The 64,936-nt window shown below is 45.7% G+C and overlaps 1 protein-coding gene and 1 long non-coding RNA gene across 2 annotated transcripts; both read left to right on the forward strand.

Moving 5' to 3' along the window:
• Positions 1–4,262: 4,262 nt before the first annotated feature.
• On the forward strand, positions 4,263–16,499 carry LOC140706604 (uncharacterized). The gene is made up of 4 exons (XR_012086350.2): positions 4,263–8,253; positions 9,616–9,761; positions 10,378–10,466; positions 15,664–16,499. It is a non-coding gene; the product is annotated as an uncharacterized LOC140706604 (long non-coding RNA).
• A 1,114-nt stretch (positions 16,500–17,613) lies between these two features.
• On the forward strand, positions 17,614–53,158 carry MTMR9 (myotubularin related protein 9). Its single transcript, XM_072986682.2, has 11 exons — positions 17,614–17,895; positions 19,223–19,591; positions 27,260–27,368; positions 29,565–29,690; positions 31,682–31,855; positions 33,822–34,039; positions 40,544–40,705; positions 43,098–43,239; positions 45,076–45,296; positions 48,215–48,366; positions 50,973–53,158. Exons 2-11 carry the CDS (start codon positions 19,407–19,409, stop codon positions 51,149–51,151), a joined length of 1,668 nt encoding a protein of 555 aa, XP_072842783.1. The 5' UTR covers positions 17,614–17,895; positions 19,223–19,406; the 3' UTR covers positions 51,152–53,158.
• Positions 53,159–64,936: the final 11,778 nt, after the last annotated feature.

The following is a 64,936-nucleotide window of genomic DNA, read 5'->3' on the forward strand; positions in this document are numbered from 1 at the left end:
TTTGTTACTTGGATGCTTTTGAACTGCAACTCCCAGAAACCCCAGTCAGCACAGTTGGTGGTGAAGGCTTCTGGGAGTTGCAGTCCAAGACTCCTGAGTAACCCAAGGTTAAGAACCAGTGGTCTAGAGCAGTGTCTTCCAACCTTGGGTCTTCAGGTGTTCTTGGACTAAAACTCCCAGAAGCCTTCACTAGTAGCTGTGCTGGCCAAGACTCCTGGGAGTTACAGTCCAAAAAGATCGGGGGATCCAAATTTGGGGACCACTTGTCTAAAAAGCTTGAACGCATGCACACTGGTGGAATTTTAATTGGTCTTAATATAGGCTTTGCCCACTTGTGTATTTAATTTTTTGGTTTGCTCTTAGGGGCCAATTCAGCCTCCCTTTTTTCCACTTTTGTTTTTAGATTTGATTAGGGTACTTTCTATTCTTTTGTCCAAAAAATGTTGGACAAGAGTGTCAAATCTCGCATGGAGGCTACTCAAAACCTCCTTCCATATTTCCTGCAGCTGGATTTTAAGGAAGCAAGCATCTTCATCACAGGCTACCCCGTTCCAGTTGATCTAGCTGGGAAACAGCCAGATGCCTAGTGGGAGGAGGCAAGCAAACAATGAGCTGTGAAAATAGGACAGGTGGAAACACAACAGTTTGAAATGGCAGGCTGTGAACCGCATTGACCTATGATGGCCGATTGTCTCAGGCTAATCAACTTGAAAACATTTGGTAACTCATTACAAAATTTCTGGAGCCAGAGATTGCCACACTAGTCTGTCACAGCCAAAACAATGAAGAGTATTATATCACCTTAAGGCTTACATGGTTTTATTTGGCCTTGCCTTGTGTGCAGCTCAGCCTACTTCATTCAAGGTGTCCCCTTATGCCAGACAAGCTTCTGTCAAATAAAAGAATTGTTTTCAAACTATGTATTTATTGGTTGGTTGGTTGGTTGGCTGGCTGGCTGGCTGGCTGGCTTGGTTGGCTGGTTGGTTGGTTGGTTGGGTGGGTGGGTGGGTGGCTGGCTGGCTGGCTGGCTGGCTGGCTGGCTGGCTGGCTGGCTGGCTGGCTGGCTGGTTGGTTGGTTGGTTGGTTGGTTGGTTGGTTGGTTGGTTGGTTGGTTGGTTGGTTGGTTGGTTGGTTGGTTGGTTGGCTGGTTGGTTGGCTGGCTGGTTGGCTGGCTGGGTGGCTGGCTGGTTGGTTGGTTGGTTGGTTGGTTGGTTGGTTGGTTGGTTGGTTGGTTGGCTGGCTGGCTGGCTGGCTGGCTGGCTGGCTGGCTGGCTGGCTGGCTGGCTGGCTGGCTGGCTGGCTTGGTTGGCTGTCTGGCTGGCTTGGTTGGTTGGTTGGTTGGTTGGTTGGTTGGTTGGTTGGTTGGTTGGTTGGTTGGTTGGTTGGTTGGTTGGTTGGTTGGTTGGTTGGTTGGTTGGTTGGTTGGTTGGTTGGTTGACGTGCCATCTTTCCCCCCATGGGGGACCCCAGCCAGCTCACAGCAATGAAAACTATAAAGCAAAGAAGTTTTTAAAATACCATAGAAATAACAGATTGAAAACAAATGAACATATATTAAGATTAAAAACTATTTTAAAACATTTTTAAAATGTGCACGTTAACCAACGAGCATTCTCCAGATGCTTCTTGCTTAAAAATCTGCTGGATGAGAAAGGCCTTTTTCCTGATGATGGAAGGACAAGAGAGAGGGGGCCAACACGGTTTCTCAGAGCAGCAAATCCCAATGTCTGGGAACCACCACCAAGAAGGCCCTCTCCTGTATCTTCATCCAATGACCTTGGGAACTTGGGAAGACAGTGGAACTGAGGGAAGGGCCTCCCTAGAAGATCTTAAAAGCCATATCCTTCAAATAGCATATATAGGGCTTTACAGGTAGTAACCAGCATACTAAACAAGCTTCTGTCAAATAAACGTTTGTCTTCAAACAGCTGCAAGACACCTTGTTGTGTTTACTGCATAACAGGTTATGTTACCCCTGATGTTAAGAAGTAATGCTGCTTCCTTCAGCAAGACCTGCTGGGTAGCCCTAGTGGTTTAGGTCTGCCAGCGGTTGGGAGTTCGATTCTCGACTGTGCCTCCATGACAGAGGCTGGACTGGATGATCCATAGGGTCCCTTCCAGCTCTAGAGTTCTAAGATATATTATTATGAATGGGAAAGTTTTCATGAAGAACATGGCACAGTGTTCTACAGAACTTGCCGCACAGATAGGCATGCTACTAATATGTAGAGGATGCGTACTGAACACTGGAATAAACGACAATCCATAGAAATGATAAATGGAGCCCGGATGGGTTATTATTAATTGGTTCGTGGCCAGAGAAGAGACAGGTTTTGAATTTTTTTAGCTTACGACACAATTTCTGCAGTAGGTTTGAAAATGAGGAGTTCCTGCAGCCAGCATCTTCCCTCAGCTGTGTGTGGCGGGAAGGGGGTTCCTGCTCACGGGTCTAATCCACCCCACCAAGGACTCATATCTAGCCCACAGAGGATTCAGGAGATGCTCTGTTTCTCTCAACTGAAGCTCCAGGTTAATCTGTCTATGGGGTCAACGGTTCCCTCAAGGAAGGCCTCGTTGCATTGGGAGCCCCATGGGTTGCAACGTTCCAAGAGACCGGATCGACCCCTGCAAGGAAATAAAACAAAGCAAGGGGACACCCGGGGGGAGCGGGGCGGCAGGAAACAGAGGATGGCTTGGCAATCGCCGGCTTCTCTGGAGAGATCTCTCGGAGCAGTGGAGTTTCTTGCTCTGCTTCAGCGGAGCTGAAAGAGCCACGGCTGAGTGAGAGAGTTTACTCGGTGGAGGGGAATCGGGGGACGACGGAGCCTTCCTATAATCATGGCTTACAGGAGGGCAGGACTCCTATGGGATGGAGAGCTGAGGATATTGATGCCGAGATCTGCTGGAAAGCAACGTACTCCCAGGTTTTGTAGGAGCGTTCAGATGATTATTTGTTTGTTTGTGTGTTTGTTTTCGTTCGTTCTTTCGTTCATTCGCTTGCTTGCTTGCTTGCTTGCTTGCTTGCTTGCTTGCTTGCTTGCTTGCTTGCTTGCTTGCTTGCTTGCTTGCTTGCTTGGTCAGTCGGTCGGTCGGTCGGTCGGTCGGTCGGTCAGTCATTAAAACATGTATTTATTTAAACATGTCTAAGCTATCCTATCAACCCCAAGTGCTCACTGGAAGGACAGATCCTGAAGCTGAGGCTCCAATCCTCTGGCCATCTCATGAGAAGAGAAGACTCCCTGGAAAAGACCCTGATGTTGGGAAAGAGTGAAGGCAAGAGGAGAAGGGGACGACATAGGATGAGATGGCTGGACAGTGTCATCGAAGCTACCAGAATGAATTTGACCCAACTCCGGGAGGCAGTGGAAGATAGGAGGGGCTGGTGTGGAAAGGGGAATAACTTTGAAGGGTAGAACTCAATGGCTCAGAGTAACTGAGCCAGCTATAGCCATTTCCAGGACAAGGATAACCTGGCCACAATAGTTCGTGGCCTGGTAACCTCCTGGTTAGACTACTGCCATGCATTCAAGATGGGGCTACCCTTGAAGACGACATGTGCAATACCCAGTACCTAAATTGCTAGCAAGAACATCCTTCAAAAAACACATTATGCCAGTTCTGAAGGATTTGCACTGGCTGCCCATATACTCTCAGTATGAGTTCAAGGTGTTAATGCCGACTTACGAAGCCATAAACAGCTTGGGATCTGGATATCTGAAGTTGGGAACCACGGCTTTAACATCACTGCCACTAGGATTGCCACAATAGTGCTATAGACTCTAACAATGAGACAGAGAGAGAGAGAAAAGAACATTTAAAAAATGCAGTTTGCAAAGTGCATGGCAGATGTAGTCCTTTGCAGTATGTCCAGATGGCAAGCGAACACCATGAACTGAATCGACTATTAATTTTGATTTGCCATCCAGGTTTCCTTTTTTTTTTTTTTTTTTTTTGACAACCTGGGTTTTAATGTTTGTTGGTTCTCTTTATTTATGCTCTTGTGGATGGGATTGGGCAATTGTGTTTAGCACTAGATAGAAGGGATAGAAATGTAACTAATAAAAACCATCCACCCACCCACCCATCCAATTGCCCGTCTGTCCACCTGCCCACCCACCCATCCATCCATTCATCCATCCACCCACCAATCCACCTATCCATCCATCCATCCATCCATCCATCCATCCATCCATCCATCCATCCATCCATCCATCCATCCATCCATCCATGAGGAATGTTTATTCCCAAACCGTGGCCCACTCTGCACATGATCAGTAACCTCACCCGGACATGTCATGGAACTGCCCTAACAGTGATCAGACAAGCCATAAACAAGCCAAAACAGACCCAGGGGAAATGCTACCAAAATCAAGGAAATAAGCAAGAGAAGCAATCCCTGCTGGCCAACCAAAACGTACCGTGTACTCATGCCAAAAGATCAGACCTTTAGTGCCAACATCATGGAATCAATAGATCAAAAGGAACAGTGAGAACAGAGAGAAAAATGCCTGTTTAGTTGCTCTAACTTTTCCCAGAAACAGATCAGACCTAAGGATTCGGCTAATCCTGCACCTTGTTTCCAGAAGTGGACAGCCAACTTCTTCCGGTATGCCTACAAGCAAGGTATGAAAGCAAGATAGCCCATGCCTTTTTTTACCCCCATCCAGCAGTCAGTAATCCAAGGTAGACTGCCTCTGAATGAGAAGGTTTTATTTAGCAACAACACACAAAAAAACCACATTTGGGGGCTGTCCCCTGTGATTTATTTCCACGACCCATCTCTAGTATTCGGGATGGGGTGAGTGGAACTAAACCTGTCCACATGGGCTATTGGGTTCATCCCAGAGGGTGGAAAAATCCTAAGGAAAGGGACACAATTGTAAATTTTCAGCTCAGAATGAGAAAGGGAGATGGATGAAGAAAGGAGCTTCTATTCCACTGGGGCAGCAATTAGAATCTTGCCCTCTTGTTTTCGCCAACAGAGTTTCAATCCATGTGCACAAGAGGGGCAAATCCTTGCAAGGATGGCCTGTGATTCTACCCGTCCTTGTCTTTTATTTTAGGGCCTTGAAGACTTGATGATCTATCAAGTCCCTTCCAGCGCTGTGGTTCTAAGAGTACCATATAACAAAGCTCCAGATGGGGAAACAGCAGACATTTCAGACCACTTATGAAAAGCCATTTCCTGATGATCACACGATATACATGAGATTGTGAGCCAGCCTTTTTCCTGATTTGTGCCCAAGCAGGACCTTGGCGGGGGGGGGGGGCTACTCCATTTCCAAATCAGGCCAGAGAGATTCCTCCATGAACAGAAAGATTTATTTATTTATTTATTTATTTATTTATTTGACTTATATCCCGCCCATCTGATAAGTCTATACCACTCTGAGCGGCTTAAAGGGAGATCTTTCCTAGCAAAGCATCTCTTTCCAATACAGTCACACACAATTCTTTCTCATTGCCGAATGCACCCTTTTGTCTGTGTGATGGCCTTCTTTGGGCTTCTGATCGTTGCACAAGCGGGGGACTTTAAGAGATGGAACAGTCTAGAGAGTTGGTTCCATCCAAGATTTGGATGCGAGGAATTTCTCCCCCAGGGGGGGCACCTGCTCTGGAACCTTGTTCATGCATAGAATTCATGGACATGCATTCTTGTGCATAGGTTCTTGTTTTAGCATCCAATTTCACTTGAGTTCAATGCCTTTAACGTGGCTTTTATATGAGTCAATCAAAATTCTAAAAACATTAACCAGTATTATATAACACAGCGGTCCCCAACCTTGGGCCTCCAGATGTTTTTGGACTTCAACTCCCAGAAATCCTGGCCAGCAGAGGTGGTGGTGAAGACTTCTGGGAGTTGTAGTCCAAAAACATCTGGAGGCCCAAGGTTGGGAACCACTGATATAACATACAAGGTTCAACCAAAAACCCAAGTATCTGTTAAATATTGACGTACTATATATGCTGTCCCTAACATTGCTGCTTTTTGTAGCTCTGATGGTACTATTTTTGAGATCTGCAACTACTTATAGTACTGTGTGAAATTGCTTGATATTGTTCCCAAAGTCCCGATGACTATGGGCACCACTGAAGTGTGTTTCATCTACAACCGAGAAGTTTCGATGATGAGGTCTCTGTACTTTGTTAGTTTTTCCAATTCTTTATTTTCAACTCTGGCATCTCCTGGAATTGCAATGTCAATGATCTGAACATTTTTTGTTCTATTACTACTATGTCTGGTGTGTTATGTTTGAGGTGTCTGTCCATTTCGATCCGGAAATCCCACAAGATCTTGACTTCCTCATTTTCTGACACCTTCTCTACCTGATGTTCCCACGGGTTTTTGGAGTCTGACAAGTTACATTTTTGCATAATGACCAGTGCACTAATTTTGCCACTCTATCATGTCTGGCTTTGTAATCTGTTTTTGCAATTTTTGGACATTCACACTTGAGGTGTGACACAGTTTCATCTTTTTCTTGGCAGAGTCAACATTTGCTGTTAGCACTAATTCCTCGGATCTTAGCTTTCATCATGTTGGTTTGGAGTGCTTGTTCTTGTGCAGCAAAAATTAGTCCTTGGTTTCTTTCTTAAGGGTCCCCAGTTTAATCATGCCCATGTTGAATTGTGATCATGCTTTCCATCAATATTCTTCAGGTGTTGTCCATATAGTGGTTTATTTTTTCCAACTGTTTAATTTATTTTCAAATTGTTGTTTCTTATATTGTGCCTTTGTTTCTATTGTTATCAAAATATTCTCCATTTTCAGTGCCTTAAGTAATTTTTCTCTGCTTGTACTGATATAATCATTTAGGCTTCTTTTTTTCTCCTCTACTACCTCCTGTATTTGCAGTAATACACGGCCTCCGATATTTCATGGTAAATATAATCTGTCCACACTTATTTATTTACCGTATTTATTTATTTATTTTATTTTATTTTATTTTATTTATACTCCGTCCATCTGGCCTAAAAGGCCATCACTTTTGGATGTAGTGTGTGATGCATGTTTATTAGTTTCCATGTTTTTTGCTCCAGTTCTTCTAGTTTGCTTTGAGTCCTTTCTATTATTCCAACTGGGTATGTAATTACTGGAACAGCCCATGTGTTTATGGCTTTGATCGTACTTCCACCATTAAATTTTGATTTTAAGATTTTTCTGCAGTCTTTTGATAAATTCTCTTTCTGTCAGTTCTTTAACTTTTGTGTGCATGATGTTATCTGCTTCTAGTATTACAAGGTATTTATAAATTTCATCACTTGACAGTAATTTTATATTATTGCAATTTTCTAACCCTATCCCATCTAGTTTTTGGATCTTGCCACGGTATATAGACAGAGCTACACCTTTGTGAATTCCAGATTTCATCTGGATATCTTCACTAAATATTTGCACTGTGTTTAGCAGTGATTCTGTCTCCGTGGAACTTTTTGCATATGGTTTTAGGTCACCCATGTATAAGTGATGATTGATTTTTTTTTTCTTGTTTGTTCTGAAAGATGGTAGCCCAATCCAGTTTTATTTAAGATTATTGACATGGGAATTAGTGAGATGTTAAACAGCAGTGGTGGCAACGACACCCCTTGAAATATCCTTCTTTTGATGTTAAACTCCCCAATTTTTTCACCATGCGCCATTAAGATGGTTTCCCATTTCCCCATGTTTTTCTTGAAGAACGTCTGAATGCTTTTACTAATCCCCAAAATTTTTTAGGAAGGTGGCAATGAGTCAAATCCCTTTTAATAACCTATCCAGGCCATGTTAAGGGGTTTTATTTTTTTGTCTTTCTGCATTCTTCAGTATAATTTTATCAATAATTATTATTGTTATCCTCGTCATCATCAAAATAGGATTCCGTTAGTTCCTAGTTCCCATTAAAAGACCAACTTTCCACGGGTAGCTGTATAACTACGGCTTCAGGACATCTGAGGTTAAAACACCAGTGACTTGCGATTCAACAAGAGAGAAAAAGAGAGCTAGAACCCTTTTCCTCCTGGCTGGTGCATCGGGGCAGAACGACTCTCAAAGAACAGGAATCTAAGAGCACTGGGAACTAACTAGAAACAAATCGTTTTGCATTTCCCCCTGCATGCCTGCTGTTTGTTCGGCAGCCTAATATTAACCTAAGGATCCATCTTCCATTCACAGATTTCTTCCCTTTCTGCGTTGCTTTGAGCCACCCCCACCCATGAACCTTGCTGTAGTTCTTTTTCCTCTGTTGATCATGCCCTCCTTCCTTGCTCTGGCAGGTAAGAACGACCATTTTATTTTCTTCAAGGGGGGGAGGCGGGATGTTCTCCTTGCCTTGTTGGCCAACTTGATCACCCAGAAGGAAGTTTGGCTGCTTTGGGCTCTCCGACCTGCGGGTGAGGTACTCGTCCTTTTCTCCATTGCGACAGCTGACGGGAGGAAGCAGGAGGTTTTCAGAGAGGTGCAGGTTTCTGTTTTGGGTTGACAGCTTTGAGAATTCTGAGGGTTTTTGTCCAAAAACCACAAATGTGGACGTCTCTAGTGGGATCAGGCAGAGCCAGCCCATAATCCTGGCTTGGGAAGTCAAGAGACACCCAGAGGGCCAACCCAAGGGTACCCATTGATATAAAGCTGGCCAATTGGCTACCATCCCTCGTATTGTGTGAACGTCTTGTGTCACCTGGGTCAGTGTCATACCTAAAGAAGGGACATGATTGGTTTTTCTATTATAAATCCATAATCCTACAGCCAGAAGCATGTCCAGTCTGTTCTTCATCAAGGGTCAGAGACCGGCAGGACCTGTTGGCTGTTTATCTCAGTGGGATAGTGGTACATGGTCTGAAACGGAAAGAAATTATATTTCAGAGACAGAGGCATAGACCAGACCAAATACTCCTGAATCCCAGAATAGCATCCAGAGGTACTTAGACAATCCCCACACGGTGCAGTGGAGTTGTTCAAACAGACCATGTTCTTAGTTTAGGGCTTTATAGGGTCTGCTGAGCTGCGACTGGTCCATTAAGGTCAGCTGATGGAAGCCAGCTGGCACTGTAGCCTACAGTGTACCTTTGAACTCTCAGGCTAAATCTTTCAGACCTGCGCTGGACCTAAAACTAGGATGAAACATGAGATAATATTGACACACCATGCAACACAGCATGGAAAAGTTACTTTGATGGATTACACACTCATAGAAACCACCAATCACCATGTCTCCAGGTTGGATGATTTTAGGAGCTGTAGCCCATAAAATTCCTAGAAGTAACTTGGCTCATCTCTGAGCCTGTCCACATTGAGACGTAGTTATGGTATATGGTTCCCTGATAACGCTGTTTAGCAAGGGGGGAAAAAGACCTTGTCCGCTTGTGTTTCTACTTAGAGGGATCCATCCTTTCCCTTTAAGAGCTGACCCGTATCTTTCTGGCACAGGGCTAGGGCATGCACTCTTTTTGGCATGATTCATTGAGATGCAAAATAGCTCTTCTGGTTACCAAGAATTAAAATAGATTGCCCTGAAGATTAGGATCTTTTAAACACCAGCTAGATTGCACCAAATTTCACAGTGTGGACAGGCCCTCTGCTAAACTAGCCTAAAACTGACTGTTGCCAGTACAGATGTCAGTGCTATTTTCCCCGTTCAGGTCGCAGACGGCAAACAGATACACAGACTTGCATTCTGCGGGAAGGTTATTGCAGAACCCGATGCAACGAGACCAGGGGCCTCTTGGAACTAGATCTTGGAACTTGCAAGAATGGGGAACAGAGATGCTGCCGGCCTCAGAAACTGGTAAGGAAAATGGTGGCCCTTCCAAAGGCAAATTGTGTTGCCCTAGGAGAAAGAAAACTCTGTGTCCTGTTGATTGTTTGTTTGTTTAATGCAAAGAACAGCATTGGAAAAAAGGAATGGTAAATGGTAAGCAGGGCGTGGTGGCGCTGCGGGTTAAACTGCAGAAGCCTCTGTGCCACAAGGTCAGAAGACCAGCAGATCGTAAGATCGAATCCACGCGAAGGAGGGAGCTCCCGTCGCTTGTCCCAGCTCCTGCCAACTGAGCCGTTCAAAAGCATGTAAATGTGAGTAGATAAATAGGTATCACCTCAGTGGGAAGGTAACAGTGTTCCATGTCAAGTCGTGCTGGCCACATGACCACGGAAACTGTCTAAGGACCAACGCCAGCTCTATGGTTTGGAAACGGGGATGAGCACCGCCCCCTAGAGTCGGAAACAAGTGGACTAAATGTCAAGGGAAACCTTTACCTTTACCTAAACTACTTCTGAGTGCTTTACGCCTAGAAACCCCTGAGAAGGGGGCCCAAAAGTTGGAGTCTATGGTACACAATTGTGCAGTTTTGAAGACTGTAACCCATTTCTTCAGATCATTTCACCTGATCCGTGTCATCCTTTAGCTTCGCTTGCTACCGGAGGAGGCAGAAGGACATCCGCTGTAAGGACTTTCCTCCATCCCTGGGGTGTGTTCCTCACAGGTGTGAACCAGGTAAGACAAAAAGGGCCCTCTCTCAATGGCAGAGCACTTGGTTTCCATGCAGATGTTCTCGGTTTCCATCCCCAGTGTCTTCTTGTAAGGCTGTGGAAGATTCCTGCCTGGCTCTTGGCGCAGGTCCTGCTAATTTGTCCTCAGTGCCATTTCAAGCTTCGATTTTGGATTTCGAGTCCTCCAGACCTTTTGAACTACAAATCCCACGGTCCCTTTGGCCTTGGTGATGCTGGCTGAGAACTGGAGTCCAAAACATCTCAAAGCTCACTAGGCAGGCTGACTGAGGAATTCTGGGAGCTGAAGTCCAGAATGAAGGAAATTCCTCCAGTCCTGCTCAATACCGCCATACAGAGGGTTCCGTTCCCCTCATGTTGTGGCTGGCTGCTGGGGAGCCCCTGGGAACCATCTTGGTGGCGGTTGAGACCACGGACCCTTGGGTTGGTTTTTTTTTTTTTACCTTGGAAGGCACACCTGGACTGCAATGGATGAGAGGAAGCACCAGGCAAAAAACTAGGATTGGGATAAAGGGTTGGCTTCAAATCACAACACAGCGACACTGTTTTATTGGGTGGTCTTGAGCCTATTGACATCTATCTTACAGGCTGATGTGTGGGATAAGTACAGGAAAGGGAGAATTATCCTGAGCAATTTGGAGGAAGGATGAGTAATAAATGTAATAAATCAAGACTACGTATATTATATTATATTATATTCTATTATATTCTATTCTATTCTATTCTATTCTATTCTATTCTATTCTATTCTATTCTATTATATTATATTATATTATATTATATTATATTACATATCAATTACTTCCTCTTAAGTTCTCGACCTTTTGTGGTATCCTCTTACGAAAACATACTTTCAGTAACGGTGTGGTTTCATGATTAAACTGTAATTTGGTGCCTGCTGGAGATTTCTTTCCAAGTTCAAGAGTGAAGAAACAAGTTGTACAGTTATTTCTGATTACACATTGTCCGCATTAGGTTTACGGAATAATGAAGCTGGAAGGGGCCTATGAGACCATCCAGTCCAACCCCCTGCTCAAGGCAGGAATACAGATCAAAGCAGATCTGGCAGAGAGTTATCTAATTCTCCATTGAATGCCTCCAGTGTTGGACTGCTCATCACCTCTCAAGGTCCTTGGTTCCATCGTCTTACTGCTCTAACAGGACATTATTCCTGATATCTAACTGAAATCTGGCTTCCTATAACTTGAGCCCATTGTTGTGTGTCCCGCACTCTGGGATGATCGAGAACAGATCCTGCCCCTCCTCTGTATGACAGCCTTTGTATTTAAAAAGTGCTAGCATATCTCCTGCAAGCGGGATTGGAAGGCCTTAGGAATGGACCTCAAAAGATGGGAAACCTTGACCTCTGAGCGTTCAGCATGGCCTCTCCCAATTTGAAGAGACCCTTGTCCAGCAGGCCGAGGCAAAGAGGCAGTCACGAAAGCAGCAAAATCAGGGAGCTGGACAGGGTAAGGATTGGATTTGTCTTCAGTGTGGAAGGGATGGTCCCTCTCAAATTGGCCTTCTCAGCCACACTAGACGTTGTTCCAAGACCCCTATTCAGAGCACGTGAACATCGTCTCTCCAGACTGAAGGATGCCTACAGGATTTCCCCTTAGTCTTCTTTTCTCAAGGCTAAACATGCCCAGTTCTTTCCATCTTTCCTCCTTATAAGGCTTGGTTTCCAGCCCCCTGATCATCCTTGTCTCTCTCCTCTGAACTTGTTCTAATTTGTTAGCATCCTTCTTGAAGTGTGGTGTCCAGAACTGGACACAATACTCAAGGTGAGGCCTAAGCATTGCTGAACAGAGGGAGACAAGCACCTTGAGTGGTTTGGAAACTATACCTCTGTTAATGCAGCCTAAAATAGCATTGGCCTTTTTTGTAGCCACATCACACTGTTGGTTCATATTTAGCTTGTGATCTACAACAATTCCATGCTCCTTCTCGCTTGTAGTATTGCTGAGCCAGGTATTCCCCCATCTTGTAAAGGTGCAATTGGTTTCTTTTTTCCAAGGTGCAGAGCTTTGCACTTATCCATGTTGAATTTCATTCTGTTGTTTTCGGCCCAGTGCTCCAGCTTATCCAGACCATTTTGAATTTTGTTTCTGTCTTCCAGGGTATTAGCTATTCCAACCAATTTTTTGTCATCTGCAAATTTGATTAGCATTCCCTGCATTCCCTGATCCAGTTAATTAATAAAAATGTTGATGAGCGCTGGCCCAAGGACTGGCCTCTGGGGTACCCCACTTGTGACCTCCTCCCAAATAGAGAAGGACCCATTAATCATCACTCTCTGAGTATGATTCTGTAGCCAATTGTGTATCCACCTGACGATCTATCCAGCCCACACCTAGTTAGCTTGCGAATCAGAATATCGTGGGGCAGTTTGTCAAAAGCTTTGCTAAAGTCAAGATATACTACATCTACCAATTCCCTCTGTCTATCAGGGAGGTTACCCAAGCAAAAAATGCAATCAGATTAGTCTGGCAGTTTGTCAAAAGCTTTGCTAAAGTCAAGATATACTACATCTACCACATTCCCTCTGTCTATCAGGGAGGTTACCCAAGCAAAAAATGCAATCAGATTAGTCTGGCAGTTTGTCAAAAGCTTTGCTAAAGTCAAGATATACTACATCTACCACATTCCCTCTGTCTATCAGGGAGGTTACCCAAGCAAAAAATGCAATCAGATTAGTCTGGCAGGATTTGTTTTAGACAAATATGTGTTGGCTTCTAGTTATTACTGCATGGCTTTCTCGGTACTTGCAGAGTGACTGTTTTATAATGTGTTCCAAATTTTTCTCTGGGTTTAATGTCGGGGTGAGTGACCTGCAGTTCCCAGGTTCCTCTTTCTTGCCCTTTTTGAAGATAGGGACAACATCGGCCCTCCTCGAATCCTCTGGCACCTCACCCGTTTCCCAAGATTTCATCCAAATAATGGACAGCGATTCTGAGAGTACCTTTCCTGGCTCTGATTTGAAAAAGAGCATCACCTCTCTCCAAAGAGCTTTTTCCCTCTCTGGAATCTGTTGGTAGTTAGTGAGTCTATTGATAGCTGTTCCTGACAGTTTGCTGTCTGACCTCTAAGTAGATGAAACCTTTTTTCTATTCTTTCTACTACTACTACTACTTATTTATTTATTTATTTATTTATTTATTTATTTATTTATTTATTTATTTATTTATTTATTTATTTATTTATTTATTTATTTATTTATTTATACCCCGCCTATCTGGGCGACTCGTCCACTCGAGGCGGCTGAGTCTCAGAATGAGTTACTGAGACTGTAAGTGCCACTTGATGAAAAAAAGGTTGTCTGCTCTGGGGAACATGAAGCAATGGCCCAGTCTGTGAATCCCTGCATTTCTGTTGTGCCGTTAGAGGAATTTAGCCCAATACCCAAAACTCTGCATCAGCATCACGGAGTCCCAGTGTGGTGTAGTGGATAGACTGATGGTCTAGGCTCAGGAGGCCTGGGTTCAAAACTCTGCCATGGAAGCTCATGGAGCCGTGGAACTGGTAAAGCCACTGCTTCAATATCTCACTTATCTTGAAAGCCCTTGCTAGGGTTGCTGTAAGTCAATACTGCCTTGACAGAACATAACAACAACATATTACGTGCTAATAATATCTTGTTATTATATTACAAACAATTTAGTCAGGTGTACCATTGCATCTGAGTTGTGCACAAGCCAAAAATGAACCAGGAAGTCTCTAATTAACAGCAGTCTCCTACTGCCAGTGATACCATTCTGCCTACTCTGGTAAAGCTACGTATCAGGATAATGGCCACAATTTATTCCTTTACATTAAACTGTTATAAATCAAGAAAACAGATGGGTTTCCAGATCTTAGCTCCCATCATGACTCAGCATTGGCTGTGCTGATTCAGGCCAATAGCAGTTGTAGTCCAACAATATCTAGAGAGCCACATGTCCCCCCATCTCTGTAATAAATGAATGCCTAAGTTGAATTAGTGACCTGAGCCATATAGGTTAGCGGTTCCCAACTTGGGCCCCCCAAATGCTCCTGGACTACAACTCCCAGAAATCCTGGTCAGCAGAGCTAGTGGTGAAGGTTTCCGGGAGTTTTAGTCTAAGAACATCTGGGGACCCAAGGTTGGGAACCGCTGATCTAGATAGAGACTGGAAAGTTTATCTCTTCTGACTACATCCTCTGAGAATCCTCCAGCTTGCATCACCAATCAGTTGTAGTTTTTAAAAGGAATTTCCCCGAGCCCTACTGCATCTTTACATAACATAGCAGTATAGTAGTAGGCATCCTTCCGTCTCGAGAGATGATGGTAATGTTCTCTGAATAGAGGTCTTGGAACAGAGTCTAGTGTGGCCGAGAAGGCCAAATGCAACAAGCTTCTGAGTTTGGATGACAGGGTGTTTGGGGAAGCCCACAGGGCAGGAAATGTTTCTCAGGAATAGGAGAAATAATAATAATCATCATCTAATCATTTTGGATAGAAAAAGAGGAATTCCAGGAGTTGTAGTCCAAAAGTTAATGTTTCTAAGCTCTGGACTTCTGAATGTTGGCATGCCATCTGGCCAACTCTGGAATGACAGGCTGCTTCCCTCTAGCGTTCAGAGGCACAAACACTGCCCTAACCTATGTGTCGTTCCCATGTTCCCACCTTAGACATGCTCCTTGTTTGAATTATATTTCCCGGAATCCCCCAGCTAGCACAGACAGCACTTAGCTGGTAGACGTTAGAGACTGTATGTCCTAAAGTAAAGAAATGATTGCCCTTCATTGTCAGAGTGTTCTTTGTAATGGCTTCGGTTATAGTAAGCTCAGATTCAAAAGAGTGTTAAAACTCTGTCATTCACCTTGAGATGCATATCTGGACCTTCCTGGTGCAGAAATTAAACTGCAGTACTTCAGTCAGGACTCTCCTCATGACGTGAGTTCAATTTTGGGCTCAGGTAGTTGGCTCAAGGTTCGCTCAGCCTTCCATTCTTCCGAGGTTGGTCAATTGACTACCAAGTGTGGGTAACAGGTTATAACTGGTACAGAAAGATATGAAGAAGCCCTGATCAGACAAGTATCTCTTCGTATAAACAGAAGTGTTAAAAATTAATTTTTTTCTTTAATGGATAGACAGACAGATACGAAGGTATATTTCAATTAATCAGGGGTTTGTGTGTGTGTGTGTGTGCCTATCCTTCCAGGGCTTCAGAGCAGCCGCCTTGATTCCTTCTCTCTCCATTCTGTGCTGTTTTCCTCAAGTCTGGATCTCTGCTTCCCCACCCCACGAGGATATTAATCCCCAACCTTCTTGTGAAGAACAGAAGCAACGGCGGAAAGGAGAAACTGTCAGGGCCATTCATCGGCATTTTGGGTAGCTTCACCCACTGTGTAGGGAGTGACTCAACCCAGCAGGTTCAAACGGTGGGCTCTTCTCCCACCTGGAACATTTGTACCCCTGTAAATTCCCTATTAAGGACCTCTCCAGTACTGTACCTACAAAATATTTTGCATATCTGGGTATGTATTTATGTGAATTCCCTGATCTCTTGGTCTCACCAAAAGCCCTAGGTTTATTTTTAGGGGTTTTTTTTGGGGGGGGGGAGTGACATGGTCACAGAACATCGTATCATTTCTCATGGTTGGCAACAGACCGGTAAGGTGGCTTTGAAAACTTTTGACCCTCCAACATTTTGCTAAGAGATCTTTTATGGTTCCATAATGTGTAAATCCCATACTCTTTGGGGACAGGGGAGGACAAAGAAGGGCTGAATGAGGGGGTATAAATGTTTTCAGTAAAATAATGCTAAAAATATTTCTTCTTCCCTCAAGTTTTATCTTCATGAGAATCCTGTCAAATAGATTACAACAACAACAAAAAGAGGCTTTATCCGTATCACTGGTATTGGCTTCCCTTAATATTTTCAGTACTACTTTGTATTTCACCTGGCACTTTACTGTTATCTGCCTGCCTTCAGGACCATTTGGGGGGAAAGAACAGGACAAGAATGGAACAAATAAAAACAATAACTATTCCGACTGTTTTGCATTTCAAAAGCCTTATGATTATGAGACCATTTTGTTTTTTATTAATTACATTTAAGTCCTCCCTTTTCTGCAGTGAACTCAAGACAGCCTATGTGGCTCTCCTCATCCCTGTAACAACACCCTTGTGAGGTAGATCAGGTTGAGGATTGGGACTGTTTTAGGGTAACTCCGTGGGAATTAAAACCTGGGGGGGGAATTAGGGGTGTAACACAGAAGAAGAAGAAAAAGAAGACGTTTTAATTTTATTAAGGCTGCTTGTAGGCATATTAGTAAAAAAGCAAAACAAAAAAACCATCCAATAATTCTCAGGATTGCTGAGGGACTGAGGGTTAGAAACCTGTTTCCAAAGGTGATGTAATTTTAAGCCCCCCCATCCCCTCCCCCGTGATTTCCTCTGTCTGGTGTTGTGCAACACTGCAGGGGGAGTTTAAAGGGAAGACACTCTGCGTATGCTCAGATGCACTCTTCTTTCGTTTCCAGAAGGCTGAACATCTAATTTCAAACGCAATTTGAAATGCACAGGGACCCCACATGGTGGTGGCCAGAATCTCCCTTATCCCAATGACCGAGAGCAGGACTGAGAATATTCGACTGATAATGGGATAGCTTTTGATATACGTATATACTGTACGTATATAGGATATATTTTGAGATATATTTAAATACTCAGGCTTATTTATTTATTTATTTATTTATTTATTTATTTATTTATTTATTTATTTAAAAGCTATCAACCCCGCCTTTAAAAACTATACAAAACGAAATCACAGATTTATTTTATTTCATTTCACTTTACTTTGTGTTAACTGGCTGGGGAAGGATTAGCAGGGGAACTTTAGTACCCGAGGGATTGGTTTCTAGCCGGACGATTTCCCACCAAAACAGCTTATATCCGGTAAGGGCAAACAGACCGTCGGAGCAGTCCTCCGACTTTCCCTTCCTCCCCTTCCGGTTCCTTCCTCCCCCCCTCCTCCCCCTCGTCGGAGGAGCCGGCCAAAACAGATTGGTCGCTGGGCGCCGTTCCCGCGGGGAAGACGGGCGAGGATTGGCCAGCGCTTACCCCGCCCCTGACGCGGTAGTGCCGGAGGCTCCTCCCTCCCTGCTTTGGTCTCCCCAACATCCGGGGGACGCTTTGGGAGCACTTCCGGCCGGCTGGAGCTGCTGTAGGGGAGACAGAGAAGAAGGGGGGTGCAGCAAGGAGGAGGAGGGGGCTTTTTTTTAGCGCTGCCAGCGGCCCCCCCTTCCTAAACCAGACCCCAGGATTAACTCCTTCCTTTCTGGGCTGTTCGAATCCTAAGCCACCCCCCAAATTATGGAGCCTGGCACCTCCCTCTGACACCTGGGGAGTGGAAACCCCCCCACACGTTATCTCTCTCGGTGTCTAAAAGGTGGGTACTGATATTCCCCCCCCTCCACCCAAGACCCTCTGAGCCTACAGGTTGCCCCCCTCCATCCCAAATTCCTCCCATCCCAAAATGCCCCCTCCATCCCAAAATGCCCCCTCCATCCCAAAATGCCCCCATCCCAAATGTCCCCTCCATCCCAAAATGCCCCCTCCATCCCAAAATGCCCCCTCCATCCCAAAATGCCCCCTCCATCCCAAAATGCCCCCATCCCAAAATGCCCCCTCCATCCCAAAATGCCCCCTCCATCCCAAAATGCCCCCTCCATCCCAAAATGCCCCCATCCCAAATGTCCCCTCCATCCCAAAATGCCCCATCCCAAAATGCCCCCTCCATCCCAAATGTCCCCCATCCCAAAATACCCCCCTCATTCCAAATCCCCCCCCTCTTTGGGATCAGGAGCCTTGGCGTTTGCATTGGGTGACACCCACCGCACCCCACCCACCTGTGACAGTGTGTGGTTCCCCCCTCCAACACCATAGATTTTTTTAAAAAAATGTGTGGTTGTGCATTGAATGTGTTTTGGTATTTATGTTTTTTTATTTTGTTAAGTATCCTGTTCAATCGTTTTCATATTGTCTACTCATGGTTATGAACCTTAAATGCTGCCTTTTGGTTGTTGTAAGCTGCCTTTGGTCCTTTTTTTAAGGAGAAAGTCAGGTTAAAAAAATATTTTAACTGAATAAAACAAATCAGTTTGTTAATTATAAGGGAAGGTGGCCTCCCCTTTTTCATCGGCCCAGTGGATTCTGGAAGCAGGAGGTCAAGCCATTGCCCTCGTCTCAAAATATTGCTGTACGATTGTCAAGTCCACCACTTCTCTCCTGCCTGCTCTCCTACGTCTTCATTGTTTCAACAATGCAGAACTGGGACGATTCTTTTTCCACCCCAAGTCTTATTCCTGGGGCTGCAATCCTCTATCTGATTTGTGAGGTTAGGCGCTCTGCAGCTTTCATGAGTGAGACAACAGATGAAAGAGGAAGAGACATTTGAATTGTTCCCCCAAATCCTTAAAACCCCCTCTTTTGGTTTAGATTTCTGCTTCATTTCCATTGGTGTGCCTATATAAGACCTTTCTTGGGGTCTGAAGGCTGATGCAGTTGTGACATCCTTGCAATACGACATCAGTGGCATCTTGGATTGTGACATTTCTTCCATCCCCATCTTGAGACCCCAGCTATACCTTTGGCTTAACCCTCTTCCATCCCTGTATGTTGTCCTTCCCCTTCTTTAAAACTCTGTCAATGCCAACCTCTTGTCCTAAATTAAAAACTGTTCACAATTTGCTTTGGATTTCTTTTTCTCCTGACAGTGGGTGAAAACTTCAGTTTAGCAGCAATGACCTCTGATGGACTGTTAACCTCCAGCTAGTATCATAACCTTGAGGACCGTGGCCTTCTGGGGGGAGCTGCCAAGAATTGTGGCTTGCATCTTACCCGTGGCTGGAACTGGTGCCAACTTACCTACAGTAACATTGTCCAGGATCTGGTGTCATCATGGAATTTGCTGAGCTTATCAAGACACCGCGGGCCGACAGTGTGGTCCTTCACCGCCCCTTTTATCCGGCAGTAGAGGGGACGTTGTGTTTGACGGGACATCACCTCATCTTCTCCTCCCGACGGCAGGACAACATGGAAGAACTGTGGCTTCTGCATTCTAATATTGATTCAATTGAAAAACGGTAAGGATGCTTTATCATTATTATTATTAGTTTTATTTATATGCTGCATTTCTCCCAACAAGGGACCCAAAGCGGCTCACAACATTAACATTCACACCATTTAAAAACAAAAGAAGCTAAATATTAAAAGATAAATTAAACAATAGATGATTTAAAATACAATTAAAAGATGAAAACATGAAAAAGATTAAAATTATCTCCTGAAATGGGGTTCAGGGGTTCAGTTATAATGGTTAAAAGCCTGCCTGAAGAGATGGGTCTTTAGCTTTTTTCGAAAGGATAAAAGGGAAGGGGCCATCCTGATCTCCCGAGGGAGAGCGTTCCGTAGGCTGGGAGCTGTCCCCGAGAAGGCCCTGTCCTGTGTCCCCATCAGCTGTGCTTGTGCTGGCAATGGGACCAAGAGGAGGGCCTCCTCTGCTGATCTTAATCACCGAGAAGGTGCATGTAGGGAGATGCAGCCCTTCAGGTAGTCTGGACTCAAGCTTTGCACCCTGTATTGTTGGGAGAGGGGAAATGATTTGTTTCCCCAGAATGGCATCAAGAGAAGAATTTATTTATATAAACAAATGTATATAAGGGCAACATGCTGAGTATGTTGTCTTAATCATCTTTGGCAGCACTGTACAAAGCAAGCTGATATGATTATCTCCCATATTACCTGAGTAATATGCCCTCATATTGACCTTAGATCTCACAGCAGAATTGTGGCTAAGCTGGAAGTTGAACCTGTGGACATCTAATCGCATGGAGACAATGGTTAAAACTGAGTGAATCTGAATTTGCTCTGAAATGAATGTGGGCAGGATGCCCAGCGCTCTACTGGGGTTTGGTTGAGGATACTTGGGAACAGCTTGAGTGCCAGTTAGATTCCTGGATGCTTTTTTTGGACGGTCGCACTCTGCATCTGTGTTCTCTAACTGCAGAAGAGTTCGATCAAATGAGATGGGAATCGTTTTTTTTCCTTCATTTCTATTCCCCACCTTGTAACGTTCTTTAACACCGACATTAAGCTGCTGAGTGAGGTCTTGCAAAGATTTGGATAGAGGCCTCATCAATAGGTTGTGCAGGTGTTTGAACTGCCGTCTGGTTCCTGCAGTGAGCTTGGTAACAGTTAATAAGCTGAGGCTGAATCTTGATATACGGACGTTTTAGGGGGCAGGTGGTTCTCAGCAACAAGATGTCACTGATCAGTCTGTTCTGGAGGGACTTGGACTCCCTCCAAGGAGCAGTTTGACCATCCCTTTTAGCCAAGTATTGCTGCTGGAGCCCCAGGCAGAATACCTGAAGTGTCTTTTACCAGCTTTAGCAGGTAAAAGATACTCATCAGCTGTGAATGTTCCAGAATAGCAGGGGCAGTGTTAGTGTGTTCTGAGTGATGGTACTCTTCTGGAGGCGTTACACTTGGAGTTCACTTTGAAGATAACTAAGCAGTTGGTGCTTCCAGTGAACACTAAGCAGTGTTAACTGGAAGGACAGATCCTGAAGCTGAAGCTCCAAGACTTTGGCCATCTCATGAGAAGAGAAGACTCCCTGGAAAAGACCCTGATGTTACAAAAGTGTGAGGGCAAGAGGAGAAGGGGACGACAGAGGACGAGGCGGTTGAGCAGTGTCATCCAAGTGACCAACATAAATCTGACCCAACTCCAGGAGGCAGTGGAAGACAGGAGGGCCTGGCGTGCTCTGGTCCATGGGGTCATGAAGAGTCGAAGACGACTTAAGGACTAAACAACAAAAAAAGCAGTTGGGTTGGAATGTGGCAGCTAGAATTGTGACTGGATTAGCAGCGTGAATCACATTGGCCTAATTCTTAAGAAGTCACATTATTTGTTTACAGGTCAGATCAGTATGCTGATGCCCCCTTTAAAACCCTGCATGGTTTGCAACCAAATCCTTCCTTCCTTCCTTCCTTCCTTCCTTCCTTCCTTCCTTCCTTCCTTCCTTCCTTCCTTCCTTCCTTCCTTCCTTCCTTCCTTCCTTCCTTCCTTCCTTCCTTCCTTCCTTCCTTCCTTCCTTCCTTCCTTCCTTCCTTCCTTCCTTCCTTCCTTCCTTCCTTCCTTCCTTCCTTCCTTCCTTCCTTCCTTCCTTCCTTCCTTCCTTCCTTCCTTCCTTCCTTCCTTCCTTCCTTCCTTCCTTCCTTCCTTCCTTCCTTCCTTCCATCCATCCATCCATCCATCCATCCATCCATCCATCCATCCATCCATCCATCCATCCATCCATCCATCCATCCATCCATCCATCCATCCATCCATCCATCCATCCATCCATCCATCCATCCATCCATCCATCCATCCATCCATCCATCCATCAGCTCTTTCTTTCTTCCTTTCTTTCACCCATCTGGCAGCCAAGAGGCCACTTCCTAGAATACTTTAAGGAGCATCACTTCCCATACGTTCAGATTTTCAGAGATGCCTTCACTGATCGGCCAGTTGCTAACGGAATTTATTTACTACAATGCAGTGGAGGTCCCTGGAGGAGGGTTTTTCTGCTGTTGCTTGCGGTTTACCTGAGAAAAGGCTCACCAGTTGATTTCTGCCTGCTGATCAAGCAGGTGACCAAATAAACCCAGCTGTGGCTCTCTTCATCCGTACAATACATAGGATGTGTTAAGTGTTACTACTGGTCTTCTGCTTCCTTGGTACCTTGAAAATATAAGATTCTGCAGATGACTGAGAACAGCAGATCCAGTAGATCAAATCAAAGTCCTATATAGTCTAGCATGTTTTCCCCAAAGTGCCACTGGCCAGATTCCCCAGGAAATCTCGCAGTAGGGCTTGAAGGCGATAGCATTCTCCATGGTTGTGGTCTTCTCCGCAACTAGTTTTCTGAGATATACTACTTCTGAATGAGTAGGATCTGTTCTTCTTTCTTAGTCTAAGATTCTTAGCAAATAGCCTTTAGGGGAGACAGTGTTCCTCCCGGCATATTTCCAGTTTTCTTGACGTTTTTGTGTTGTCTATTGCTCCTCAACATTGTTAGACCAGTTTTCCTCAGCCCGGTGCCCCCCCCCAGATGTGTTGACTTGTGATTCCTTTTCTCTTCAGTCAGCTTAACACTCATGTCGGCTGTGGATGAAGAGGTTTGTAGCCTCTGCGGTTTTCCAATTTGTAGAAGGATAATCAGGGGGCTAGAATCTAAGCCCTAGAAGGAAAGACTGAAAGAATTGAGCAGGCTTAGCCTGGAGAATAAAGAAGGCTGACCACTGAAGAACTGATGCTTTTGAATTTGTTGCTGGAGGAGACGCTTGAGAGTCCCCTGGACTGCAAGGAGAACAAACCTATTGTGACGGACAATAAGAGTCATATTTAATAGAGTGAGGAATAAATTCTCTGTTGGTGGCGGAAAAGGGTTGAGAAATAAATGTCATACCCGAAAGTGAATGTGGGTTGCCTGGAAGAACAAACAGGGGAACTGGGTGTGTGTGACACCTATCAATTCTGAAGGAAATCAACCCTGAGTGCTCACTGGAAGGACAGATCCTGAAGCTGAGGCTCCAATACTTTGGCCGTCTTATGAGAAGAGAAGACTCCCTGGAAAAGACCCCGATGTTGGGAAAGTGTGAAGGCAAGAGGAGGAGGGGACGACGGAGGACGAGATGGCTGGACAGTGTTTTCGAAGCGACCAACATGAATTTGACCCAACTCTGGGAGGCAGTGGAAGACAGGAGGGCCTGGCATGCTCTGGTCCATGGGGTCACAAAGAGTCGGACACAATTTAACGACTAAACAACAGCCTGGAGAAAAGAAGACTGAGGGGAGATTGGATAGCTTTTTATTACAGTAAAGACTTGAAAGGCTGTCCTACAAAGGAGGGGCAGGATTTGTTCTCTATCATCCTAGAGTGCAGGACATGTAAAAATGGGTTCAAGCTACAGGAAGTCAGATTTTGACTATCAGGAAAAACTTCCTAACTGTTAGAGCAGTATGATAATGAAAACAATTACCTTGAGAGTTGGTGAGTTCTCCAACTCTGGAGGCATTCAAGAGCAACATAGACAACCACCTGGCAGATATCCTTTGATTTGTATTCCTGCATCGAGGAGGGGGTTAGACTTGATGGCCTTAGAGGCCCCTTCCAACTTCGCTAGCCTATGATTCTTTGATTAGGTAATGATGTGTAAGAAATATATGCCTCTTCTGGTCCCTTTGTAAATATGCCGCTGCTAAGCAGAATAAGGAGTGGGTGGATTCTGCTTTCATGGCACTTGGTAACTTTCAGGTCCCTCCTTGGCCTTTGATTCCGTGACTTCTACCTGTCATTTCAAATCTCAAGGAAACAGAAGAGTAACAATTAACTCCCAAGGGTTCGGAACGACTTTTCTTTCTGATTGCTTGGCAGAGAGAGACAGAATTGCAATCAGCGGAGCCTTCAGTTTGTTCTTGGGCTCTGTTCCCTTCTAGACAACCTTTCCTTCAACACTGAGGAACAGCAGGCAGTTGGGAACCGTGTTGAAATGGGGGCAATTAATGTGTTTATCCCTCAGCGTGCTCTTTTGCAACTTCCTTGAATGTGTAGAAATGGGGAACTGGCATAGCTGAGTGGCAAGGCAGCAGTTCCGGGGGGGAGGGGTCTTTAAAATCTTGCGAATGCCGTTCTGTTTAATTAGGGTTGGCCACTGGCTTTTATGGCGTTAAGTGGCCTTGCTGCCCTGCATTGGGGGAACTTAAGTTTCCAGACTTCACAGGGTGACTATAAAACATTGGAATGAGTCAAGCAGAATGGTTACCAGGCAGCGATTGGCTTCCACAAGGCTAACTGTATCCAGGGTGCTTTCCAGACAAGAACTGCTATAAGGAGCTCTGAGCTTGGAGGCCACTTGGGCCTATAGCAAAAACAATGACTCTAAGAATACTCCCACACTTTCAACCTGATTGCTTGGGGTGCTTAAATTAACTGGTCCATAACAGGCCAGTTAATTTAAGAGCTGAACCACCTACACGTAGTAACTGTGGAGTCTGAGTTCCCTTGACATTTAGTCCAGTCGTGTCCGACTCTAGGGGTCGGTGCTCATCCCTGTTTCCAAGCCGTAGAGCCAGCATTTGTCCAAAGACAGTTTCCATGGTCACATGGCCAGCGCGACTAGACACGGAACGCTGTTACCTTCCCACTGTGGTGGTCCCTATTTATCTACTCGCATTTGCATGCTTTCGAACGGCTCAGTTGGCATGAGCTGGGAAAAGCAATGGGAGCTCCCTCCGTTGCTTGGATTCGATCTTACGACTGCTGGTCTTCTGACCCTGCAGCATAGAGGCTTCTGCGGTTTAACCCGCAGTGCCACCACATCCCAATGGAGTCTGGACCAAAGAGCAAATCACGCGTTGTGTGAAAAGACCACTTGATGCCCATTCGGAATAGATCCAGATGTTGCGTGGTAGAAGTGGGAGCCATCATACTGCAGCTGTTCCTTCTGACTTGTACGTCTTCGGTTTTGGAGGAAGAAGGATGGAAAGTGTGTTTCCTTTCGGAGGAAGTGTGCGCTCAAACGCTGGAGTCATTCAAGAGGCAATTGGACCGCCATTGGTCAGATATGCTTTGATGTGTCTTCCTGCAGGGGGTTGGACCTGATGGCCTTAGAGACCCCTTCCCATTCTCTTATTCTGTGAATTATTCTATGAGTCCATGAAATCTGTATGTCTTTGGATGCTGTGCTTTGGCCACGTTTCAAGAGCCATTCGGTCCAAGCCATGTTCTCCTGACGGTGCATAATGTAATCCCCGATCCCTGGCTGACCTCATCCATTCTTGCTCTCTTGATGGCATCTGCGCCGATGAGTTAGCACTCCCTCCCCGTGTAAACCCTGATCTTGTTTTGTTTGGTCCTGCATGGCTGGCTGTCGATAATCCTTGTAGGTTGCCTGATCGCGCTTAAGGTGATCCATGGCTGTGATCTGCTTTGCTGTTCTTAAGCCCACTTCACTTTCTCTGTTTCTAATGCTTTCAACTGTCCGGGGATCTGCCACCTCTGTGCTCCGGTTTCCAGGGAATCCGTTGAACTGCTACAGAATGGATCGGGCTTCCAGTCTCTTTTGTCTTTTTTCTGCAACCCACCCACTTAGAATACCAATAGCCTTGAAGGTTTGGGAGACAAATCTCAGAACTCATTAGCTATTACACAGTGTAATACAGTGAAGGGACGTGGTGGCGCTGCAGGTTAAACCGCAGAAGCCTCTGTGCTGCAAGGTCGGAAGACCAGCCGTCGTAAGATCGAATCCACATGACGGAGTGAGCTCCCGTCACTTGTCCCAGCTCCTGCCAACCTAGCCGTTCGAAAGCATGCAAGTGCGAGTAGACAAATAGGGACCACCTCGATGGGAAGGTCATGGCGTTCTGTGTCTAGTCGCGCTGGCCACGTGACCACGGAAACTGTCTATGGACAAACACTGGCTCTACAGCTTGGAGACAGGGATGAGCACCGCGCCCTAGAGTCGGACACGACTGGACTAAAATGCCAAGGGGAACCTTTACCTAATACAGTGAAGGAATCAAAGGCTGGGATCCCCAGCTTGGGTCACTAGGATTTAAAGAAGAAGCTGCACACATCTGTTCTCATCCAGCTCTGTATATGTTCAGGTCTCCTTGTTGCCGGTTGGTGCACAGAGCTCAGCAAGGATAGACACATGCAGCTGCTCCTTTATATTCCTTCTTCATATTCAGAATTTTTACAGAGCTTCTAACGAGGGAACCATTTGTGTAATCTTGGGACAGGTTCAGTAATTTGGCAGAAAATTCCAATGTGTCTTTCTTTCAAAACTGTCCTCTTGCATTTTCAAGTAGAGGTGTTTGTGACAGAGAAGAGTTGAGAGAAAGCCACAGTCAGAAATGCAGCTTGTCTGCCCTTCGCTCTCCTCTTCCTCTGTCTCTTTTTTTTCCTGGAAAAGCAAAACAATCCCAGTTTGGCAAAAATGTGAGTCAAAGTATGGCAGGACCCACTTATCTATGGGATCAGTATCTACTGATTCACTCATCCACAGTCTGAAAATATTAAAAATTAAAATCCCCCCCAAAATATTTCAATGCTGAAGTTACCAGAGCTGACCAATAGAGGGAGCCAGAGGACCACGCTGTGTATAGCATTTGCTAAAAAAATTGATTTCCACAGTGTCATTACCACAGTTGGCCACTAGAGGGAGACAGAAACCATACTATATGTAGTTTTCACTATTAAAATAGCATTTCATGAAAAAAGATCATAAAGAAAATCTTGGCTCTAGAAAAACACCCATTACATGCACTGGATAAAGATTCTTCAATACCAGCGTATAACTGACTCTTCCTGAAAACCCAAGTCCTAATACTTGAGTCTTGAAAGTGCATTCTTCTTCCTATTATTAACTTTGTGCCGTCAAGTCCACTCTGACTTATGGGTGCCCCTTTTCAGGGTTTTCCCAGTCGAGAATATACAGAATGTGGTTTCCCATTCCCTTCTTCTTTGAGAACCTTGGGGCGATGACGATGATTTTATGTTTCTTGCGTGCTCTTAGATGTCATGAAACCGGCACAAATGCCTGCTTTAGAAGTGCTCCCACAATATCCTCACGTCCCCCTCTTTCATGTTCCTTCCTTTATTTTAAAAGTCAAATTTTAAAAGCCTTGTAGGGCCTTGTAGGCAAGGTATTTGTGCTCTAATGAAGGCATCAATCGCCCTTGTCTTCTTTTTCTGTTGCTGCAGTTTCATCGGCACCACGGGCACCATCATCATCAAATGCAAAGACCTGCGAGTTATTCAGCTTGACATTCCAGGCATGGAGGAGTCTTTGAACATTGCAAGCTCCATCGAGGTAAGAGCGGACGGGTGTCTGGCTGAAGCCCGGAAAAAAACCTGGCAAAACTCTTGATCCCTCTTTCACGGAGGTGCTTGTTAATTGCTGGAGAACGGGGCGTTGATTACATCCAGGGGTTATTGGGCAGTTCTTTGGCAGGAAGCTGGCTAAGCAGGCATTCCAACCGTGGGAATTGAGAAATTCTGCCATGTCTGTACAAACACATAGGTGTATAGGAACATTCATTTTAACCTGTCTTTTACTTTTTAACACTTCTTTCTGGTTATTTTTTTTAAGCATGGAAGGTGCCCAGCAAATACTGTTAAAAACAAACTAAACAATCAAAGCTTAAAAATAATCACAATAGTTGGTAGTCAGTAAACATCCAAAGCCATTTCACAAATCAGTTTGAATGGTGCGTCTTCATACTTTCCTATAAGCATCAAGAAGTTTAAATATGCTTGTATACGCACACAGATACGTAAGTGGTCTTATTTTCTTTCTGGAAGGGAGTAGAGACCCTTCTCTTCATTGCTCGTCTCATCAATCCTGATCTAGATAATGTTGTCCTCCCTACATACAGTGCTGCCTCGCTTTACGATTGCCCCGCATTATGACGAAACCGCATTACGACAATCTTTTTGCGATTGCAAAACGATGGTCTGAATGGGGTTTTTTCGCTTTGCGATGATCGGTTCCCTGCTTCAGGAACCGATTCTTCGCAAAACGATGATTTTCCTCCAGCTGGTTGGCGGTTTCAAAATGGCTGCCGGGTAAACAAAACGGCTCCCCACTGTTTTCTGGGATGGATTCCTCACAAGACAGGCACCGAAAATGGCCGCCCTATGGAGGATCTTTGCTGGACAGTGAGTTTCCAGCCCATTGGAACGCATTGAAGGGGTTTCAATGCGTTTCAATGGGCTTTTTATTTTTGCATTACAGTGTTTTCGTTCTATAGCGATTTCGCTGGAACGAATTAACGTCGTAATGCGAGGCACCACTGTATATGATTTTGCACTGATTTCATTCTCTATAAAAGTTGATGGGGAGGTTGCTGGGTGATGAGGAGGGTTAGGACTCCGGTGGAAGGGGAAAATGACATGAGAAGAAAGGGACTAAAAACCCAATGAGTATCCGTGTGAATGACTGTGACCCTTGAGTCCCGTTTCCCCAGTCAACAAACACTTTGTTCCTTCGGCACCCCCAACTTTCCTCCCTTCCAGTTGGCTTCCCTACCATTTGCCCCTAAAATCCAGTTCTGTGTTGGAGGATGAAAAGCAGGGAGAAAAAGTGCACCACTTTTCTTTATTCCCCGAAAGTGAAGTCATTCCTTTGTGGTGCATGACCTGACCCATAGCGTCTTATCAGGATACATTCTGGGGCCTGGCGCCCGTGAAAGTGTCCAACCTTGCAGGCCGGTCCCAGGGTCTTTGGCTCCGCCAGAGCTTTTTTGTTTGTTCCGTTATGCAAAAGTCCAGGCTGGGAGGAATCCTTCGGCTCTTTTGGCCAACAGAGAGACAGTCAATGGAGCTGTTTAAGAGACAACCCAAAGATTTCCTTGATCCCATTCCACAGGTGCCTGTGGAATGGTTGGTAGTCTTGTTCCACACACCCTATCTCTTTAGGTCCATTCAGTCCACAGACCTTTGTACCCTGTAGGCATCCTTCATTCTCGAGAGATTATGGTAACGTGCTCTGAATAGAGATCTGGGAACAGCGTCTAGTGTGGCTGAGAAGGTAAATGTGAGAGTGACCATCCCTTCCACATTGAAGACAAATACAATCTGTCCCCTGTCCAGCTCCCTGATTTAGCTGCTTTCGGGACTGCCTCTTTGCCTCGGCCTGCTGGACAAGGGTCTCTTCAAATTGGGAGAGGCCGTGATGCACCGCCTGCTTCCGGCTGAACACTCGGAGGTCAAGGTTTCCCATCCGTTGAGGTCCATTCCTAAGGCCTTCCGATCCCGCTTGCAGATCTCCTTGTATCGCAGCTCTCTGGTCTCCCTCTGGGGCGATTTCCCTTCACTCATTCTCCATAGTTCACCTTTTTACCCAGGGCACCTTTAAAAGGAGGACCTGATTAACAAAGTACCTCCGACCACATGGGCTACAAAAGCAGCAGCAACAGGAGGGCAGGAGAAGAGCCAGCCGCTCAGTGAACGGGCAGATCAGTCTGTTGTAATCATGTGTGTGTCTGTGATTTCCTCCCTCCCAAAGGCACTGTCGACTTTGGACTCCGTCACCCTGATGTACCCTTTCTTTTATCGGCCAATGTTTGAAGTCGTTGAAGATGGCTGGCACTCCTTCCTGCCGGAGCGCGAATTTGAGCTGCTCAGTTCGGTCGTAAGTAAACTCGCAAACCTCCCCTGGAGGGCCACCCTTCAAGGTCCTTCGTGCGGGAAAAGTGGGAGCCTGAATGAAGCTTGTCTCTCGAGAGGAACACAGCTGTTTGGGGGTCTGACTCTCCAGAGGAGACCTGCTCAGCCTCTTGTGTTGATGGATGTCTGTATTTGTGTATTTATTCAATTTGCACCCCACTCCCGTTAGTGTCAGGTACTACTCTGGACGATTATAACACATACAGTAGAAAACAAAAAAATAAAGATAAAAACATTAAAAGCAACAGGAAGAACCCTAAGGACAGAGGGCACTGATTAATCATATAAAACCAGCATGGATGGAGGAAAAGGGGAGGAGGAGAAGAGGGGGGAAGGTGGTCAGCAGGGGTCAGGGTGGAAATCCTCTCTGAAAAGCAATGTTTTTAATGGCTTCCTAAAAGTCCACTTGGAGGGGGCTAGGCAGAGCTGCTCCGGAAGCTGGTTCCATAAAGTCGGAGCCACCACGAAGAAGGTCCTGCCCGCTTGTAGAAGATTGCTGGGGCTTCCTCGGGGTGCCCCCCCCCGGAGGAGCCTCAGCTAGGATGACCTTGTGGTTTGGGCAGATGACGTTAAGGAGAGACGCTCCGACAAGTCACATGAGCCCAAACCATGGAGGGCTTTGAATGTGAATGTCAAAACCTTGAACCTGATCCGGGACGCCATGGACAACCAGTGGAGGCGAGCCAGAACTGGAGGGATGTGGTCAAATGTGCTTACATCAATCACTAGTCTGGCTGCCACATTTTGAACTCACTGAAGTCTCCGGATCAGGTTCAAGGGAAGCCCCACGTAGAGGGCATTGTAGTCGTCGATCCGGGAGAGGATCAGGGTCTGCAGTGAAGTCCTGAGGGAGTCCTCACTTAGGTAGGGGTGAAGTTGGGCGATAAACCTAAGCGGGTTAAAGGTTGATATGGACACGGATGCAGTTTGGGACTCTGAAGAAAGAGCCGAGTCTAGAAGAATGCCCAAGGTACGCACTCGATCCCTAAACTGGAGCTGAGGACCTACCATCCAGCCTAGGGACCCTCCTCTCTAACCTATCGGAGGTTCCCCCCAAGAGCAAAATCTCTGTTTTGTCCTGGTTCTGTTTGAGCCTTTTCGTCCTGGTCCATTCCGGTCCTGAAACCACTTTTGAGCTCAGGCCCAGAGCGGTCGCATCTAACTGGGTGCGTAGGATGTTAGATGTGGAGTCAAAATATGTACTTTTTTTAAAATTTAAGTTAAAAAATGATTTTTTTTCAGTTTAAATTGTGGTTTCAATCATGATTTAAATCCATTTGATTTTTTTAAAAAAAACTGATTTTTTTTAAAAATCTGACCTTCTAGGCCAGTGGTTCCCAACCTTGAGAAACTCAGATGGTCTTGGACTGCAGTTCCCAGAAACCCTGGCCAGCACAGTGCTAGTGGTGAAGGCTTCTGGGAGTTGTAGTTCAAGAATCATTCCCCCCCCCCCCCCGGGTCAGGCTTTCTTGATTGTCCAGCTTTCACACCCGTCCGTGTGGTTGCACTGTGAAGCAGCATTTGCAAAAGGTGTGTTTTGGAGAGAAAGTTTAAGAAGCTGTGTCTATGCAGAGTCAGAAAAGGGGTGGGGGAGTCCAGAAATCATGCAGAAGAAGAGAAGGAATGGCCTGAGTCTTTAGGGACCCCTGGTTAATGGAATTAGCAGAATGGACATCTCGTGTTCTGAAGGTCTTCTGCTCTTGAAACAGGACAGCTCAAAATATATTGAGGTTGGGATTTTGAATCCTCCACCATGTCTCCGAAGAAAAGAGCCAGCCTGTGTAGCCTTGGGCAAGCCATACAGTCCCAAGGCACCTCCAAAAGAAGGAAAGGGGAAACCACTTCTGCTTATTCTCTACTTGGAAAACCACAGGAAGGGTCATCTTAAGTTAAAATTCATTTGACGACATGCAATGACCATCCCCATCGCCCTTAGCATGTTTCCTTTTCTCCTAGACCAGTGAATGGCGGCTGAGCTACATCAACAAAGACTTCTCCGTCTGCCCCTCCTACCCGCCCATCGTCACCGTCCCGAAATCGATGGATGACGAATCTCTTTGGAAGGTTTCCACCTTTCGTCACGGCGGCCGTTTCCCAGTCCTCAGCTACTACCACAAGAAAAACGGGATGGTGAGTCGGGCCCTGGACGACAGGAATACGTTTTTGGGGGTCGACGAGACAGACGAGGAAGGCCATAAGCCATTCTGCATTCCGCTACCTGAGTTCCAGGCCTCGAAAGACCCTGTTTCTTGTACTCTTAAGAGAAGAGGGATGAGGTATGGGGTGGAGCGAGGGCTGATCTGAGTCAGTAATGGATTACTATGAGAGAAGGGCTTGGTTTAACAATCCCTGGGCAGGATAATTCAACCCTTATGCACCATGATCGAAAGTTTCACACTGAGGAAGCTAGGAACTATTTGCTGAGTCCATTGGAATTCCAGTATACACAACTCTAGGGGATTAAAATGTTCCCTCTCGATACATGAGGGTTTAGAAACATACATGGGCATGAGAGTCTCTCTCTCTCTGTGTGTTCACACAGTTGTCTCTCCCTTTCCTGACAGGGCTGCTTTGGCTATCCATTTACTGTTTTGGCAGGGGGTTAGACTTGATGAGTCGTGGGGTCCCTTCCTGCTGTCCAATTTCATGGTAGTATAATAACGCACAATCCTGTACTCAGCACACTGAGCATACTCCTGTACTGCAGTGAGTCCTGAACCCTTTCTGCATGGCAGGAGAGGAAGCTGAACACGTTCCATATGCGTTGTCTCCGATGCATTTTTGGTATCACCTGGCAGGACAAAGTTGCAAATAGAGTAGTCCTAGATCGAGCTGGAATTTTTAGCATGTATACATTACTCAAACAGCGACATCTACGTTGGCTTGGGCATGTCGTGAGAATGGCTGACGGTCAGATTCCAGAAGATCTCCTGTATGGAGAATTAGTGCAGGGAAATTGCCCCAATACAAGGAGATGTGCAAGCAGGATCTGAAGGCCTTAGGAATGGACCTCAAGAAATGGGAAACCCTGCCATCGGAGCGTTCAGCCTGGAGGCAGGCGGTGCATCATGGCCTCTCCCAATTTGAAGAGACCCTTGTCCAGCAGGCCGAGGCCAAGAAGCCGTCCCAAAACCAGCAAAATCAGGGAGCCGGACAGGGGACAGATTGTATTTGTCTTCAGTGTGGAAGGGATGGTCACTCTCGAATTGGCCTTCTCAGCCACACTAGACACTGTTCCAAGTCCTCCATACAGAGCACGTTATCATAGTCTCTCGAGACTGAAGGATGCCTAATCCATAATAACGCAGTTTTTAAAAACACTGCTTTTTAATTTTGAAAGGGGTGGAGAGCACCTGCCAGGCTGCACGTTAGCGCAGATTTAGAGACTGAGCAGACGCCCCTCGGTTCTTGTCTGCAACGGCATCTTAAAAAATCCCGAGGGCGGGTTCTGCGGAGGCTAGCAGGACACAGAAGGTCAAGCGGCAGTTCTTCCTAAGGAAGATTCCTTTATGAGAACAGAGTTGGCCTTCACCGTCAAGGCTCCTTTTCTGAGCGGTTCCTTGGAGGCAGTTTCATTGCGGCCAACCAAGAACGATGTCACCACCTGCCCGTGTGAAGTCACATTATGGCTTATAAAAAGCCCGGCCTGAAAACTGGAAGTGGAGGTAGGGTTTAAACTTGAAATGTGGACTTTTATCCTCAAGATTCCTTGTAACATCTGATCTGACATCTTGTCCTTCCAGGGAAATGCTCCATTATCACGGAGCCTAGATTTCTCCATCACCCCTCCTTTAAAAATGGGCTCAGAGAGCGGCTTCCTCTTTTAGCTTAAAATACCAGGATTGTATCCTGATGGCACGAGCAGATTTCCATTCCCACCATCTCACTGTTCAATGGACACTTTCAGACGCATGTCAGCAAAGAGTTGTACTAACATTGAGTGGAGAGGTGGAGGAGTTTAAGGCTTAGAGGCTTTCGTTGGTCATTCCAAGCACTAATTTTTGCCTTTGCTGCCGGCTAGCTGATAATATTCTGCTGATCATCCAAGATGGCTCGGAAGGGCTTCCTCTTACCGGTCTCTTCTCGACCCTTCTAGGTGATGATGCGGAGTAGCCAGCCCTTGACGGGGACCAACGGGAGGCGATGCAAAGAGGACGAGAAGCTGATCAACGCCACCTTGCGGGCTGGCAAGCGTGGCTACATCATTGACACCCGGGCCCTGAACGTGGCTCAGCAAGCCCGGGCCAAAGGCGGGGGCTTTGAACAGGAGGTGCACTACCCTCAGTGGCGAAGGATCCACAAGTCCATTGAGAGGTAATGGGGTGGTCAATCACGCAATCGTACACCAATCGTAATGGGATGGTCAAGCGTTCAATCGTACACCAATTGTAATGGGGTGGTCAAGTGCTCAATCGTACACCAATTGTAATGGGGTCGTCAAGCGCTCAATCGTACACCACCACGTAAACAGGGTGGTGTACGATTGAGTGCTTAACTGCTGACTGTAAATACACGCTGTACGATCGCCTAGTTCTGACATGTTTTCCTGAGACCCCTCAGTCAGTGCTTCTCACAACTTGCAGCAAGAATTAAAGATCCTGAGTAATGCATGCCCGTTTTCGTATGCTACTAGCAGTGGCCCAAGTTCGTGGGTTCGGTCCTCTCCAGGATTGACTGTTGCCATCCTCTCAGCATGGGGCTGCCCTCAAAAGGCGGTTCGGAAGCTGTGGCAAGGTCCCCGATACATCTAAGTGTGACCATATTTTCCCCATTCTGGCCCTCTTGCCCTGGTGGCTGTCCATATACTTCTGGACCAAATTCAAAGTACTGATGCTAACATAGAAAGCCCTTTAAGGTTCAGAAACTCCTTTACCTGTCAGAGCGCCTCTCCTTCCGGTCATCCTGCGATCCCACCTACACCCTTCAGTCCTTGATGCTGTGGGTAGCCTGCTCCAAAAGAGGCCCAGAAGCCATCAACCAGAAACTGGGACTTCTCGGTAGTAGCCACCCCATCTTGTAACTCTCTCCCTCCTGAGTTTTTGAAAGCAAGTTGAAACCTCGCTTTTAACCCAGGCCTTTACAAACCTAACCCTTTTGCAATATGAATTACGTCTTACGTTTACACCGGCCTGCGGTTCGCCATCCTGAGTCTTGAAATACTTGCTAGAGATTTTACGAGGGGTTTTTCGTTTTTATCTGTTTCTTATCTGATGTTGTATATTTTATGTCCTTTCCTTGGAAGCCGCCCAGAATCATGGCGTGTCTACTAGATGGTTGTGCGATGAGTTTAAATAAATAAATAAAATATTATGCAGTCCACTGAGTCCGTTACCGAACGGTGACTCAGCATTCCCATTCAGTCCCGTTAATTCAATCATTCTGCTCCTGTTGGAACTAGCAGTTGGAGTTGCACTTCTGCTTTTTAAAAGTCATACTACTGGATTAGAGCAAGGGCCCGTCTCACCCAGTCTCCTGCTCCCATACTGGCTGTCTAGAGGTTTATAAGTAGCCCACAAGTGGGACATGCAAGAGCCCCATCCTGCCCCGTAGATATGGGTAGGCATGATGCCTCTAATCTCGGAGGCAGCGCACACCCATCCAAAGTAGCAGCACTTGGCAACCTTGTTCTCCATGTACAGTGGTGCCCCGCATAACGGGTGCCCCGTTTAATGACGAATCCACATAGCGATGTTTTTTTGCAATCGTTTTTGCGATTGCATTGCAGTGTTTTAAATGGTAAAACATCGCTTTGCGATGATCTGTAAGCTGTTTCGCTTACCGATTTTCGCATAGCGATGTTTTCCTAACAGCTGATTGGCGGTTCCAAAATGGCCACCTGGTAAAAAAAAAATGGACACCCGCAGTGTTTTTGCGCCCATTCCTCGCTTACTGGGCAGCGAAAATGGCAGCCGTATGGAGGATTTTCGCAGAACGGTGAGTTTTTTGCCCATAGGAATGCATTAAACGTGTTTTAATGCATTCCTACGGGCTTTTTTGCTCCGCATAGCGACGAATCCGTATAGCGACGCTTTTTCCGGAATGGATTATCGTCGCTATGCAGGGCACCACTGTACTGGGTTCCCAAAGAATTTATTTCTGCTATTGACTTAAAATATTTTTTTACCCTCCCTTCCTCCTTCCAGAGGACCCCAGGTGGCTCACATCAATAAAAGACAATATTTAAATGCTAAAAACAGTTAAGTATGCAAATATTTCAAAGGAATCAAAAAATGGCACACTGACATTGGCAAAGTCAACAGCAGGAAAAAAAAAAACCACAATTTTTTCTCAGACAGCAGGTTGCTAAGGAAAGGCCTCCCTGGATGGAAAGGTCTTCTTCGCCTGCTTGTGGAAGGACAGCCAAGAGGGGGCCAGCCTGTTTTCTTGTGGCGGGGGAGTTCCAAAGACTGAGTGTAGCGTCTGTTGCTAAAATCGCTATTGTTAAGATTCTTATAGAGGAAGGAAGTTGGTTACATTCCTGTCACTAAAAAGCAGGCAAGAGAACCTAAACTGTATTGGGTTATTCCCCCCCCCCATTTAAAAAAATGGAAAAGAAGAAGATAAAGATCCGTAGACAATGTCAAGATCTCCCGAGGCCTTGCAGAAATAAATGTTATGCCATATTTAGTTTTAAAATCGAAACAAGTATGTCCCAGCACAATTCCAAAAATAAATTCACATAAACAGATAATCTGGCCTGGATCGTTCTCTCAGACATATATATTTCTTTTCATTGCAAACATCCATCCAGGTTTCGGTGTTTTTAAGAAGTTTTAATAATTTTAAAAAGGGAATCAGTTCGGGAGGGATGTCTTTGAAGGAACTAGGCGTGTCTTGGTAACTTGTTTCCACGCTGATAAACCTGCAGCGATGCAGAACTTCAGACTCTTGGGAGAGACCTTACACATCGTTTGTTGGGACTCTTTTCTCCCAGCATAGCTTGTGGCAGTTTCTGTACCCCCTGTTGCAGCTGATGGTGAATTCCTAGATGAACCAGAGACGCTTCCCGAAATGAAAATGGCCCCTAGGTTGCCTTCTTTCCTGGCCCTGCCCTCTGTGTCTCCTCATGGCTCGTGGATATCCCGTCAAACGAGGTTCCGTCTTTTCATGCACGAGTGTTAATTTTTTTTCTCTGGCCAGCCTCTGGATATATAGAGGATTGAAGAAGCTTTGGGACCATAGAAGTAAAACCGTAGATCTCTGAGCTACTGTGAAATGTGTATGCCTGCCTTCAATGAATTGAATTCTCAGCCAAATCCCACCTTTCTTGTGTGTGCATATGAGTGCATGTGGATGCGCATATACGTATACACCTCCAGTGTAAATGTAGGTAGAGATACGCAAAGGATGTTGAAGAGCCCTAGAAACCCAACACTCCAGAATCAAAAATGGCAAAGGTTTTGGACAGGTTTTGGTGGTTGGATCCAACAGGCTGGAGAGGTGTGTAGGGACCCCACACCATCCTCGACCCACCCTCTTGAGGTCTGGTAATGTTGTGGGGTTTTGGGGGGGGGAACATGACATCAGCAGGTTGAACCTTGTTTCCAGTTCCACTTTTCTGCCCCTGCTGTGTGTACGTGTGAACACAGGTGATAGCTCAACCCCGGGACCCTCCTAGGCTCCCATGCCAGACCATCTTTCTTTAAGCAACCATTATTGTTGTTGTTTAGTCGTTAAGTCGTGTCCGACTCTTCGTGACCCCATGGACCAGAGCACGCCAGGCCCTCCTGTCTTCCAGGCCTCCTGGAGTTGAATCAAATTCATGTTGGTAGCTTCGGTGACACTGTCCAACCATCTCGTCCTCTGTCGTCCCCTTCTCCTCTTGCCTTCACACTTTCCCAACATCAGGGTCTTTTCCAGGGAGTCTTCTCTTCTCATGAGATGGCCAAAGTATTGGAGTCTCAGCTTCAGGATCTGTCCCTCCAGTGAGCACTCAGGGTTGATTTCCTTCAGAACGGATAGGTTTGTTCTTGCAGTCCTGGGGACTCTCATTGTCAACGTTGTTGTTGTTTAGTCGTTAAGTCGTTTCTGACTCTTCGTGATCCCATGGACCAGAACACGCCAGGCCCTCCTGTCCTCCACTGCCTCCCAGAATTTGGTCAAATTCATGTTGGTCACTTCAGTGACCCTGTCCAACCATCTTGTCCTCTGTCGTCCCCTTCTCCTCTTGCCTTCACACTTTCCCAACATCAGGGTCTTTTCCAGGGAGTCTTCTCTTCTCATGAGATGGGCAAAGGATTGGAGCCTCAGCTTCAGGTTCTGTCCTTCCAGTGAGCACTCAGGGTTGATTTCCTTCAGAACCGACATATTTGATCTCCTTGCAGTCCAGGGAACTCTCAAGAGTCTCCTTCAGCACCACAACCCAACCATTATTACAGCGCTACATTTCAATGACTTAGGATCCTCTGACAGGCTATGGAGAACGTGTGCTTCTTCCTTACATTGTCCCTCCTGTCATGCAAATCTTCCAAACTCTGGTACCTGAGAATAATCAGAAATGCAGACAAAGCGGTCCTTCTCTCCTGAGGAAGCATTTTTAAAGCAAAAGCTGAGCGCTGAAATAAGCAGACAAGTCTTTTACTTCATGAGGAAGCTCTGTTTCCAACGACGTGTTAGCTGTATGATCTTTTTTTCAATCCATATGCCTTCAGTAAAGGGGGCTATTCAGAGGGTGAAATCAAGCCTGGGCATCTCCTGATTCCTTCAGGTGACTTCTCAAATCACACCTTCTCTGGGATGTCTTCGGTGCAGGCGACTGCAGTAGTGTAACTAAGTGCGGTGTCTCAGTAGTTTAGCTCCAAGGCTCTCCAAGTGAAACCAGAAGGAAGGAAGGAAGATTTTTGGAGAGGGGCAGATATGGGAGGAGTGTGTTTTTTGTTTTGCTAAAAGAAAAGAAAGGTGGGGACATGTCACATGGTCATGCTCCCCCAGGTGCATCAATTTTCCAATTTTTAAAATTAAAAAACCTGGGGAATTGAAAAAAGAATGGGGAGACAGGGGAGCAGGGACATAATACCCGCCTTGGGAGGCCATAGATGGCTACATGATTCCTGTGACTAAGCAGGCATTGCTAAGAAATGTGGACATCCTCTGATTTTTAGAATGCATCTGTGTACTGTATCATATTCCTGGCTCCCCCCCCCCTTTCTCTTGCCAGCTTCTGCCCCCTAAGATTATGTGAGAAAGGACCCAAAGCAACATAAGATCCCAGGATGGTTTCCTGTTACCGGCTCCTGACCGTTACGTGCATGTGTTCATGTGTGTCGTTGAATGGAAACGCGGTGCTGGGTGCAGAGCCAGCGTGATGCCAGAGGGTCATGTTACAGCTCCGACATCTTCCCAAGATGACGCGTTGGCGATGCAGATAAAAGCTCGCTTGCTCTGACGCTACTGCTGAGTGCGGCGTTGCTGGGTCACGCACCGCCAGTAATTCTTTCGGCCTCTGCCAGCCTGGTGTCCGGCTTGCTCTTATCTCTGGCTCTCGCTGTGCCAGTGAGGGTGGAAAGCCAATACAACCTTCTTGTCTGTTTCTCTTTCCTTTTCCGTTCATTCCCAGTGGTAGAAGCCAGGTGGCGTAAAAATCACGGTGTTTTCTTGGAAACACAGAGCCTTGCGCGGGAGGCTGTCTCTGTTCTGTTCTGGTGATTTTGCATCAGCCTTGCAGTTTCAAAGGGAGCAGGTCCTGAACCAAATCCGTGTTGTTCTGTACAGAAAGGTTCAGAGATGTGTTTTCAGAACTCTGCAGAGGGAAGAGGGCACCTGGAGAAGAGACAGACCAGAAACCTTTTCCTTGTTTAATATCTATTGCTTCTTTTGGAATCTGGGCGGAAATGGATCTGAGCTTTCTAAAGTTTTTTTTAAAGACCAATACAGTGGTGCCTCGCTTGACGATGTTAATTCATTCCAGCGAAATCGCTGTAGAGCGAAAACATTATCAAATGAAAATTTTAAAACCCATTGAAACGCATTGAAAACCGTTCAGTGCATTCCAATGGGCTGAATACCTGCTCGCCCAGCGAAGATCCTCCATATGGCGGCCATTTTCGGTGCCTTTAAAGCGAGGAATCTGTGCTAGAAAACAACGGGGGCCATTTTATTCAGCCAGCGGCCATTTTGAAACCCGATGATCAGCAGGGAACCGATCATCGTTAAATGAAAAAAAACCATTTAAACCATCATTTTGTGATTCCAAAAGCGATTGTAAAAACATCGTACAGCAATTTCCTCGTTAAGCGAGGCAATTGTTAAGTGAGGCACCACTGTACTCACTGAAATCTCTCGTTCCAACATGGCAACTGACCGTGTTGGCTGATGAATTCAGTGCTAGTCCAGAAATGCAATTTGTTCCCCTTCTGTTCTTAGGTATCGTCTTTCCAAACCTGAGAGTCCATGATCCTTAGGAGACAGGGAACCATTTGCTGCCCATTGATCAGTGAATAATAATCATCATGTGTCATCAAGTCAATTCTTGATTTATGCACCTCTTTTCAGGGTTTTCCAGATAGAGAAGGCTGAGAAATGATTTACCCTTCCATTCTCGTGGGGGATGCCCTGGGACTGTGCAGCTTGCCCAAGGCCACACAGGTTGACTCTACTTCTCAGGAGGCCCAGTGGGGGAATCGAACTCCCAACCTCTGGCTCCACAGTCAGAGACCTAAACCACTGAGCTATCCAGCCAGCTGTGGATAGCTTTGATCAGTGAAACTTTTGCAAATAGACATAAGGGTGTTTCCATCACCATGATAATGCTCCAGGTAGAAGCCACAGCCTTGATCTTTTGCCTTCCTTCTCCCTCTCCCTCCCCCCCCCCCCCGGCAGGTACAACATTCTGCAAGAGAGCCTCATCAAGCTGGTGGAGGCCTGCAACGACCAGTCGCATAACATGGACCGTTGGCTGAGCAAGCTGGAGGCATCTAACTGGCTGACCCACATCAAGGAAATTCTGACCACCGCCTGCTTGGCTGCCCAGTGCATTGACCGGTAAGCTTCCTTTGCATGTTCGCAGACCCATCCTGCAGTAGGGCATTTTATTTAATATTTTGAGGAATAACCTGCCTGAAGGAGGTGACCTAAAGCAGTGGTTCTTAACGTGGGCAATAATGCCCCCCAGGGGGCGATTTCATTTTTCAGGGGGGCGGTAGAACGAAAAGGGGCGGCGTGGGGGCGCTGGAGCAGAAGGGGGGCTGTAGGGGGGCGCCAGAGCAAGCCAAACCTGTGAAGATGGCTGCAGCCTTTTTACAATGTGCATGAATATATATTTTCCTCCAATCTTAATTTAGTTTCAGAGTTTTCGTCTTGAAATTTTTAGTTCCTGCATTGCGGTTTGTTTTTATGCCCTTTTTATATTTCTTTTTGCATCTTAAAATTCTCTTGCAACTAAATCATTAAATGTTACTTTTTGGGGGCATTTCATTTTCTTGGAATTGAATTTTGTTTTCAGGGGTCATTTGATTTAAGTTTCATAAATAAATAGATAGATAGATAGATAGATAGATAGATAGATAGATAGATAGATAGATAGATAGATAGATAGATAGATAGATAGATAGATAGATAGATAGATAGATAGATAGATAGATAGATAGATAAAAGATCTCATCACCGTGGGGAGGGGGGCGATGATAACTTCCTCAATGGCTCAAGGGGGCGTTTCTTTCAAAAAGGTTAAGAACCACTGACCTAAAGGACACCATGCTTTAATTACAACCCAGCTGGATTTCTGTAACGCGCTCTGCGTGGGACTGTATTTGGAAAGTGCTCGGAAATGTCAGCGGAACCAAAACGTTGTGGCCAGATTCTTTAACTAGGATCACATCACTCTGCAGTTAAAACAGTTCCACGGGCAGACGATCCATTTCCAGGCACAATTCAAAGGGCTGATTTTAACTTACAGTGGTGCCTCGCTTAGCGATTGCCTCGTTTAACGATGTATTCGCTTAGCGATGAGTTTTTTGGAGCGCTCTTGCGCTCCGTTTAGCGATGTTTCCAATGGGGAAATTTCGCATAGTGATGTTCGGGACCTTGCTTAGCTTAGCGATGACAGTTTAGGCCCCCCTGTTTCGCTTAGTGATGTTTTTGACAGCTCTGTTTTCACTATTTTTAAAAGGTGTTAAATTGTTTAAAAAGGGTTTAGAGTGCTTGAAATCGTTAGTGCACTTAATAAACCCTTTGTTAACCAAATTTGGCTTTGTTATGACTCCTTTTGAATTTTTGGTGATTTTTTTCTCCCCCATTGAAAGGTTTCAATGCATTCCAATGGGGGAACTGCATTTCGCTTAGCGATGTTGCCTATAGCGATTTTTGCTTAAGGACAGTGATCCGTTCCCATTGGAACGGATTATCTGGTTTTCAATGCATCTCTATGGGCAAACGCGTTTCGCTTAGCGATGTTTTCCCATAGTGATGAATTTTTTGGAACCAATTAAAACCGTTACGCGAGGCACCACTGTATAAAGCCCTGAACGGCTTGGGTCCAAGTTATCTCAAAGACCACAGATCCCATTATGAGTCTGCTTAGGCGTTAAGATCCTCAGGGGAGGCCTTTCTCTCGGTCCAACCACCTTCACAGGTACATTTGGTGAGGACACAGGAGAGAGCCTTCTCTGTGGCTGCTCCCAGGTCTTTGGAACTCCCTCCCACTGGAGTCCAGACTGGCGCCACCTTTGCTGTCCTCCCACAAGCAAACAAAGACCTTTATCTTCATGCAAACTTTCCTTCAATGATTGGCTGCCTCTGTGGGATTTTTTAATGGATGGTTGCCCCTCATGGCTTAGAAGGTGTTTTTGGTGTTACTTTTGTTTACCATTTCTTGGAGTAGTATTTGTTTGACCCTTTTTTAGTATTCGTATACTTACTGTTCCTAGCTTTAAATATTGCCTTTTAATGACATATGCCACTGTGGGTCATTTTTAAGGAGAAAAGTGAGGAATGAATGAATGAATGAATGAATGAATGAATGAATGAATGAATGAATGAATGAATGAATGAATGGCATTGGGAACTATTGTTAGGTTGCTCATGTGGAGGTGGCTGACCTATGAACTTTGGGTTAAAGGAAGAAGGACAGGTGATAGACCTAAAGTAATCTTCGTTGTGCTGCACAGACCAGTAGAGATTCGTGCCAGGCTTCCCCCAGTTCCAAGGTTCATCCTCTACCTGGTGGATTTCCTTATTTGGCTCTTACAAATACAGAATTGTTAGATAGCTCAGTGGTTTAGGCATCCAGCTGCAGAGCCAGAGGTTGGGAGCTCAATTCCCCCACTGTGCCTCCTTGACGAATGCTGGACACGATGATCCCTTCCAGCTCTGCAGTTCTAGGATTAATGCATCAACCCTATTGCCTCCACCTGAAATGTTCTGAATTGTTTTCTAGGGAGGGAGCTTCCGTCTTGGTTCATGGAACAGAAGGCACCGATTCAACGCTACAGGTGACCTCTCTGGCTCAGATTATCCTGGATCCCCGATGCAGAACCATACGTGGCTTTGAAGCTTTGATCGAGAGGGAGTGGCTGCAGGTAAGATCTGCCTGCGTCCGTTCTTGGCCCAGGGCTTGGGCAGAATCTGCTTCTTTTGAGCCTGTTCCCTCCCAAGGATTCGCAAAGATTAAATTTCCATCTGGTGTCACTCCTAAAAATCCGCATTTAGATTAAATGGGTCTTGGATTTGTGCAGGAGAACTTGCACCAGACAGAGAGTTCCCCACTGCCAACTCCTTCAAAGAAAAGATGTTTGGAATAAACTGGGCCATTGTAATCTAGGGTAGATTGATTATGAATCAATGGGGAGCTTCAGTGTGTCCATGGATTAGTTTTGTCCATCCTCCGTACCCCATAGGTGTCATCTTTTCAGCCAAAAATGAGATCTCTTGCCATTGTTTCCCTTGTGATCATTCTTTATTTATTTTATTTCAAGGGTCTTGGAATTGTCGTACATCCCAAGCTAAATATGTGCCAACCGTGTGATGTGTGAGCTACAAAGAAGCCAATGCTATTTTAGGTTGCATTAATAGAAGTATCATTTCCAAATCCTGCAAGGTGCTAGTCCCCCTCTATTCAGCACTGCTTAGGCCTCCCCTTGAGTATTGCACCCAGTTCTGAACACCACACTTCAGGAAGAGTGCTAACTAATTGGAATAAGTTCAGAGGAGGGCGACAAGGATGATCCAGGGGCTGGAAACCAATCCTTATGAGGAAAGGCTGAAAGAGCTGGGCATGTATAGCCTTGAGAAAAGAAGACCAAGGGGAAATAGGATAGTACTTTTCAAATATTTGAAAAGCTGTCTTACAGAGCGTTCAGCCAGGAAAGAAAACCCAGGAAGCTCCCACCAGCCTCCTCGACCAGGTCTAAGGTTTTTGAATCACATAGCCGACACTTCATAAGAGTTCGTAGCTGCTTGGAGGTGATTCCTGGATTTCTGTTACTATGGACCTGCGAGGGAATGGACTTAGCCCGGTGGCTCTGCTTATTTTCAAGCTTCTGCTGCTGGGTTAAGGTTGCTTTCACCCTCATGGCATAGTGACCGAAACAGTTTTGCCCATTAATGTTCTACATTTGTAAAGAGTCCCTCTCTCTCTGCCTTTAAAAATTCAGCAGTACTTTGTAGCCATTGTGTTCTAAATGCGGCAATAATCTCCCCTGTGTTTGCTCAGCGCTTTTTGTGCTGGGCTGTACCCCCTTGAGTGCCTTCATTCACACCCTGATGGGATGTGACATGGCCTAGCAAACGGATCAGCAGCTGGAAACGGGGCACGTCCTCGGGCACTAGCCCTCTGTTACAGGCCGCCCAAAAATACTGTCATAGCTTGTAGCTTAGCATTAAGATCCCTGGGCGAGACACGTCCGTGGGTGAACGTTTGAACTTTTTTAAAAATCTGTCAAGACACGGAAGGTGGGGAAGTGCAAGGGGGGACGACACTCTGGGTGTTCCCAGCAGGTGGTCCACTTCGGAGGCCGTGCCTCCTTGTGGACGGCCTGGAGACCCCGCAGTCGAGCAGCGGCCTGTGGAAGAGGGGATCAGGAGTGCCCGCCCGGTGGGAACAGGGAGAAAGGACGAGGAACACCTGAAGGGTGGGGAGAATGGTGGACGCCAGGGTTAAAAGGGGGAGGAAGGAGAGGAGGAGAGGGATAGCTCGTCGCCATTGTCCTGCAGCATCCCAGCATAAGAAGGATGTTTTGGATCAGAGAGGGTCTTATTAAGAACTGCCTTCTTCTTTCTCTGCCTTTGTTTCCTTCCAGCCAGATGTTTAGGTTGCCTTCTTCCTGATGCTCATCCTTCCACCACTTTGGATCCTGCTTTTTATTCTGGCTAACAGGACGTTTTCCCTCTGGACGTTTTCCCTTCTCCCGTTTCAGGCCGGCCACCCGTTTCAGCAGCGCTGCGCCCAGTCGGCATATTCAAACAGCAAGCAGAAGTGGGAGGCGCCCGTCTTCTTGCTGTTCCTGGACTGCGTCTGGCAGATCCTGCGCCAGTTCCCCTGCTCCTTCGAGTTCAACCCGCAGTTCCTCATCCTGCTCTTCGAACACGCCTACGCCTCCCAGTTTGGCACTTTCCTGGGCAACAATGAAAGCGAAAGGTAGGGGGCGGTGTTCTGTTCCCAACTCTCGGAGACAGCCAGGTCGTCACACCTGGTTGCAGCCCCTAGCTGGAGCCTCCCCTCCCCCTGCGTCGTAATTGACGCCAACCCCTCTCGGCTTTTTAAGGGGCTTTTGCCCTTTGATCTTTGAAAGGAGTTGAGAGAAAAGTTGCTCTCTTTTTTGACTGGAAGTCCTGGAATTCCCTAGGAATCTTGCAGAAGAATTCCGGGAATTGCAAGTCTCAAAAGGTAAAAACAAAGTGAAAAGAAAAAAGTCAAAAGCGTGGTAGACTCACTTTTATACAGTGGTGCCCCTCATAGCGACAGTAATCCGTTCTGGATAAATTGTCGCTATCTGGAAACGTCGCTATACAGAAATAAAAACTTTAATGCGTTCCTGTGGGGGATAAACTCACCGCTAAGCGGGAATCCTCCATAGGGCCGCCATTTTCGCCGCCTCGGTAAGCGAGGAATCGGCGCGAAAACGCTGCGACCGGCCATTTTGTTGATCCGGCAGCCATTTTGGAACTGCTGATCAGCTGTTTCTAAAACATCGCAATGCGAAGATTGGTAAGCGTTTCACTTACCGATCATCGCAATGCAATGTTTTGCCTATTTAAACATCGCATCGTCGTTAAACGGGGCGCTTGTTATGCAAGGCACCACTGTATTTTGTTTTTAACGTGAACTTTCGTGGACACGTCCACCTCATCAGGCGTACAAGAGAGGTCTGATGAAGTGGGAGTTTTCCATGAAAGCTCACATTAAAAAAAATAGAAAAATTAGTCTTTAAGGTGCCCACCACATTTTGGGCTGTTTACTTTTTATTTTGGTTGTGTTGCCGCCTATAATGCCAGCACAGACTTAACAGGGCTACCCCTTCGACAAGCCTCAGTAGGTCATTTCCCAAGCTCTTGTCTTTTGCAGCTGCTGCAGCAGCCCAAATTCCTTCTAACTGGAGCTGAAGATGGTTGAATCTGGGATTTTTCTGCATGCAGATGAGGAATCCCAGCATTGAGCTTGTGAGCCTGTTGCTGGCGTGGCCCGTTCTTTCTCCACATGTAGGGCCTCAATGTTATGCTGTCGCTCTGCAGGGTGAGAGCTGCATTGTACAGGCCAGGAGAAAAGAAGGGGTGCAGTATTAACCTCTTGCTTCTCTTGGCGTTCACTCCCGGGTTTCAGGACTCTCTATCAAGGGAGACGAGGCCGACCCCCTCGCTCCCTGCTATCTTTCCACCGACAGGTAATACTGTGGCGCCTCGTGCTCACGACCCGAGGTTCAGTCCCAGGTAGCTGGCGCAAGGTTGACTCAGCCTTCCATCCTTCCGAGCTTGGTGAAATGAATACCCAGCTCACCGCAGGGGCAATGTTTAGCCTGCGTGATTAACTTGTAAACCGCCCAGAGAGTACTTTGAGTGCTGTGGGGCAGTAGATGGGCTTTTGTGTTCTCGAAGGCTTTCACGGCCACTCAGCTATCCCGCACACAACGCTGGAACACAGACAGAGTTCTAACTCCTGTCCTCTGAAGATGCCGGCCACAGAGACTGGCGAAACATTAGGAAGGAAAACCTCTGGCCCAAAGAAACAATTACAACCATTTTGTGCTTTTCTTCCAACAGGCCTTGTGCAGCTGGCTTCGTTTCCTGCAGAAGCGGCCTTTAACAGGGCGGGTTCTTTATTTTGGTTAATTAACTGGATTCATTTACCTTGACTGGGAAAGCCCAGCTGACGGTCCTTGGTTTCGAATACCTCTTGGCCCATCTGTACCACAAAAGCAGTGGGCAACATCTGGTCCGCAGGTTGCTTGCCACCCCATGAGCACTTGTGCAATAACCTTTTGGCTCTCCAGCCCCACCGATGACTCCATATAACACTTTGGGTTTTTTCAACATTTTCTTCAGAAATCCCTTTGTCCCTTCTGGTTGCAGGGATTTAGCAGAAAGTAGAAGGATCAGGGGTTCTCTAACTGACTGCTCGAAAAGACTTATGCAGAGCACTGCTGGTTAGATGGCTGGCTACGGGATGCTGGCAATCTCTTCGTGTTGCTGTTTACATGGATTGTTATGCATGACTGCTTTGACTGGGTTTTTGGTACTACAGTGGACCCTTGACTTACAGACGGCTTGACTTACAGACTTTTTGAGTTACAGACTTCTCTGGCCGCAAAATTTAGGTTTGACTTGCAGACTGAGATTTGACTTAGAGACCAGAAAAAAACCAAAATGGAACAAAAACAGCCTGTTACGGGATTAATCGTTTTTCAGTGCAGTTAAGTTCTCAAGTCAAGGCCCCACTGTACTTGTGTTTTCCATTTTTGGGTTTTCCATTTCTCAGAGTGGCACTGTTTCTCTGCCCCCCTCCGCCCCTTTTTAAATATCTGTATACTTATTGCTCTTAGCTTTAATATTTATTGCCTTTTCATGATGTAAACCACTGTTGTCAAACTCGCTATTTTCAGCTTTGAAATATTATCTTTCAATATTGTAAGCTACCTCAGGCCCTTTTCAAGGAGAAAGGCGGGATATTCATTCATTCATTCATTCATTCATTCATTCATTCATTCATTCATTCATTCATTCATTTGATTTATATCCCACCCATCTGGTAAATTCTATCACTCTGGGCAGGATAAAAAAATATTGTAAATAATAAATAAATGAACCAATGGCCATCCAAAAAAGGTAATTTTTCTCAGGCTCTGGTACAGAGGGGGAAAACCTTTCCCCATCAGAGTGACTGTGGATTTGCACCAAAAACAAAACCTAGCCGGGGGTGGGGGGTGGGGAGAGGTATAAAGAGAGAGGATTCTTTGGTGCTTCCAAAAATCCTCAAGAGACCCCGTGATCAAGAGAGCCAATGACTTTGCTGTTTCCCCCCCCCCCCCAAATCCCTGTGCTGATGGCCCATCTCTCCTCCAGGTGTAAGCTCAAGCTGCCGCAAAAGACAATGTCCCTTTGGTCTTGGGTGAATCGTCCCGAAGAGCTCAGCCGGTTGAAGAACCCTCTCTTTGAGGCCAACAGCCTCGTCATCTGGCCGTCCGTGGCACCTCAGAGCCTGCAGCTCTGGGAAGGTAGGTTCGACCCTGGTTGCTCCTGGGGAGGGGGGGGGGCAAAGCATTCTCTGGTCTGGTGCCTTTCCCACTTGAAGGCAGTAGTGAGCAGTGGTTCCTGACAGCTTAGAGGTATCTGCAGTGGCAAAAACTCTGTGGAAGCAGTGCTGAAATATTCTCACAATGTACTACAACTGGAAAGGGACGTGGTGGCGCTGTGGGTTAAACCGCAGAAGCCTGTGCTGCAGGGTCAGAAGACAAAGCAGTCGTAAGATCGAATCCACGTGATGGAGTGAGCTCCCGTCGCTTGTCCCAGCTCCCACCAACCTAGCGGTTTGAAAGCATGCAAATGTAAGTAGATCAATAGGGACCACCTCGGTGGGAAGGTAACGGCGTTCCGTGTCTAAGTCGCACTGGCCATGTGACCACGGAAGATTGTCTTCGGACAAAAACGCTGGCTCTATGGCTTGGAAACGGGGATGAGCACCGCCCTCTAGAGTCGAACATGACTGGACAAAAATTGTCAAGGGGAACCTTTACCTTTACCTTTACTACAACTTCTCCTGGATACAGTGATTCATTAGGATGTGGGTGGAAATGCCAATATTGTTCGACACAGTGATAAATTCAGTGGATAGCATATAGTTATTCATAACACATACATGTCTTCATAATATTCTAAAGTGGCTTATTCCAACTTAAACAGTCTTAACAAGGCACTAGAATGTACCTCGCTTAAGCACCAACACATTCCAACAGTCTGTTAACGAGCTTCGGGCTTCTGCATGTCTCACGTCGACTGCCTGCTTTGTTAGTCTTTTTCCAGGCAGATTTTGGTGCTTATCTTTTCCACTGGAACCCCGTATTCTTAATTCTGAATGCACTTCCACTATGGCTCCCACAAAAACTTACATCAAATAAAGGGTGTAACAGCTCTCTCTCTCTCTCTCTGGGTTGTTTGATAAATGGAGGGGAAATCACAACATGACAATCCTGTTTTTTTCATTCCATTGGGAACACAGCATCAGTTGTGGGGGGAAGTTGAAGTTAAGGCATTCTTTTCAGCCAATATCGTCACTTGAGGGAGGAAGCCATGAAACCCATACCTGTACAGAACCCACCTCGCCCCCGGGAAGTGTAAGATGTAGTTCATCTTATCGAAAGGGATGCATCTTGGCAGCTCATCTTGTTCCTTCTGTTAACCAGATGAGGTTACATTCTGAATCTGCATGTCCATTTGCTCCCTTCCTTTCTCAGTGCTGTGGCCAGTCATTGCCTAGGGCAGTGGTCCCCAACCCTGGGCCTCCAGATGTTCTTGGACTTCAGTTCCCAGAAATCCTGGCTAGCCGAAGGGGTGGTGAAGGCTTCTGGGAGTTGTAGTTCAAGAACATCTGGAGGCCCAAGGTTGAGGACCACTGGCCTAGGGTACTTATTTGCACTTCTTAGCATCATAGAATCATGAAGTTGGAAGGGACCTATAAGGTCATCGAGTCCAACATCTTGCTCAGTGCTGGACTACAAATCAAAGGATATCTGCCAGGTGATTGTCTAAATTTCCCTTGAATGCCTCTGGCCTCCCAAGGTCGTGGGTTCCAGTGTTGTACTGCTCTAGCAGTTAAGAAGTTTTTTCTGATCTTTAGCCTAAATCTGTCTTCCTGTAACTTGAGCCCATTGTTGAGTGTCCTTCACTCTGGGATGATCAAGAACACATCCTGCCCCTCCTCTGTAGGTCAGCCTTTCAAATACAGTGGCACCTCGCTAGACAGTTGCCCCGCATGATAGTTTTTTCACTAGACATTGACTTTTTGCGATCGCTATAGCGATTCGCAAGACAGTGATTCCTTTGGGGGAATTTCGCTGGACGATGTTTGGTCCCTGCTTCGCAACCGATTTTCGCTAGACAACAATTTTGACAGCTCCCTCCGTGCTCGCAAAATGGGTGTTTTCATGATCTAAGCTTTGCAAGACAGCTATTTAAACAGCTGATCGGCGGTTCGCAAAGCGGCTTTCCTATGGCTGATCTTCGCTAGACAACGACGATTCTTCCCCATTGGAACGCATTAAACAGATTTCAATGCATTCCAATAGGGAAATGCTTTTCTCTAGACAATGATTTCACTAAACAGTGATTTCACTGGAACGGATTATCATCGTCTAGCGAGGCACCACTGTATTGGAAAAATGCTCTCCTCTGTCTCCTCCGTCTTTTCCCAAGGCTAAACAGGCCCAGTACTTTCAGTCTTTCCTCCTAGGGCTTGGTGTCCAGCCCCCATCCCCCCCAAATCATCTCCCTGCCCCATCAGTCTTGCTCTCATCTTTTCTTTTCTTCTAAGTTTGGAAGCCATTATTTTAAATTAAATTCCGGATGTTTTGGCGTTACTGATATAATCAGTCCTAGTGGTGAGAAAGCATGGAAGCAGCAGTCCCAAAAAAAATCTCAAACTCCCCCCCCCCCCCGTTTGAAACTCCTTCTGTGGCTCTCAGAGAAACCCTGCACATCCAGCTAGCTAAATAAAATTTCTTTCAGATGTAGAGAAAGGGGGGCTGAGAGCTTAATAAGTACGGAACACCTTTTGTGACCTCAGATGGTGGGTTTGTTCCATCGACTCTTTCCTTTCTCGCACCAGGGGTTTTCCTCCGTTGGAACCGGTCCTCCAAATTTCTGGACGAGTCCTATGAAGAGATGATCAACATCATCAAGTACAACAGGGAACTTCAAGTGAAAGTTAACCTGCTGAGGCGGCAGCTGGCAGAGCTGGAGGCTGACGACGGCATGCCGGATGACGGAATGGCGGAAAGCCCTTGAGATCTGGCACGGTTCTGGAGGCTCAGGATGTTCCTTCCCTGCTGGGCAAGTTGCCTCTACCCCACCGAGCACTAAACACAAACACACACACACACAGACACGACCTGCATGCGCTCAAGCTCCTCTTTGTTTTGGTGCAATCAAGTTGAGCGTTTCTGGGGCTCTTGGCTTCACAGTTCGTCACGTGGCACTATAATCAGCTTTCTTTGTTTATTGTTTACAGGAGCAGCCCCGTTTAATTTATTTAAGCAGTCTGCCCGCCTCCGGCAGTTTCTGCATTGCTAATAAACGATGTGTACAGTTCTGTTTGGCCTTGGCCATAGCGCTTGACTACTACTGAGTCCTCCTTTGTAAATTACAAATTTGCCTTTGGTGAGAAAGACTACATTCTGGACTTGGCAGATGTTTCTGATTCATCCAAATTGACCTTTTCTGGATTTGGCTACTCTCCCCACAACACAGCTCTTCTTTTTGCTTCCCTATGGGTTGGACGATATGCGTTGGCTTTATTTTGGGCCTTTGGTCCCAAGTCAAAGTAGCATCATCCCACGCATCTCATTCAGTGCTGCAGAAGGTGGCCCACCAGGGTAGAAGGTGTCCCTTAAAAAGGTTTTGGTTTTTCCACCACACTTGGCACTCAACCGCACAGCCAGGATTGAGCCATCCTGAGCTCTTCTTGGGTTGCACGCCCAGATGGGCTCGGAACAGAGCAGGAAGTTTTACTAGGCTGCATGGTGGAATACCACGCGTTGCAGAGTTGGGATATTTGTTGGTTTTGAACACTGCCCATGGAAAACGACTAAGGTGTGGTAGCTCTTACTTCGATGGGAACATCTGAAGATGTGACCCTCTCACCTGTAATCAGCACTGGTAGAGTGTCAGGAGGGCAACATCCTGTGCCTTCTGATTTACACGTTGGAATAGTTGTGGGGACCAAGCGGGACCTGTATGGAAGTTTTCTGTTAATGCGCACTGTGGAGAACCCTCGCCAAAACAGTGGGTCCTGTCTTCTGGACTGGAGTGCCCTAAGAGTTGCATAGATGGATTGGAATCCTGTTGGTTAGGGTAGCAAGTTGCAACTAGAGCAGGAATCGAGGATTGGGAGAATCGGCTCCTACCACAGAGTCAACGGGCCTGTTCTAGTTGTGACTGCCTATGCTAAGCAACAGGATTTCACCCGTTGTGTGTTGGGCAGAAAGGAAGTTAGAGATTGACCGGCGATAGCAGGTGGCTTATATAGCACTATACTCCCTCCCCCCAAAACACTATGAAACCGGAATAGACTTAGGTCTGCCCAGCCTAAATAGACCGTGGGCAATAGAACACTAACATGACTTTTATCACAGTCTTCTATGCTGGGCCAGAGAATTCTAATCTCGGCTGCATATGGTCTGCTAAGGCCTTGGCAAATATATCTTAGTTTTGTTGACTGTCTTGGGCTTTTGTCTGCTAGGGTACATTTCCTGGTGAGGTCTACATTGTGGTCCTTAGCTGGGCCTAGAAATTGCTCTCTCCTCACTGACCAGTTGGAAAGGAACCCTCCTTAGGAAGCGACTGGGTATCTCTCAAGCTGTTTGTGCGTGCACGCGTGCACCCTCATGTAACACTTGAACTTGGAAAAGTTACATTTTTGGACCAAGGCTTTAAGAATCCTATGATCAACGCTGGCTGGAGGATTCCCGAAGCTGTCGTCCAGAATGTTCACAGGCACTGGAAGCCTATCTGTGCCTCCACATTCTATGGAGACAGGCAACAAATGTTTGATGTGTGTCTCACATCTGTGGCTTGTTGTGTAACCTGGGAATAATGCGCCAGAGCCTTCGGGAAGATATTATTGTATGCTTAGCCTGAGTATTGTGATTTTTTTTTAATTGCAACCCTTATGACTGGAAATCTTTGCAATTAAGATGCTCTACTGCTCTGTGCTCCAATATTTTGGTAGCAGGAGTCTGTGTTTATCTGGTCTATTTACGCAGTGTCTTCTCTTTTATCTATTTTGCACCAAAATCTTGAAAGGCTTTTGAAAAGAGAAGCCATTTCCGGTGATTGCTGGACTTTGTTTCACTTCCTCTAGATTCCCTCTCTCTGCTCCATACCCAAATATCAGCCAGGGCTGGCAACTTCCGTTTCAGAGGCTCTATAAATCCATCCTGGGCTTTATCCCGGACTTTAAGAGAGTTGGTGGCCAGGCCAAACCTATTTTGGGGGTAGCTTTCAGCACCTCGGAGAGCTCCTGGAAAGGACAGACTACTAAAACGTGGCACAAATTCCCAGCACCTCCCAAATAGGAATCCCAGGCTCACCACCGCTGGCGAAAATGGTAAGGGATTTTCCTCTGGATCCCTACTGAGCCATTTCCGTTTTGACCCAGTCCCAACCCAATCGACAAGCTTGTTTCACTCGCAGAAGCAGGAGGCCCAAAAGGTTTTGTCTGCTGGGCAAAATGAGGGTGCCGTGCCATCACATCAGATCAGTGGAAAGATCGTCCGCAGCTTTCTGGCCACAAAGATTTCCTTTTCATGTTGCAGCACAGAGGAGAGGTTCAAACAGGAATGGCCGTTCTGGGCAGCGGGCCTCTTACGGCAAAGGAGGAATGTTTTATGGCAGCCTCCGTTGTCTCTTTGGTTGCTGTTACTCATGGGATTCCAGGGTAGAGAAGGTTTTTCTGATCTCTAGAAATTCCTGGAATACTGGGAGTTAACTGGACCAAGAAGAGGTCATGTCTAGTTGTCTCTCTGACTTGCGGATCTCCTTGCCCTTGCTCCTTGAGAAATCCATGGGCTTCCCTTAAGGAGTTGTATTCAGAATGAGGATCTTGCGTGACGGCTGGTACGACAGATTTTTTTTGTCCAGCCACTTGTTGATGCCATGTTGTGGGGTTAGAAATGCCAAGTGCTCGCCCAGGTGCCCGCCAATACTTGGTTGGGTTACTCGTCGGCCCTTTTCTGTACTTGCCACCAAACAAAACATACAGACAGACAGACCCAAGTTCTTTGATTGGGACAGAGGGCCAGAAAGAGAGGCCAGCGTTTTCTTCAGATCCTTTCTTGCTCCGTAGCTCCATCTATCTGCCTGGCCTTTGGGCATTCTTCTTGACAAGAGAAGCCAGGTCACTTGCTCTGCCCGACTGGCAGACGGATTCACGGACGCTTGGCCCCGCTGTTTTGGCTTTGATGGCCATCTTCTGCTTTGGAAGCTCCTTACCTTTCTTGGAATCTGTGGCATCAAACAGGGGTTTCCGTCCCGTGACATGAACCCAAAGTGTTAGGGATTTGCTGGCATCTTCTTAGGCTTTCCAAGGGAAAGAGTGCAAAATTTCAGCATGAGGGGCCTGACTGGAGAAAGGCCAGTCTTTTTTTAAAGAAAAAAGCACCATCTATACCCATCAGACTTTACTCAAAGAGCTTGGAAAAGTAACTTTCTCAGACAACAGTTCCCAGAACCCAGTAGCCAGATGGGTTGAGGATTCTGGGCTCTGTAGTCCAAAAAGAAACTTCTCCAAGATATACCTTGGCTCCGCCACTAACTAATCAGGCCATGTTCCACGGTATTAGACTCTCTCTCTCCATCCATGTTTATCGTGCTTTGAATTTTCTTTAGTCATGACAGAATTTGTGTGTAGTCTTCAACTTAATTGTTCGTTAACTCGCCAGTGCTGGCTCTTAGGGTTCATGATCTTGATTGCACTGATTTTTTTTTATTTTTATTGTTTTGGTGCTTTTTAAAGATGCATGTTTTGTTAAAAGGAGGTTTGGGGCTACACTATTTATGGTGCAGGGTTTATTTATTATTTGCACATCATTGGGGAATGTCGTCTATGGAACTGTTGACCTGATTGATTTTAGCTTTGAGAGCTGCCTTTGGCGTTCCCCAAAAAGTTTACCCATGCCTTTCTACACTACATAGAATTCTGGGTAATAAAATTCTAGGCAGCTGTTGGGAATTCTGCCCCATCATTTCCTAGAGGCTACACGGAATTAAAACTCCCAGCAACTGGAAGGCTTTATCATTCAACCCATTGTAGCCTCATGAGCCCTTGTCCTAAGTTACATTATTCCCCCAGGCTACATGGCTTCTAGATCCAGATCTTTCTTAGCCGTGCTAGGATTGTGTGCTTTGTTAAGGCTGCTTCCTTTTGGAAAGAGAGAGCTATCTCCCATCAAATTTTAGCGGCAAAGTCTCGTCAACGTTGTTACAGTAGATTGCCCTAAGCTTGGGTTATTGCCTTGTTTCTTATCTCTTTCCCCCTTTGTTCTCTCAGACACCAACTCTTGCACTTATTTCTGAGGGATGCAGATGAGTTGCGGATTTGCTGAGTCTCCTACTCTACATTGTCTTCTGAAGCTTTGGTTGACAGGGCAGTCAAGTGTAAATGTTCATGTCCAACAGAACATCTCATGCGTCCCCTGTCTCTTTAGGACTCAGGAGATTGGAGGAAATGGGGCTGCCTACCGTCATGGATGGGTGCCAAATCCTTACTGTGTTTACTGGTATGCTCGTTGGCCCAGTTTCCCCTCTGTAGAATCTGCCTCCATCCAACAATAGTTTTGGAAGCTAGCCTTTAAGAAGGCTTCGCTAGCTTGGGTTTTGAAAGGCGAAGTCTTTCAGGAGGTTCCTTGTTCGTTTCTTGGATCCATGAGCAAGGGATCCTTATTCCACAATAAGGTGGTTGGCTGAGTTTTCGGAGTCTCATTCTCAACAGATTTATCCGACCTTTCACGAGACCTCCTCGCCATTCAGGTCCTTCGTACAAAATTATCTTGCGCTGTAATTTTGGCTCACGCTGCACGGCCAAGACGCTGTATGTCGTGTCCGTTCCTGTTCATGGAGCTGGTACTAGAGGTGGGGCATTTAGGTCCCATGTGAGGTAGAACACGGCAAGCAAATAGCTTGCCAGTTGTGTTTTGCATATTTTGAAGGTTAGAATAATGGGAGGGGAAAGCAGGAGCACTCATCTTAGCCTGGATGGCCAGAACTTAGGACCAGGTGACCATGGAAAGGTAAGCCCCTTTTTTAGTTTGTCCACTCCATCTTTAGCTGGAAGCGGCCCCATGGATGGGTGTCTTGAAACACCAGTACAGCACTGTCAGTATTTTCTGTAATCCTTCTTCAACTCTTAAGAACGCGAAGCCTTTTAATTAATCTCCTTAACTGCTAGGGCTGTGGTTCGTAACCTTGGCTCTCCAGACAACTCCCAGAAATCCTGGCCGGCACAGCTAGTGGCGAAGGCTTCTGGGAGGTTTTAGTCCAAGAACATCTGGGGACCTAAGGTTGGGAACCACTATGCTAGGGAGTTGTAGAGAGAGCAGATTTGATTGCAATTCTGGTGAAACTTCTTGGCCCGGAGGCCATGAGTTTGCAGAAATTACTTCTTGGGCTGCAGTTCCATCCAGAGCATTCTTACCTGGAGAAGTAACTTTTCCAGACTCCACTGTTGCAGATGCCACCAACTGAAGATAAGTGTGTATCTCAGTTCCAAGGGGTTAGCTCCCCAAATCTTCTTGAGGAAGAATGTAGAAAGCTTGTAGTTGACTTGCCAAAGAAAGTCCCATGGTAGAATGTCTTTCGCTTCCCTGCTGGAACATTGAGCCTGATTGTATGCATCTCATTCCCCGTCCCAAGCACTCCGGGGTGCCTTGTGCTAGCAGGGCTTGGACACCTGGATTTAGTAACCCTACACCTTGGCAGCATATAGACTATCCCCCCCCCCCCGCCCAACCCCTATAAGTTATCTCCATAATTTACCAGGAGTAACATGGGTTTACATGTTACAGCCAATAGAAAAATGGATGGTGCATCTTTTAGGGAGAACTGCTGTTTGATTGTATTTGGGGGGGGAGCGGGGTTTGAACATTTCTTGAATGTGGCACTCTGTTTTTAAGTGCACTGCTGTCTGTATTATCTTCCTCTCCGATATTTAACTGGCATATTGATGTCTTGACCTTTTCCTAAGAAGAACCGCTGCAACCTCTTGGTGTTTTTCTTTCCGAAGTGGGGAAATTCTGACTATGTTAGCAAATCCCTTTGTGTAGCCGAGCAGCACCCTTCATAGTGTACTGTGTGTGGCACACCGTTACCTGTTAATTATTGCAAACCAAGTGTTAACCAAACCGCCACCCTAATTCAAGACCTGCTCTTGTTTTGGAGTTTCGTTTTCAAAATCAGCCATTCGGGGAGAATTGGGGGAAAACGTTGTGTGCTACCATGTTGGAGAATGTTTGCCATTTTCTGTACCGGAACCCTGAATAGCGCTACACCGCCTGTGTTGGAGAGGTTAATAAAAGTAAGAAGGAAAAAAAAAGGAGGCTTGACATTCATTCATCTGTTTTAGAAATACTGCAGTGGGGGGGGAATAAATGTAAACTTTGCTTTTAGATTTGCAGGTGTAGCATAAATGATATCAATTAAAAACTTTTAAAGACTTCTGCATTCGTTTGACTATTAATTTTTCTTTGCAATCTTTCCAGACTTTTAAAAAACCTTTTAAAAGAAATTCTGGAGACTAGTAGTACTTATTTAAGGGGAACTGACACTTCTGTGAGTGGCCCTTTGTATCTGATCAGACAATCACACTGAGCTGAAAGTGGACAAAAAGTGATGTCATGGGTACTGGAACAAATGTAAACCATCCCCACTGGCATCATCATCATCATCATCATCATCATCATCATCATCATCATAAAAGACAATTCCCAACTCAAATAAGAAAGATTCGACCATTGCCTTCCCTGCATTACATCATGTGGTCACCAGGATTTAATTCAAATTCATCTATGCTCAATTCAATGCAGATTGTGGGATAAATGGCCAATGTAGTCACCCTCCCAGTTGGACTTGGCTGGGATAAACTAGTATTTGGGGTTTCCTTTCCCAAAGGCATTCCTGCCAGTGACCAGTCCGACCGTTAGTTAGGAAAGTGTGGATTCCTAGATTTGCTATTTGTCCGGAGATAAGATTTAGAGGTGATAAGTATCTTCAAATAATTGAAGGGCAGTCTCCTAGAAGGTGGAGTGAGCCTGTTTTTTGCTGCTATTCGAACTAATAGGTTCGAGTTATAAGGGAGGAGACAGTGACTAAACATTAGGGTGAACTTCTTGATTGTAAGAGCAGTCTGACAATGGAACAGATTCCCTGTAAGGGGATGGAATCTTCTTTGCAGGAGGCTTTAAAACACAGGTGGCTCGTTGTAACTGTGAATTACCTGTTTCAGCTGGAGGTTGGTCTAGATGATCTTTATGATCCCTTCCAACTCTCAAATACTATTGATTCTTCATTTATCTGATACAAGAAAAGGTGACGGGATAGAGATGGGCACCGACTGCTATCTTATCAGTTTGTTTAGCGGCCCAATAAGTGTTTGGTGCTTCAGAGCCCCGCCTCCTCCAGTGGGTGCCCACTCAGAGGCAATGCCCAGAGGAGGTGAGGTAGGGAAGCTGGGCCTCTGATTGGGCATCTGCTTGAGGAGGTGGGGCTTTAAAGCCCCACCTCCTCGAGCCCTTTGGCCACTAAATGAACTGGCATGAACTGCTGGAACAAACCACCGTTTTATTTCCCTAACTAAAGCAGGGAAAGGAACTTTCCAACAACAGTAAAGACATTGTTGAACTGAGTATCTGCTGCAGAACTTAATTACAACCTTGTCTTTTGTTTGCTGTCTTTCCCCCCCCCCCAAAAAAAAGCCTCATTACGCTAATTACACAGAAGTAGCAATGTAACAGCAGAAATAACCAGTCTGGGGAGATAGCTCCTTAATGACTAAACAAGTGGTTGTGGGATCAACAATGCTTTACATTTACAAACACTCACTCAAAGGCGGGCAAAGGGAGGGGACGATGTTATTGGAAAGTGGGGGCCAAAAATGCAAGATTAAAAGAGAGAAAGAGATGCATTGGGCAAACAGTGCAAACTACAAAATCCACTCGGAAGAGTAAAAGATCATCTTGGAAGTGGAGATAGTTCATCAAGCCCTATTTTTCATAGAAACAGAATCATTGAATTAGGAAGTGGCCTATAACAGTGGTCCTCAACGTTGGGCCTCCAGATGTTCTTGGACTACAACTCCCCGAAGTCTTCACCACCACCTCTGCTGGCCAGGATTTCTGGGAGTTGAAGTCCAAGAACACCTGGAGGCCCAAGGTTGGAGACCACTGGCCTATAAGACCATCGGGGCCAACAGCCTGCTCAAGGCAGGAATCCAAATCAAGGCAGATCTGACGGAGGGTTGTCCCATTTTCTCTTGAAGGCCTCCAGTGTTGGAACCCTCACCACCTCCGTAAGTCATGGGTTCCATCATCATACTGCTCTAACCATTTAGGCTCTAAGGATACACTGGGCAAAAGGTATGTTGACAAGTGGACTGGAGTGGATAAAATTTTAAAATCCCATTTTCAATTTTAAGATCCTATGCATTCAAAAGAAGGGTTTCTACAAAGCACAAGCCACACTCAAAGTCCTCCTCAGCCGAAGTCTGATACTAGTATCAAATGACCATCATCAGCTTCACAACAAGAGTCCATTTTTTAAACACTTCCTTTGAAGGCTGGTGCTTTCTATAGCCTTCTTACAGAGCATCCTAGGAAAAAAATGAAATCCATTATTTCCCCAACTACTTTGCTTGCCAAGTACGTGGCATTTTTAAATCCAGTTTTTTATGGCTTAAGGTGTTCTTGACACTGCACACGTTAGGTCTGGTTGTTACCATTTCACATGTCTCCGTTCCGCTCCCAAGGAAGACGGTGTTCCCAGGACCGTAGGCCAACCAAGAAATCCCACAGTTCAATAGGATGAAGCCGTGACAAAGTGGGATCAGATCAATCTTAGGTGTAAAGCAAATCATGGTTCTTGGCATCTTCCACCTGCGAAGATCTGCAGGTGGACCAACCAGCAATGATCGTTCGTTCGTTTAGTCGTGTCCAACTCTTCATGACCCCATGGACCAGAGCACGCCAGGCCCTCCTATCTTCTACTGCCTCCCGAAGTTGGGTCAGATTCATGTTGGTTGCTTCGGTGACACTGTCCGACCATCTCATCCTCGGTCGTCCCCTTCTCCTCTTGCCTTCACACTTTCCCACCACCAGAGTAGAAGAATTGGTTAGACTATGGACTTTTAGAGGTGGGGGGGCAAGTATGAAAGGGTCTGGCGCAGGGTGACCCTTCTCTGAGCTTGTCCCGACACCCCAAGTTGTATGAAGAATGCCTGAGGCCCCATGAGGCATCCCATTTCTGGAGGGCTCACCCTTTTGAACGCTGTCCTTTTTGTGCCACCCAGAGAACTGACAGCTTAGATGTTTTACTCCAGGATTTCTTCTCCTCAAAGAAAGAGGTGTCATCAATACAATTAAAGAATCATCCCTTCACGAATCTGTTTTCCCCCATCCTGGAAACATGTCACCTAAAGGGGTCTCGATATGCTTGAGGATGAGAAAGCAAATGAATAAAGTGATCCTAGAATCATGGAGTTGGAAGGGGCTTCTAAGGTCATGGAGTCCAACCCCCCCCCCCCCCCCCCGCTCAAGGCAAGAATCCAAGTCCGAGCAGATCAGACAGAGGGCTGGGTTTTTTTTTTTATTATTTTATTTTTATACATTACACATACATACAAAACAAACAAATACATATAAGCCAGGAGGTATTTCACATTCAGTCTTATCCATTATATGACTCTGACTAGATCAAAAGCTGCATTATTGCCCTACTCCCATACTAAACCATACTATATCCATATGTATCTATGCGTATTATATTTCACATCAATATTTCAAATATGTAGTTCGATATCTAACATTCTAAATTTATAGTAATTATTATAGATTCTTTCTCCTGCATTTAATCTTTCCAATTATATATCAAAGTATCTTACTTTACACTCATCAAAAATCATCATTTCCAAAATTGCTTAGATATATTAATCACGTGTATATGTGTGTGTGTGTGTGTCTCAATCCATAATTTCTATTTTAAAATACCATCTATAAAATCTCATCCTAAATTTATAGTAATTAATTATTATAGATTCTTTCTCCTGCATTTTATCTATCCAGTTATATATCAGAGTATCATACTTTACAATCATTAAAAATCCACATTTCTAAAGACAAAAAGATATATATATGTCTAACCTTATCTACGTAAGGCAGAGGGTTGTTGGGTGTTCTCTTGAACTCCTCCAGGGTTACGCGTCATAACTCCAAGTAAGTATTCAGGTTTTCGGGGGCAAGATTAAGACCTGTATCCCTCAAATTGGGAGGGGCCCCTGTCGCTTGTTGCTTGATGAAAGCTACTATCCCCTCCCCCACAATTCTTCTGGCTGATTTATGGTAATTTTCATTTTCGGTGTGTTTGCTTGACCCTTGGCTCCGACACACCAACGTTTGATTTCCCAAAATGGAATGAACTGTTTCTCAGTCTTCCTTTGCACTTTGAAATGCTGGAACACCATGTTCCAGGTGAGGCCAGTCTGCAAACTGGCCTTCTGAGAACAAGATGCTAATCTATCGATTAATCTTCTGGGGGAACAAAAAAAAAACCTCCTTCTGCGTCATGGAAATATAGAAAATTCTATCTAGTGTAGCATTATATATAGATTGAACTGCAAAGACTCATGTGGCAGCTCAAAAACTAATTTGGCATTAGCTGTAGCTTTGCACAAACAGTATTAGCTGTAGGCCACTATGGATCAAGTAAAATGTGCTAGTCTTGTGGGGTGGGGAGGGGGATTTGGACATAAAAGGGTGCTGGTTATGGAAAACTGGCACCCCCGTAAGTGCCCTGTTGCTTCCTCTTTCCACACCTTGAACTAGGAAGCTGGGAAAGCCGGCTGGGAGATGCAGCATTGGCTCAAATGATTACACGGCCTGAACTGATCAATGCAAATGTATCTGATTCTTCAAAAAGTAGAAGCCTCAGCAACAAAGGGGAAAAGGTTTGGGGGGGGGAACTGTAGGTTGATTCACATTGACTTTTACATCACACTGTCAATAGAAAATAATACAAATCAGCTCATCTCAATCCTGGAGCATTTCCCCATACTGTATTATGTGTTCCTTTAGTTGCACCCTTTGAAAGCCCATTAAACTAATAGCTAAGTGCTTTTGGCTTTGACTTGTTCTACTTCTGACTGACGTCAGGGCTTGCGAATTCTTGCACCACCTTAAAATGCAAGAACACGATGTATCAGCCATCAGTCTATTTCCCACTACCCTTTTTGTGAACTAGATGGAAACATGCAGCATTTTCTTCTGGAGATTGTCTGAAAAAAAAGTTGCAAAGCACCCACTGATTGTGAATACTTCACTTCTTTCCCCATGGCCTTTGTTAACAACTCTTTTCATTTATGCAAACACCCAGAAACTTAGCCTTGTTAACCACAGAAAAATACAGCTGCAGAATGAGGCATTTCTATGGAAAGCTTGCATGTATACAATAAGCACAATCACCCCATTCAGGATGATGGTTGCATTTGTGTTTTACAAATGTTTTCATTTATGTAGAAATGCCACACATTTTTTTACCTCATACATTTCATGGCCATTCGTTATTTATTTATTTATTGGACTTATATACCGCCCCATAGCGCTACAAGCACTCTCCGGGCGGTTTACAATTTTTTAATTATACAGGCTACACATTACCTGCTTTCAAGAGGGTTCTAATATTTTATGTTATTCGGGTGAATTTTGGGGCTTGCAGACAAATGGATTTGCCAAGGTTTGCTAACTTTTGAACTGCAGAGCTGGAAGGGACCCTGTGGTGGCGAATCGAACTCTCAACCGCTGACTCCACATCCAGATGCCTAAACCACTGGGCCCTCCAGCCAATTGGAGTGAACTTCATTGGAAGCTTCCTTTTGGCTTATTGAGGAAGGAGGAAAAAATCACTCTTGTCTCTTATCACAGATGGGCAATAAGGCTGGGGATTCCCTTGTGCTCAGTCAGAGGTAAGAGAGGCTTCCTGGGTCAAATTGCACATTAAAACGCACACTTCCTTCATGCTTAACCAATCAGGATGGCAAAACATCCTATGTTTACCTCCTGATCACTCAACCAAAACCTAACTTGTGGAAAGTGGAAGTGAAGTAGATCCATGCCAAATACCCTGATGGGTTTTAACTTTTCAGGAAGTTCCACTAATCTTGTGCTAACAAGATTGTTTAACCAAGGACCCTCTTCCTTCTGCAAACATGGTCTCTGATAGTAGATTGCTCCTTTTCTTCTGTGGATGTGAGATGCAGGGGGCGGAAGGGGAAAGATCCTGCCAGTTCCTAGCCATGGTCCCCAGGCCACCAACAAAGCCTTTGCAAGCATCATTTATAAGGACTTCTGCTTTACTTCTATGCTTCTCTCCCTCTACCATTGCAAATCCCAGTTCCCAATCTAAGCACCACATCAAAATGCCCCATCAGGCACTTTTCCCATAGACTCCTGTGATGTCAGATGTGGCCATACCTCTGGCGATATCTGCCTTACAGTGGTCTTGGGTGGGGAATTCTAGCCCTTTCCAGTTCTTCACATCTGATCTAGCCCTTTAAGTAAGAAGAAAAAATATTAGCCCTCAAACAGCGCCTAAGGATAATCATTTTTAAAGTTTTTATAACTTTTAAAACTGAACTTTTAAAAACGTCTTTTGTTAATGTCGACCTGGGGTTTCAACTGTTTTTGATTGTTTATTTGTATTTAAAGTTGGGTTTGCTTGCAGCAGAAACTAATTATTTGTTGATATAGAATCGCAGAAGAATTGAGTTGGAAGGGGTCTATAAGGCCATCAAGTCCAACCCGCCGCTCAATGCTTTCTGAAAACACTGGAATCCAAATCAAAGCAGATCTAAGAAATGGTTGTCCAATGTACTCTCAAATGCTTCCAGGATTGGAGCACTTAACCACCTCTTGAGGTAATATTGGTTTCATCGCCGTACTGCTCTAACAGTTAAGACGTTTTTCCTGATATTCAACCAAAATCTGGCTTCCTGTAACTTAAGCCCATTGTTGTGTGTCCTGCACTTGGGGATGATTGGGAATGGATCCTGCCCCTCCTCTGTATGACTCCTTTTCAAGTCTTTGAAAAGTGCTACCATATCACCCCTTAGTCTTCTTTTCTCAAGGCTAAACATGCCCAACAATTTCAGTCTTTCCTCACAGGTCTTGGTTTCCAGTCTCCCGATCATCCTTTTTGCCCTCTTCCAAACTTGCTCTAGTTTTCTGGCATTCTTCTTAAAGAGTAGTGTCCAGAATTGCTCACAGTCCTCTGGATAAGGGCCAACCAGTGCTGAAGAGTGAGTGGGACTAGTACCTCCTGGGATTTGGAGACAATACTTCTGTTAATGCATCCTAAAATAGCATTTGCCGTATTTGCAGTTACATCACACTGTTGGCTCATATTTAGCTTGTAAGCTATGACAATTCCAAGATGCTTCTCACACTCAGTATTACTGAGCCAAGTATCCCCCATCTTGTACAGTAACTGCATCTTTGCCCCCCCCCTGTACTTCACACTTATCCCTGCTGAATTCCATTCTGTTGTTTTCTGCCCAATGCTCAAGCCTATCAAGATATTTTTGAATTTTCCTCATGCCTTCCAAGGCCTTAGCTCTTCCACCCAGTTTGGTGCATCTGCAGATCTGACAAGTATTCCCTGCACTCCCTCATTCAAGTCATTAATGTGACTTTACATGACAAATACAGTATAAATTGTAGGTTTTGGGTTGCACTGGGTATTATTTGCTTGAATTTACTGTTGCAAACTACCTAGAGAGTGCTATGCACTATGGGGCAGTATACAAGTCAAATAAAT

Source organism: Pogona vitticeps, chromosome 1 (assembly GCF_051106095.1).
Source record: "Pogona vitticeps strain Pit_001003342236 chromosome 1, PviZW2.1, whole genome shotgun sequence".
NCBI lineage: Eukaryota > Metazoa > Chordata > Lepidosauria > Squamata > Agamidae > Pogona > Pogona vitticeps.

Bases quoted from the DNA above. Each gene is read 5' to 3' on its own strand.
- MTMR9 (XM_072986682.2), top strand. From the start codon at position 19,407: ATGGAATTTGCTGAGCTTATCAAGACACCGCGGGCCGACAGTGTGGTC. The intron at 19,592-27,259 runs GTAAGGATGCTT...CTGTTGCTGCAG, and splicing joins ATTGATTCAATTGAAAAACG to TTTCATCGGCACCACGGGCA. The intron at 29,691-31,681 runs GTAAGTAAACTC...CTTTTCTCCTAG, and splicing joins TTGAGCTGCTCAGTTCGGTC to ACCAGTGAATGGCGGCTGAG.